We start from the raw sequence: 72089 nt of genomic DNA, 5'->3' as shown, positions 1-72089 counted from the left end.
GTTTTATTGGAGATGACCCAATATTATTAAATCTGACCAAAAGAGACCTTACTCTAAATAAATAAAAATCAAGTTTTTTATATCTTAAATTACTATAAATTATGGGGGTCCAAATGATAGAAAGTGAATTAAACCCGCTTTTGTTCAGTTTTCCCTGATGAGGTGTTAGTTGAAAATTATTAAACAATTTATCTGGATTAAGAAATATTTCAACAGACAAATACCTTTACATCAAAGTTTTATTCTTTTAAAAATATTTTTACTAGCAATTTGACATACCTCTTCTTTTTTTTAAAATAAAAGTTTAAAAAAAGACAATGTACAGGCTGAATGTAAAGCCTGTATAAACAATAAAATGATAAAGGGTTCAACACAAATTTTGATACAGATATTAAGGTATATGTGCTTAAAAGAGACATAGGTTATCTTAAAATTAAAGCACAATATTAAAAGCTGCCCTGGATGGTATGAGCAAAAGTTATTAAGAAAATATTTCCCTATGATATTAATATAATGAGGCTCTTTTGACATCAAAATCACATCCATATTTAAAGACTTTATGGATTGAGTCGGGTGATAAAAAAAAATTCTTTCAATATATATTATTAAAAGAAGCCATGTATGTAGTACCAGATTATGTAATCAAGATCAAACTATAACACCAATAGATTTAACATCTAATAAAGAAAATGATGATTATTTTTCTTTTGGTGAAAAAATGTTGCTGAGTTTACAAATAAAATTGAACTGGAGGTTATAAATTATATCAAAGAAAGCTGAAATACATTCTAATTTTTAATTATTATTCTTCCAATAAAAATTTTTAAAAATAAAATACTGCAATACCTTCATCAACTCAAATCGAAAATATATTTAGTTTAAACACAATGTTAACCAAAAGATAAAGGTCTGATGATTAATTATTTGACAAATTTGATTATCTTATAAAATAACACATCTATTTTAAATACTCATTTGCAAATTAATATTTCAACTACTATTAAAAATACTAGTCTTCATTCCCTATCTATGCTAAGAAAGAATACTATTATGAAAATGCCTGATTATTATAATTAACTCATCATTAAATATTTTATTAATTATTGTAATTATACATATAGGCGTATATTACGTTCTTCACAAATAGATTAAAAACTATATTTTTAAACTATTCTTATTTAATTGGTAATGATAATTTTAAAGTATCTTTCATTTAAGATGCTCTAATTTAGTAAAAGATACAAGTATCTTTTATCTTGTATCTTTTTGATATTTTAAAAAAGATTTAGTATCTATATCTATGTTGCATTTTTTTTAAAGATTCTTCATCTGTATCTAGATTCCTTTCCGGAGGACCTCATCATGACTATTGGTTCATCTCGATGTGAGCAACAACATAACTGCAGGTTGCAAAAATGATATTTATACCCATCTGTTGCAAAATATTATGATTATTAAAATGCATAAACTAAAATGAGAACATAAAAAGAATAATATAACTTAGAAAAACAAAATGTTATGATAGCAATTAAATACAAACATAAGAATTATTATAATTGATTAATTACCATATTGAAAAAAATGAATCAAAAATGCATTTACTCTAAATTTCCCATGGTAGAAAGAAATTAGGGAAGGGGAGATAAGGACAAGGTGGGTAATATTTTGGGAAGGTTGTCACAGAATTTAGGACCATTGGGGAATAACTCATTAACCCCTCACTCCCGATTATACTATTTTTAAATAATTTATAACAACATTTTTTTGCTCACCAAGACGAATTTCAAACGATGCGCCTCCATTCATTAAATATACCTTTTTTAAACATAAATATATGATATCAAGTATCGTCACTGGAGGGGAAGAAAGCGGGTGCTCGAGCCCCCTGAAATTTTTTTTTGTAATTTTAATAGATAAAAAACGTAAAAGTTAGCTAAATAAAAGAAAAGGTAATTTTGAAAATGTTAACTTAAAAAAAGAGGCTAATGAGACCCCTGGTGTTGTCTGGGGAATAACACCATCTGCGGACTAGTGTTGTTAGCGACCCGATTTAGGTCGATATTTAGAGACAACTCAAAGACTTTAGATATAAGTAAATTTACTTCGAGATATTTGTTAAATAAAAGCCCAAACCTATTTACAATCTATGAGCAAAATCTCTAAACTTATGTTATATTATATTACCTAAAATCTTATTAAGGCCGTTTTTAAAAATCAAACCAAATCAGGCTGTTTAACATAGGCCTTCTAAAAATATTTTCGTAATAAAAGAATATATAAATCTGACCTCTGAAAATAGGCCTTACTCTAAATAAATCGAAATCAGGTCTTTATATCTAAAATTATAAAAAATTATGGGAATCTAAATAATTAAAGAAAGTGAATCAAATTGTCCCGCTTTTACTCAGTTTTTCTTGGTGGTGAGGTGTTAGTTGAAAAGTTATTAAACAATTTATCAGGATTAATATTTCAACAGAAATACCTTTACATAAAAGTTTTATTCTTTTAAAAAAATATTTGTATTAATTTTTACTAGTAATTTGACATATTGTTTAAACCTCTTCTTTTTTTGAAAAAAATTATGAAATTTTAAATATTTTTAATAAAGTTTTTAGAAATATATTATAAATTTTACAAATATTATATTGAACAGTGATTGATCACAATTACAATAAAAATGGGAGATTTCAATTATTTATATCAATTAAATTGATTTTAGCTACAACGTTAGATTAACGCAAGGATATCTCCATTTATCACTCAATTTCAAATTGGGCCTTCATTGCTTGAAAATGTTTGACCTTTTCAGAAGTTATTCTACCTACAGTCCTAACACACCTATTAATTTATGAACTTTTAAAAAAAAATTAAACACTTATTCCATCCTTATTTCGAATATCATTATATATCAATAGTTGGAATAATTTTAAGATCTAACTTAGATAACCTCTTATTAAATAACCGATTAAGTGGCATGGGTAACCAAATAGGATACGATATGCTTTAACCACATACATGTATAAAATATAATACGTTGATTGGCTCCGAAAAGATACATGGTTTTATAAACGTAACCAAGAAGGGGGAAGCAATTGAAATTATATCATTCTGAGTTAATAAAATCACCTACACCCCCCCCCCCCCCCAGTGGCTTCACTAAAGAGGGGCGCGCAGGGGCTCAAGCCTCCTGAAAAATTTGAATAGCCCCTTGAAGCAATTTTTTTTTATAATGGCTCCTTAATATCCCCTTAGAACTTAAAATAAATTGTTTTGATTGCCCCCTGAACAATTTCTTTTATAATTTTATTACATAATATATAGATTTAATTTTAATTATAATTAATAAGACTATCTTAATATTTTATTTATTATATGAATACTATTTTAATTATAAGATTAGATCATAGGCGTAGCTATGATTTTCCTAAGGGAGGGAAGGGGGGAATTAAAAAATTTCTGGGGACTTCGCCCCCAGACCCCATTTGGGTGGGTCTTCAGCCGGGTTACCTTAGTCTATATCCAGTCAGATAATATTTTTACAAGAGAGGAGGTTATTCTTAATAAAAAAAAATAAGCATGGAACAAATATGAAATATATTTTCATTAATTTATATAAAATATAATAAATTACTTATACATTTATATAAAAGCATGTTAATAATTTATTCCAAACAGTAGTATAAGAAATTTATTGTAAACATATAGTTGATATTCCTCTATTATATATAATTGGTTACAAAATACTAGATATAATTCCACTTTTACAGACATATTTGACAGTTAGAGAATATGTTACAGTTAATATTTTAACAAGTTTTACTAATCAATGCTCTTGATAATAAATATAGCAACAATTGGCATTCAATTATTTAACGCCATCTATTTTTTAAATAAAATAATATTAAAAAATAATCTTCATATTATTCATCCCACAATTAAATATATTTTCTGATGTCCTTATCAATATATTATAGTTTTCTGTAAAATATATAATTCTCTATATTGGTTTATTTGATTGTCATATGATAATTGATAAAATTAGATATACTGTAAATCTACTACATATAATATTCCACAGTTTCTATTGTGCTTTAATTTTTTTTATTTAATTTATGATTTAATTTTAAGTTTTATAATTATATTTTACTTTTATAAAAATAAATAAATTAAAATTACTCATTTTATAAAAAATTATATTTGATATATTATATTATTTAGTAATTTTATGGATTTATTATTAATAATATAATATATTTCACTTTTGTCTTAAGACTTATCTTTGGCGTATATTCCATTTCTTAAAAAATATTTATGGTTCACTTTTTTTATATATAAATGCTTTTTTCCAAAAATGTATAAATTATGATGAATAGTTTTATAAAAAATATCAACTTTTACATTCTTTCTTTCAAATTATTGTTTAAGATATATGCATACATTTTTGGGGGTCAGGGAGTGGGGGAAGAACTAAGGGGAATATTTTTTATTAGCTTAAAATGATATCCACAAAAAGTGATAAATTTCTGAAGAGGGGGAATTTCCCCTTGCCCCCCCCCCCCCATTTGGCTACGCCTATTGATTAGATTAATACATATAAATTATTTTTTCACTATGTCTAGCAATCAAATTCTGTGTTAAAAATAGAATATCTATACCACTCACTAAATATTAATTTAGCATTAACAATTGAAGCTTAATTGACTTTTATTATTTTATTATTATGTTAAAGTTAGCAGGGAGTTAGACAAGATTTAACTAAAAAAATTAAGATTTTTATTTATAAAAATATATGTAAAATATTTTAACTGGAAAGTACAATAAATTTCTACGCTTATATAGTTTACAAAATCTATCAAGTAATTTACATCGAATTATTGAGTTAATTTTATAAAACGAGTCCGCGAGGTTAAAGTAAATTTAATATAAAGAATAAAAAAAATCAATCTTTTAGTTAATAGATAGCTATCAATTAGGACATCACAACGTTCCACCCTCTAAAGGAACCCCGCTTATGTTCTCTTTAGACGTAAATCTTTCGTGTTCAAGGAGTTTCCCATCTATTTTGATCATAAAATCTGTCATAGTTTCGTCTGGAAAATGATAGTTATTTTGGTTGTTAAATCTTTGGTTGCCATAATATGGCCAATCTGCCATGGTTGTCTAAACTGATATTTGTAATTATTATCATAATGTCTGTTGTTCTCAGTATATGGCATCATCTAGGTATTGTCATATCTAGTATTAGTTGATTTTTGTTCGTAGATTTTCTCATCTTGTCTTACTCTCTCCTCCAAATCTTTGAAAAACGGTTTAGTTGTTCATATGATTTGACTTTGTCATTCTTATGTTAGTTATTATCATTGTTTGTTATTAAATATATATGCGAAAATTTTGAATGATGTTAGAATGTAGGTATTATTGAATAACGTCGTAATAAAATAAGAATCGTCGAGTAATCGAAATAGAATTAATTTAATGAATATCGAATTTGAAGAATAATAAATTAATCAATAATTGAATAATCGAAATAAAATGAATGATTGGTCGCGTTTTATTTTTATTTTATATTATATATATTGCGTTTTAAATAATAGCGTTTTATGTATTTCAATTTCGCCTTTTATAAATAGATTTCATAATGTATTATTTTATATTTTATTATTTTTTATTACAGCGTTTTAAAAATTTTTTTTTTAATATTATATGTATTTTTTAATAAAGGATGATATGTACTATATGTATTTTTTAATAAAAGATGATATGTACGTCTGTACATCCATCTCTCTCTTCAGAGATTTAAACTTTATGCCCTTATTTTTTAAAGGAAATAACAACTCAAAATTATTGTTTTCTTTTATCTTCAATAAAATAATGTTTTAAAGTAGTCATCATTACTTACATATGTTCTGTCAACATAATTTAGATTTCATTGTTTTTAAAATTTTAAATTTGGAAAATTCGTCCAATTTATTATTAATTATATAAGGCAAATGTTTATAATGAGAATGAATTATAAGCTTGAATATTTAATCTAGAACGGTTATTAGGATGGTCGCACAGGATAAAAATTAGGCAGAACAAAGACACTTGATTAAATTCAATCGAAGAAAAATGATAGTCTTTATTGATAATATTATTATAGTAATTTACAATATATTTTTATATTTTAAAAAAGAAAAACAAGTGATGTTTAAAATGAAAATATATATTAATATATATTTAATTGCCTTGAGATATACAAATAAATTTCACTGAACTTTAAATATACAATTGAATTATTAAAATATTTAAATATACAATTGAATTAGTAAAGTATTTAAATATACAATGGCGCACATGCAACATGCACCACCTCCAAAAAAGATATATCAAAAAAATTTTAAATCTTGAAAACACAACATGGTACAAAAAAATGGGGAAGGAAAGAACTCGTTTGGCATGCGAGAGGTAATTTAGATTTATTTTTAAGAATGAAAAAAAATATATGTATAAAGGGGAAATGGCCCCATAGTTGTACATGATAGTTTTTTTATGTAATTACCCTTACAAAAGGTATAGATTACACTATCCATAGGTACAATTCACACTACAGGTGGCCAATAAACAATAAATATATTTGGAATAAAATTAATATAATCAAGAAAATTATTTAATCAAAAAAAAAACAATCATGAAAATATATGATAAAATTTGGAGATGGTGATAAAAAAAAATATAAGAAAATCGTATTATCATAGAAAACAATTATAATTAAAGAAACATTATGATCTAAATGAACAATTTTGACCTTAGAAAATTTGAATTTCAAATGACATTACTGATCCTCTCAGTGACAATACCCCCACGCCATAATTATTGATGCTCACTTTAACAAAAACGGAGTTGCGTAAAGTTAATTCTCAAAATTTAATTCTTTTAAAATTAAGGTAGTAAATCAAAGTCATTTCTTTTAAATTTAAGGTTATAATCAAAGTCATTGTCATTGAACAATCAACCGATTCCTATTCTGAGCGATAACGGATTATTAAAAGTTAAAAAATTAACCCTATCTCCTATCTCTTTAGTATTAAAATCAAAATTAAATCTAATCAAATCAAATTCATTGATCCAATCTAGACCACATAAAGGTGGTCCCTCCCCTTCCAAAACATAAAAATCTAAATATTTAATCGTATTTAGAAATTTGACCTTACAATTAATAACTTTACCAATGACTGTGATAGGCGACCCTTCATAAGAGAATAATTTCTTCGAAAAACTCTTCAACTCCACATCTTCATCCTTCGCAAGCTTTTCAAACTCTTTCATGGGCAAGGATGACACTGGAGAACCAGTATCTATCATAAAAGAAAAATCATAATTATTAACTTGAAGGTCAATCATAATATCATTAATAAAATTAATTTTATTTCTTGGCCTTAATTATAAGGGGTTTGTATCATCTCCGTCTTTTTGAAATTGTTGTAATTGCTGTTGTTGCTGCTGCTGTTGTTGTTGTTGTAGGTCCTACCATTATGCTTGTTTTCATTCCATGTCGCATAGCATTGTGCACCATATCTGTCATCTTTTCTCTATGTATCTTTTTCAATGAAGGACTTTTTATTATTAATCTCCAATGATTGACATTTGACAACAATCTCCTCAATGATAATCAAGTCTGTCGTGTTTTCTTCTATCAATCTTGTTTTTAATTTCTCATTGTGACAATTAATAATGAATTGAACCGCTATCAATTCTGAATTAAGGCCAGATCCTCACGCCTTCAGCCTATCCAAATATTCTCTGGATGACTCTAATCTATCTGGTTTAGTACTAAAAACTTTCATTATATGCGTAATTTTATTCTTTTCAAATTTTTTATGTATTAAATTCTTCATTTGCTCATAAGATAAATTATCAATCGAATCCATTATACTCACCGCCAAATCTTTATTTATTGTCTCGAACAGTTTATATTTCTTAGTAGGTTCATCAGTTATGTTTTCGGCAATAAATTTTAGGTCAAGGGTTTTGAGTAAGACTTTTATGTTATTATTACTATCCTCCAATGAGAATGAATTATAAACTTGAATATTTAATCTAGAACGGTTATTAGGATGGTCACACAGGATAAAAATTAGACAGAACAAAGACACTTGATTAAATTCAATCGAAGAAAAATGATAGTCTTTATTGATAATATTATTATAGTAATTTACAATATATTTTTATATTTAAAATAAGAAAAACAAGTGATGTTTAAAATGAAAATATATATTAAAATATATATATTTAATTGCCTTGAGATATACAAATTGAACTTTAAATATAAATTGAATTATTTAAGTATTTAAATATACAATGGCGCACATGCAACAGTTTATTTGTATTGTCTATTCTCTTGATTTTTTTATGTTTGTAAGTGTCAAGCTTTAATGATTTGGATTCTATTTTTTTTTAAATTTTGTGTATGGGAATTTCTACTTCATTTTCACTGATTTTTTCAATACTAAGATTTATATTATTATTTTTACAGTCATAATATTCTTTTAAAATTTCACCATGTGATCTTATGGGTATATTTATATATTCATTATTTTTATCTTGAGATATTAAAATTATTTCAAATGATATTATGTCAACTAAAATTTTCTTTAATTTATAAGTATTAATTATATGTTTATCAATATTTTTATTTATAAGATTTATATCATTACTTTTATAAAATAATTTTAGCTTTTTCAGCAAATATCTGGAGATTCAAACTCCTCATCTGTCGATATGGCCCTAACTAGGTTAAAGATGTTATCAGGTAAATTAATAGTTAATAGCATAGCCTCATATCTACTTGAGCTTACTATCTTTAAAAAAATTCTCAGCCTTAACAATATAAGATTGCATGTCGCCGCTATACTCGGGAAAAGATAATATCATAATATATGTGTTTATTTTTTACATATCTTTATTTTAGAGATTTTATAATTAAAATTTTAATTTTTTTTTACTTTTTCAAATTAATCGTTACTTACATGTTTTTAGAATAAATAAAATATCCCGGAACTTTTTCATCTAGTTGAACATATTTCAGAAGCTAAAATCATGTTGTCTGTGGATTTAGAATATTTTGTAAGTCATCATAGCCCAATTTTAATTTCGTCTAGTTTGATATCTAGTTTAACGATTCTCCTCATTGTTGATTTATCCATTTTAATCTAAATTATATTTTGTATAAAATAAATAAATTTAAAAGATTTTAAAATTATAAATTCCGCTGCCACCATGTTACAGTTAGCAGGGAGTTAGACAAGATTTAACTAAAAAATTTAAGATTTTTATTTATAAAAATATATGTAAAATATTTTAACTAGAAAGTACAATAAATTTATACGTTTATATAGTTTACAAAATCTATCAACTAATCTATACCGAATTATTGAGTTAATTTTATAAAACGAGTCCGCGAGGTTAAAGTAAATTTAATATAAAGAATAAAAAAAATCAATCTTTTATAGATAGCGATCAACTAGGACATCACAACATATTATACAACCCTAATTAAATAAATACAATCATTTAATAATTAAAAATTAACAAATATTAGCCGAGTTCAAAATCAATAATCAACTATATTATTCAATTTTAAATTTAAATCATGCCTCTTCTTAACAATATTTTAAAAGTCCAAATAAGTATAGGAGATTTCTTTATAAAAAAGCAGACATATAGTTTATAATCCCCTATTATATAATAGGTTATAAAATATTAGGTAGAATGCCACTTTTACAGACGTATTTGACGGTAGTATAATATATTACAGTTAATATTTTAATAAATTTTACCAATAAATGCTTTTCCCATCTATTTATATTTAAAAATAATCTTGAAAATTAAATAAATTATTCATCCCACAATGGATATTAGATATCTTTTCTTCTCCTTTTTTATGTGTTTTTAGGAGTGCTATTTTTTTCTTCTTTGAAAAACAGTTTTGAGTTAAATTTTTAATACAAACATATTTTTGATATTATTACAAACTACTATTATTTTTAGATATAATAAACCAACTAGAGGTGGTGCGACAATAATATAAATAATCTTAATTGCTTTCATGATATCACTCTGGTTCTTATTTTATAGTTACAAAATGTTTCATTTCCTATAGGGCATCCTTGCCGTGTAAATAACTCAAGGCTTCAATATATTTGCATAATTTCTTCTAAAGATTTTTAATGTTTTTGTTTTATCAATTTATCTAACATAAAAAATTCTGATACGGGTTACCATCGTGAGTGTCGTGGCTATGACTGCAAATAAACAGCATCTATTATTTGTGTGGCAATGTAATTTAAGATTATTGCTACAGCTGCTGAGAGCATATAATTTCATATTTTAGATAAGCAATCATGGTCAACTGTGTAGTCGTCTATATATCATTAAAAATGGAAGATAATCTTTTAGAAATTTAATATCTCACAATAATTTTCTCGATTACTTATCTATTAAAGAGGACGCTCTAACCACCATATAGTTTTATTATTTAGATTGGTCGTTTATATTCTCTTCTTCAAGAATTGTTGATTTGGTAAGGCCTATAATTTTTCCTAGTTAGTCTATTCTAGAAAACATTGTCTAAAATGGTAAAAGAGAGTTATATTAGCTTCATAACCTTTTGTCAAAGTAAGTTGATAAGAATTATATTATTGCATTATGTAGTTTTTAAAAACTATTATCAATTGAGGCATATATATGAACTAATTAACCTTTTTTATCACTTGTAATACTTACGACGCAAATTTTTTTTATATTAGCAATCGAAAATATTTTATACTGTAATAAATATATTTTGTAAAAAATCTTATTTTTAAAAAGGCCATGTATTGTTTTAATTATTTATATGCCAGTTTATTTTGTATGCATAATATAATTAATGACAAAATAAGAAATTCAGAATAATTGTTCAGAGTTAACAAATTTATAAAAAGAATAATATACCAATATAAAACCCGACCGAAGTTCGGTAACGGGACAAAGCCCATAATTTTTTTTTAGTTGAGCCCCCTGAGATTGTAAAAGCTAGCGACGCCCCTGCCCTCCTCCCCCACCCCAATCTCCCTAAATACGTGTAAGATATTACTACAAACAATAATTTGAAAGAATAATAAGTAAGTTAATAATACCCCAATGATGGATTTTACCTGCAAACAGATTTCCCTGGAATGCTGGTCAAATTTTTTAAGCATTCACTCATTTCTATTTTTTTAAATATTTTTTTTTCTCAGTTCTTTTTTAATGTTTTTCTTCATAGATTTTTGCATATATATTTTTTTAAATTTAATTTTTAATATATCCATATTTGTTTTATAATATATATTCTTAATTCAATAGTGCATATATCCTATTTTTTTTTAATCATGTTATTTTTAATATGAATAAAGAGTATTAATTTAACAAAAAAAAATGATTATAATAATTTTTTTTAAAAAAAGCATAATATAAGGAAAATGGATAACACAAATTTATCTCTTAAAAATGTAAATATGGACTTATTGAACTTAAATTAAATATATAGGGAAAACCAAACCCTCCCTGATAGCCTAGGATCCAGGTAACTCTTGACTTAAATAGTCAAGGAAGATATAAGACATGCTACAATTATTTTAATAACTGGCTTTATATTACTTGATCCAGAATATAAACAACTTTGTCGAGATTTCAAATAAATCTCCTTCTTTAGAATAATTGTTATTTCAACTCCGGGATGTATTGGCAAAACAAAATAAAGAAATCATACTAAATTAATCAATTTTGGTTTTCTAACGTTATTTCTTGGTAAGGTCTGAAAGAAATTTGATAATTTAAAAAAAAAATAATATTTAGAACTCTTGTAATTCATAAAAATATATATGTATTAAATTATAATATGATTTAAAACCATCTAAAAAAATAGGAGATGGTAAAATCTGAAATGAGTATGGAAAACTGCATAGAACCATAGATTCATAATATATTTTCTCCGCAAATTTCTACTAATATTGCGCAGACATTCTTTAAGATCGCTGTACAGCACTAAAAACCCTTTTCTTTTAGATATTAAAGAGGGAAGGCCTCACATGTCCAAAAATGTAGTGTTATAAGATGAGATATATTTCATCAAATTGAACAAATATCTGAAGTGTCTAAGGGATATGGATTAGAATTAAGTTAAGATATATAATAAATTTAGATTTAATTAATAATCTGTCAAATATGAACAGGTCATGTGATTTACATTGACGAATTGAGTTCATAAATCAAATGTAATGGTAATTTCCTTGAGTTGGACTATAATCATAAAATCTAAGGATTCAAATTATGACTATATATAAACTGTTGGCATTTATAGCTTTAATATTTACATTAAACGCTAGGCTAACCATACAAAATAGACAATGTGCAAATCTTAATTGCACAAGTTATATTGTTTAATATTATTATTTTTTATATTCTTAAAAATAGTTCCTATAGCTATAGCTTTGACCATCAACCCACACACTACTAGTGATCGCAAATATTTACAATATACTGAAAACGAATTTATAATAGTTTTTAGCACTGGCTACGAAAAAACAAAAAATATTTGGGAAGGAAAGGTCTTATAAATTGTTGACATGCCACTATATTTTTATTATAGATATCTACTAATAGACAAGGACTTTTTGATGTAAATAATACCAAAGTTATAACACGATTATATCAAGGAGATCTAGAAAAAGTAGATGCCTCAAATGTAATTAATCGAAACATAAATTATTAATTTACAATTTTTTTTAGCTTGATTTACTCAGAGAGTTAGATATTTTTAATTTAACACAAAATCTTAGTTCATCATTATATGGACTTACAAATAATCATAATCTTTTAAATGACATAGTTGATAATAAAATAAAGGAGGAAAATGGTATGTATTAAATTGTTTATATTACAAATATTTTAATTAAAATTATTTAGATTTTATTAAACAGAGATTTCAAGGACAAGAGAGCAGGAGATCACCACCTATAAATAGTACTGAATCTGAAATCCAAGGTTAAATTTCTTATAATTACCTAAATTTACATAATTTTCTATTTAAACTTTATTTTAAATATTTATTTTTTAAAAAAATACTTAACAAATGAAAATATTTTTTTATTGTTTGATATTTTAAATTATGCAAAACAAAACCAACCTCAAAAGATTGAATAATTAATTGAATATATATGAATTGAAAAATCAAAAAATATATAAAAATGTAAAATAATCCTTTTAAAATCTGGACAAAGGGTTTTGATTCTGAATTCTTATTTGTTTAGCAACTCATTTCCAGGTTTGCTGAGGTAGGCCATTTTCCTATCCTATTCTCTTTCCATACTATGGGCATCACCCATAGTCAAAACTAACAATTTAAATCATTATCCACCACTTTCATCTTGTTTTTCTTTGGTCACACCCTGCATCTTTTTCCCTACACTTGCGAACAACAGCATCTCTTCTCAACCCATCAATTTTTCACTCTTATTCTATTCTTTCTAACCTGGCTTTGTATATCAGCATAATTGCCCATGTTTTGCAGGTCTTACATTATGTAACTTCTCTCAATGCTAGACATTTTTATCTATATAAATTGTAGATATCTTAGATTTTTTTTTCATAAAACTTTGCCTTTTTACCAATTTCCATTTCCAATATCAAACCCAATTTTTTTACCATCATCTTGCAACTCTTTCATACTTTCTACAAACAAATGTCAGACTTTCCTTCTGCAGACTTACTTTTAACCATTACACCTATTGTGAGCCCATTTTAAGACAGCATGTATAATTGAATAAAATTGATAAATAATAAACCATCTCAAATAAATCACAAATTATTTTATACAAGTAAAATTTAAATTACTTGTACTTTTTTAGAACCATTTCTAATTAATGTTCTGATACATAGATTTGTTCAGGTTCCTGAATATTAAATGACAGGTAGTATAAATAAAATAAGAGATATATTTTTTAAAATTATTATTGCACTGAAAATTATTTCAATCTTTTTTTTGTAAATTTTTCTTTATTTTATTTGCTTAACCAAAATATATAGTTAAATTTAAAAATGTTTATTTTTATGTTCTACCTAAGGAATAAGAATTCCCTATGTTCAAGTGTTTTTAATTTAATTATGTTGGCTAATTTAAAAAAAACAAAGGTGATAGGAGGAAGCTGTCTTTTGGCAGAAGTTGAAATTGGCGGGAATTTAAATTGATGAAGTTTTAATATTTGTTGGCAGGTTTATTTAAATCAGTAATCAGTAAGGAAATATGAGACACATGTATAACCCCAAAAAAGGATTTGCCCATTACCCAAGGGAAAATGGTCAGGCCTTAGGCTGTCATCCTTTGAAGATTGCAAGGTTCTAGAATATTGGGCATATAATAATTTATTTATCGGAGGATGTCATTGATGCCAGCAATGCAATTAAGGCCATACCTCTCCTTGTCATTTACTAGGAGATTGCAGTTCATTCAATGATGAAACTGAACTAAAAAGGTTTTAGTACATCATCCTCATCAGCAGTGTTGTTAAACGCTACTTTTAAAAGTAGCGCGCTATTGCTACCGCTATTTATAAAAAAATTAGCGCGCTATCGCTACCGCTATCGTTTTCAAATGAGTAGCGCACTATTAGCTACTTTAAAAACCTATTTTTTACGCTACTTTGATTTTTTTTTTAATATATTTTTTTTACGTAACTTTATTTCCACAAATAAAATATTGATATAAAAACATGACTATAATTTGTTACATATATATATATAATTTATTTATTATTGCACTTGAGTATAAACGACCAATCCAAATCATAAAACTAATGATCCAATATATAATTCATTTCCATTTTTTTCTCATCTAGAAACAATGCTAAAAGTTTTATAGCATTGTAACCGCTATTCCATCTTGTAATGTTTGGTGTCAATAAATAACTTCCTAATTTTTTTTTGAAAATATCAGATGTCTTTGATGACTTATTTTGTTTATTCCAAAGAGCTTGGCATTTAGAAAATGTAGATCTTGATACTCTTTTAAAATCCTCATTTAATAATGCTTCTTCAGCATCCACTGTCGCAACTAAATTTAGGTTGTGGCAGGAACAACGATGATGGCTAGATAACATAGAAGACTTTATTGAAGATTCTTAATATTATAAATTTTATTTTATATTGGTGAAAAATTAAATATAAAATAATTTAAAACCAAGGATGTCATGAAAATAATTATCTCAAACTCCATTTCATCATCCTCTTCTTGTTCTCCATCCTCAATATTTTTGTCAGGAATATTACTAGTATTGTTATTATTATTATCTTCCCCAAATATTCTATATTATTTATATCATATTATAAAAAAATATAATTAATTTAAAACCTGAAGGCCTTCAGGAAATTAGACCCATTATCCGTAATCATCTTACAAACCTTGTTTTGAATTTTGTAAGACCTGTGGATTTCTGCAATTATATTGGCTAGAATGTCATAAGTCTGACAGCCAATTATTCTCTTTAGAGCTAACGCTACAGATTTTCGTTTAAGATTTTTAGAATCAATCCAATGTGCAGTTACTCCTAAATAAGCTCTAAAAATATGACATATTATAAATCAGAAAATAAACATTTTTACCTTCTATTGTGAGTCTAGCAATCTGCCGTACAGACGTAGGAGACATCTGATAGATTTAATATCAAAGATTCTTTCATTTCCTTAAAGCTCTCCAAAATTCTTGCCATCAATGTCTGCCGGCAAAATATCTTGGTCCGTGGAGAAAAAGTGTTTATCATCTTTATAAAAGAATCATTATCCACCAAGGATAATGGTTGAACTGTATCTATTATAAAGTTCATAATGACTTTGTCAGCCAATTTTTGGGATACACCAGGTGTTGATGAATCCAAAGGTTAATTTTGTTTGTATTAAATTTGATTTGGAAGTGGGTTTATCTTCTTCATTATCCCAAAACTTTTGAGATATTTTTCAATCTATTTATAATTTTAAGTGTGCACAGTCTAAAATTATAAAATACTTAGAATAAAAATTATGTAGGAGATAAGTATACATAATAATGAAACTATTTTAAAATGTTTTAAATAATTTAGATAAAATTTATGAATATATAAAAAAAATGATTGGTTTTTGATTTTAATTTATTTTAAAAATTAAAGATTAGCCTACACATTGATATTAAATTTGTTTAATATATTACCTTTAAATGTTTTTTCAAATTAAAGCTGCTCGTATGATTTGAAGAGATAATTTTGCGGCACATCTTGCACCGAAACCGATATCCAGTATTAATTTTTTCTTCAAGGTTAAAGTATTTCTTGAATTTTGGGAAAGGATCATCTATATTTTGCTCATTTTCCAAAGAAATTTCAATATCTTCAACAATCTCACACATAACAAGATTTATAATGCTTAATATAAAATGTAAAATGAAATATAAAATAAGATAAAAGCAAGGACATACCAATAACGGAATTTCAAAGATATATAATTTAATGAATGCGCGAAATATAAATTAAATACAGATTGCTATTTAACAACTGTTTATATCTAATATATAACAATAATGTATATTTTTAAATATAAATTTCAAAATTAAATTAAATAAAAGGATTATAATTTCAGATTTTATAAAAAATATATTTTAATAATTTTTAGATGTATTTATTATGTAAAATTGAAAGTAGCGAGCCACCGCTATCGCTATTTTTTAAAAAAAGTAGCGCGCTATAGCTACCGCTACTGAAAAAAATAGCGCGCTAGCGCGCTATTTTAACAACATTGCTCATCAGAATATAATATCTCTGATAACCTTGGCGAAGCTATCCTTCTCGACTTTCATCCTCTTTTTTTTTGCTTTGATTAATGTGTTTTTCTCCACATCTAAAAATCAACTATGCTTGATTTGGTTTTGGTAATATAAATTTAATATGATTACAATTGATTGTGATATCAAACAATTTGCAATAAAATTGGTATTTATAATTTCGTAGTAGTTGTTATTCATTTATTTAAAAAAAATAATGTTTTGTTTTTTCTTAAATAGCTGATTTTTTGGAATTCCTATTTCCCCTAAACATGCAAGCCAGTTTTTTTTAAATACAAAACTAGGCCCAGTTTACAAATCACATAACCTAGGCTGGAATCTAGTCTAGGATAACAGAAAATAAATCCCCATTTTTTAGATATTAAAAATTACAAAATTTATAGAATAGGAGAAAAAAAAAACTTTATAAATATAATCTACAAAATAAAATTCCCTAAATAAAATATTTAATAATTTTGAGAAAATCAATTCCGGAAAATTATTTTCCACTTACCGACCATTTATTCGCCTAGTAATATTTGAAACACAGATTTACAAAATACATCCAAAATTATTTTTAATGACAAAATTTTAAAATTTGAGGACTAACATAAATTCATAAAAAATGAATTTAAAAAAAAAACTGGGCCAAGTCAACAAAATTATTTTAAAATAGGCTAAGCATAACCCTGAATTGGAAGTTACCCCGTTCGCTGCGTAATATACCAATCACTGCGAATTCTAGCTATAACTATGAATTCAGAATAAAATGGGATTTTTTTTTCAAATAATAAAAATTTTGACTAAACCAAAAAAAATTGATAACAGCTGTTTTGTTTACTAAATTTATATTTTAATTATTTGCCAATTTAGATTTGAATGATCTATTGGAACAGAAACTATCTGGCAAAAGTATTGAGAATGACAAAATCATTAACAATGCTATAAATGATAATATCGATAATATTCGGCAAGAGGTCTCCTTCGATGATACCATTCCACCTCATTATAAAGAGGATTTTAATGATGAAGAAACGTCTGCTATGGATTTATCGCCTTCAAATAATTCAGGGGTTCCCACCATAGATGATAATGTCTCAAAATTACACTCCACGGAAATTTCGAATAGCGTCCTCAATTTTGACCAGCTGAAGTCGCCAGATGGAGTCCCAGATACCTCAGGGAACATAAATAAATTAAATGGGATACGGGCCCGTAATAAATCTACTGATTACGAGAATGAGGAAGAATTGAATGAAAGGGACATCGAGGATCCTGTAACAACAGCCGTTTCCGATTCTGAAATAGAAAATTCCTTAGATAATAATTTTGTAAAATCACATCTAGAGAATTTGAAAATCGGGCGCCATTTAAAAGAATACGAGACACCGGAATTTGCCCCGCGCAGTCCAGTTAGTATCGATAAATTAAAACATGGAGATGAGGAAGTATCGAAAGAAAGGAACTTCGTGAATCCACTAGCAGTACCTCCTTCTGATAATTCTCAAACTCTTGATCATTTAAACGTTGATCCCGCTCACGATGACACAAATAAGGAAACCAATTTTGATGCCTCTTCCGATGAGGGATCAGAATCTTCGGAGGAAGTTGAGGATAAAGAAGAATCGGAAAAAAAGTTCGAAAATCCATCAATAGTACTTCTTTCTAATAATTCTAGAACAATGGATTCTTTAAAAAATAGTATCGAACCCTCGCTCGTTGATTCAAATAACGAAGCTAGTTTTAACGTTTCCACTTTCGATTCAAAGGGATCAGCGCCATCGGAGAAACTTCTAGATATCCTAATTACAGATGAATTAAAGGACGACGGGAATATATCAAAAGAAGAAAATATAGTAACACCTTCGATTGATGCTGAAATGCTTCCGTCGGCAAATAATATCACAACGTCTGATAGCGAGAACACTTCCAAGGTAGATCTCCATTTATTAAACAAATCCGAGACACCAAAGGAAGTCGCTAATATGTCAATGAAGGCCAACGAAAATAGATTACCGGATGATTCTGAAAATCTGAAAACAAAACTTTCAAATGATTATATAAATCACCCCTCGGAAAATGATTCCTTGACATCTGACAACAAGAGCATCTTAAATGACTCGCTCAGTTTATTTAACGAATCTAATCCTCCAAAGGAAGTCTCGGGTATACCAATGAATGCCAATGAAATTGGATTACCGGAATACTCTGGAAATAAAAGAATACCACTTTCGAATGATTCTACCTCGCCAAAAAATGTCGCAACTTCTGGCAACGTAAAAACTTCAAGTAACACGTCCCATTTTATAAATAAATCCGAGCTACCAAATGAAGTTTCGGGGTTGCCCGTAAATGCCAATGAAAATATATTACCGGATAACTCTGAGATTCTGACAACACTTTCGAATGACTCTGAAAAGTATCCCTCAAATAAAAGTGGTCTGTCTAATTATGATTATACTAGCAACGGCAATGAAAGTTTGACGATAACATCAAGTTTCAACGAATCTAAGCCATCAGAAGAATTCCTGAATATCTCAATGAATGCCAATGAATTGTATCATAAATCGACCGATTTTGATTCTAAGGTTGAGGGCGGCATTCCCGATGATTCAAAAATTCCCAACGGAATTTCGAAATATAAATCCGATCTAGAGGATATAGACGATTACATTTACGACCCGAAAAAAGGTTATAGACTTGAATCTAATCGCCCTGAAAATGACCTCGGAAATGACGTATCTACTAAAAATGACGACTCTTCCATCAACGGCCCTTTGAAAGATCACTTACACGAGGACGATGATTTATTTCCGTATATGACTGAAATCCAACCTGACAAAGGTTCATTGTAATATTAGCGCATAGCATATTTTAATTTAATAGGTGAGATTAAATGGGTATGTTGCGATTCATTAAGTTAAATCTACCGATTATTTAACCTCAACTGAAATCCTAAATTTAGGCACTTTGAGTATTCTCAAAAAATTTTTTTATTTTTATTATTTTGAACAGCTGTTCAAACTCTGGAATAAAACTAACGGTACCTTATAGTGAGCCAGAATAATACAGTTATTGTCCCTAAATTAATTTAATTCGATATAACAAAATGTCATTTTTATTATCATCCCCGTGGTAGGATAAAAACTCGTAACTACTTATAATATTACCGTTTTTGGACCGGTATTGAGTGGTTCAAATAGTTATTTATAGCTTTTTTCTTTTTATTAAAATCGAGAATCTAATTTTTATAATAATAAAAAAAATTTAATAAGTATATTATATGTGATAATGTGTCTCAAAGATGGCTGATTATTTATAGACTTAATTGGAAATTTGAAAATATTATAAAATCTCAATTAAATTACTAATATTTGTATTTACACAAATATCTTAATATATGTTTAAACAATACACTGAACCCGGGCTCAAATAAATTTCACGGGTTCGGTTCGGGGTTTGAAAATTTTATAATTGGGGTTCAGGTTTGGTTCGGGTTCAGATTTTTCCCCAAAAACCCGAGTTTTCTTCTCCGGGTTCGGTTCGAATCCCTGTCTAAGTATTAGTTAATGCATTCTCTTATGGACTATCATTTATATTTGCGCGGTTGTATTTATATAGGAATTTGAATATCAAAAAAAACATCTCTCCTAGACAGTAACTTGTACAAAATTATCCATTAAATTTAAAAAAATCATTAAAGAAAAAAAATGCTATGATTGGGCCATTATTGTTCCCGTTTCGATAGCGCTCCTTAATTTTTCACAACTCCATGTCCCTGGTTTTTATTTTACATCTACGCTTGAAAAAAACTCTTTGACAAATTCTAGATTTTTTCGTGAAAATGTTTTATTCCTCTTTACCGGATTGATTACATAGGAAAATCACATTTTTCAATCCCGGTTTTGTACCGGATTTCATTTTTTTCAAAAAATCTATTACTTAAGTCTCTTACACTTATAATTTTAAATTTATTAAACATTTGATTCAAAAAAACCACAAATATCGTAGAATTAAAAATTTATTGGTTATTATTATTTTTTTTCATCAATACTAACAACTAGTGTTGTTAAACGGCTCGTTTTGAGCCGATTTTTAAAAACGGCGAACTCAATATTTCATCTAGAATAATATTACGCAAGCCTGAAGATTTTGTTTGTAGAAGGAACAAAGGTTTGTACATCTATTAGCGAAATCTCGAGGCTTAGGCAATATTTTTCTGGCTAAAATATTGAGTTAGCCGTTTTTAAAAATCGGCTCAAAATGAGCCGTTTAACAACACTACTAACAACCATATGAACTGAATTAGTATTATATAAAGTTAATAAGTACTACATGTTGTTTATATACTAAACATAATTTTAATCTTGCCCATCAAACCACTACTTGAACGCCTTTATATATCAGCAAAAAAATCGTGCTATATAAAGTTATTTTATATTTTTTATTCAACACGCTTGTTTTTTTAATTTTTAACCCATTTTTTTTTTATTTAATGGAAAATGAAATAGTAATTTTGAAATCATTTTATATAGGAAATAAGATATGATTTAGAACTAAAAGATTTTTCTAGTCTAAAACAATTCATGAGCAATTATGAAACCTTATCGAATTTTTATATATCGCGTTTTAAGCCTCATGATAATCCCATATATAAATAATACAATCACATATAATGTAAAAGAGGAGGTCGTATTTTCAAATCTAGCTAAACAGATTTATGAGAAAAAAGAACCTTTAAACAAGGTTGCAATAGCAAAGTCCAACTTAAACCAAATGGAAATGTATACATATCTGTGTTATAAAAGTTTGATAAAAACCACAATCATGAATTGGGTATTATTATATCTTGTTTTATAGTTTTATATATATATTTATTAATGGTTTTAAAACATTTATTTATTCCAATAAAACCAGAGTTGTTACTTTTCAAATAGATCAACACATCCATATCTTAAAATATTCATGTAAAATTAAAAAAATTTCTGGCCATTTATTATGAAATAAAATTTACTATAAACTTCTAGAGATTCACTAAATTAACAACTCTGGTTAAATGTATACATATCATACAATATTTCTCAAGATTTTACCTCTGTAGGTCTCTGGTATTTAAGATGAACTTTTATAAATTATACTTATTTAAATATTCTTTTTGAATGATTATAATATTATATTAAATCATAATTTATATATGATTGGAGTGTTAAATTTTAATTGATCTTTATCAATCTGATAATCGTTTTATTTTTTTATAGATGTGGAGTTTAATAACATGCCCAAACAAAGAAGGGCCTAGACAATCATTTAACTAATGTTGCCGTCAATTTTGATAAATTATGTAAAATTTTACAAAAAATTGAATGACCTCAAACAGTTATTTCAATTAATGGAGAATCAAAATGTGACCAATAATATAATAGATATATTGAGGGTGATGAGCTTAGAGGGATTTATTTTCAGAGTAAGGATATATGAAAAATGTTTGATGCATATCCTGAAGTTGTTTTCATAGATGCGACATATTAATTGAATAATTACTCTATGCCAGTATTTTTGTTAATTATAAATGATGGTGAAGGGTTTAGCCATATATGTTGCATGTGGTTTGTAAATTCAGAATGTTATAATACTGTTTGTAACATGAACCTTGTGTTTAAAATATATAATCCTCACCACACAAAAATCGAACAATTGTGAATGACCTGGATTTTGCTGACCGCCATGCATATAGTGATGCCTTCCCACAAGCATCCTTAGAAATATACCTATGCGATTCATTTTATTTTTATATTTCAGTATCGCTTCAGTTTAAACAAGGTTGAAATACGTTATTTTTTGAATTGTTAATGCTGCATTTATAGAATGCACGATTTTCTCAAGGGTTCCCAAATTAATCGCTGCCGATATCACAGCTGATTCGTTACAGCCATAATAATTTTTTTAATAAACAGCAGTCGCGATTTCTTCATTTCGCTGGATAATTATAAATTATACCCATTATTGTTAATTATGTAAATTATGTAGCCAAAAATTTTGCATCGCTTGACCCAACCGCGCTACTATAAATGCAGCGTAACGCTCAATTTAAGCACTTATTATGGTAAAAAAAAATAACTTATATTCAATTTATTTTTTTAGAGGTGAAGATTGTGCCAAGTTTTCTTAGCAATGATCATATAACTGTCGATAAATTTAACGTATGTCAGCCTACCAAAGTAATTTTAAAAATAAAATTTTATCATAATTTAATGTAAAAATATTTTTATTTTTTACAGATATACTTTCCAAAAATTTAAAATTTAGCATAGGTAGAAATATAAATTTTTGGATTACATTAATTAGTATACATGGTCCAATAGAAATTCAGATAAATCAAAGGATTCTACTGAATTTTTTTTAAACATAATTTTGAGTCCCCCTCCCTCCACATACTAAATTTATAATATTTAATAATTTTTTAAAAAAAATTAAGGCCATAAATGGCGATCTCATCAGGGATCCCCTGTGCATCAAATACATGAGCGAAAGCATAATGTTGAACCGGAATTCGGGTGGCGAAGTAAAGCGGGAAACGTATATTTCTAACCTATCTTTTAAAAAGTAAATAAAAAAACATATTACTATATTACCAACACGAAGTTACAACCCCTTCCCCCTTAATTCATGATGTCTTTTTATTAGAGTGAGAGATTGACTGCGCCTTGATTGGACTCTGACGTTTTGGAAGTAGCGAAAGAGAGATGGCTTATTGATTTTGAAACTCTTTTGTAAATCGAGTAAGCCTACTACAAACTGACCTGTGATTTTTAAAAAAATAAGAGAAAATTAATATCCCCCCCCCCCCCCAAAATAGGATTCATATTTAAAAGTTTAACCTTTGATAAGTTTAATGGTTTTTGCATAGTGTAGTAATATTATATATGTTTATTTCTTGTCATATGCTCGTCGTAAAATCTCCAAATTCGACCTAAGCTTATTATTAGGTTTGCATAAGAGAAATGAGATATTCTTTTATGCTGTCACGAATCTGATGACCGCTGTTTGACTTACCATTTTTATCAATTTCCTGCATGCAGTATCTAACATTACACTGTATATAATACACTTTAGTACTGCTTGTGTACAAGCAACTATATCTTCAAATAGGATTATTCATTACTGCAATCATCTCTGAATGAAATTGCTACAGCATTTTGAGATTACTGCATAATGAGGAAGAGGTATTTAGAAACACCATTCTGTGAGAGAATAAAGAGAGCAGTAAAAACTAGTTGCCATGTTTATGGCATTCCTATAACTATAGTTGGGTAATTATTTTATGTTTAGCTATTTAAGCCAATTTCTAGCAGGCTAACCCGAGTTTTTAGCCAAAACTATTACCTTGGCCATGGGGGTTTTCTTATAAATATAGCAGCTCGAATTTGAAATAAACTAATATAAATTAATACGTCTTAATGTTAAAGGATTTTCTTCGGCACACGCCTGTAGATTGAGCCGAATTAACCGACATTTAGCGAATACCCAACTATATTCCTAACTGATTTAGGAGTAAATATACTAAGAGCATTCACAGTTTACCTATAGTTTGTAGAATGTCATATGTTTATATAAATAATAATAAAAAATTGATATTTTTGTGTATAGTAAATGGCATAGTCAGCCAGTGCGCTGATCACGAATCCTATAGATCTAGGTTCGTGTCCCGCAAGAGTCATGTTTTTTTCTGAAACCATTGGTAGCCCCATACTTGTGAGGATGATATATAGTAGATCTGGCCAGACCACGTGATTCCGATAATATATATTTGAAAATTACTGAGTCTTATTACATTTCGACAACATTTGGTCTTTGTTTAGAAAATAGTTTGGCGTGCATTATAACTAGCCTTAGTAATAATGGTTGTTAAAAAGCTGTTCTAACGGTCTTATTTTTGAAACTTATTTCTGTCTAATCTAGGCTATTCCGCCTTTAAACTATGACACCCTATTCTGGTTTATTTTTAAGTTTGTGCATTATTTATATTTTTTTTTGGTACAAATAAAACAAAAGTAAATCATAATACTTTCTTGGTTGTTTAGAATATGGACTGCTATTTAGAAATCATTCGAACGTTAACTCGACCTAAGACTTGATATTCTTAGGATACATTGTCTTTCTCTTTTTAAAATGTTTGTATTGGGGTTAGGGATAAAGAATTATGTGTGTGGGTATACTAAATTTTGAAAAAACGGATATTGTAGGGAGGTCTAGCAAATCTAGGGTTACCTGATTTTAACAGAAAAGTATTCCTCCATTAATTGAGATAAGTTTATTTTAAAAAAATTGGGCGATATACAGGATTGGCACTCTTTTTTAAAAAAAATGGGCTTTATAAATGATTGACATTTCATGATATGATTCTAGGGTATATTTTAATTTAAATAAAAAAAATATTTGGATCGGGAATTCCAAACGGGTAAACGTTTAATTTGGGGTGTTTTTGTTTTAATATAATAATGTTAAATGATACATCGTTAATAAAAAGCGTCATAGACTTCGTTGTGAAAACGTTCGCGAACATTTATCCCGAGGTTAAAACGGCTGACTTTCAAGAATCCTTCCAGTTTCATTTGCTCTTCAAGAAGTTCAGGAATTTGATGGCAATTATATTGACCCTTAGCGGTTTGATTTCTCTCTACCTGGGATTCAGGAAGATTAACGTTTTTTTTAAAAAAAAATAATTATATATATGTTGTATGAAATCAAGAATGAATGAAAACACATAGATTTAAATTTTAATATCGGATAAAATGTCCGTAGGATAAAATACCCGGCAACATAATTTCTTAAAAAATTGCAAAATATATTGATTATTACAGGGTAGGATTTTAAGGCAGCAGGTTAGTAATTGTTTAACGAGTCGATTTTTTCAAAACGGTCAACCCAATGTTTTTTTAGTCAAAAAGTATTACGCAATATATATTTCGCTCATAGTTGGCGGATAGGTTAGGACATTTATTAACAAAATCTCGAAGCTCTCGTAATATTATTTTGACTAAAATCTTAATTTAAAATCGCGCTTAAATTAAGTCGTTTAACAACACTAAAACTAGGTAACAAGAAAAAAAAAATCGAGTGTTATAAATTATTTTTTCCTGACTCCATTTTTTCTCTTCAGGTCCGACCTAATCCGGATAAAAAAAATTTTTCCCAATATTCTCCTTTAGATAGGTCATATCCTGTCCTAAATAAATTTTGGAATCGAGTTCTTTAGTCTGATAAAATGTCGGATGTGTCCGTGCTAAATGTTCTAGTTGAGGTTAGATTTGATTCCAATCATTTTTTTTTCGAGCTCGTAATTTTAGAAAGTAAAAAGATGATTGACATCTATGTTATTTAAAAAAGAGTTTACATTTAAGTTTAACCAATCTAAAATTATTGCATAATTTTGGTTAAAATTGTGCTACTATCCTTCATTCACCACTTTGTAATTAGAAAATTTCGTTTATAAAAAACTAGTTCTTGTAATTGTTAATATTTATAACCATATTATGTGAACATGTTGTTTACATACTTTCTTTTTTGAATGGCTTATCGTAATGAGTTAGAACTTTATCATATCATATAAACCAACAACATCGCTAATGGAAATCTGTTGTTGGAAATATAAAAAAAAATGAAATAAACTCATTATTTGTCATCTCTCAGTTTTCTCGTCATTTATAAAAAAAAGATGAAGGCTTCTGTTCATCCGAAGAAAGCCCAGGAATAATAGTTATTTTTAAAAGGCATTTTTTTGAATGAAATCTGAAAGTGTTCTCCCACACCAGCATTCCTACTAGTTATTGTCCTCTTCATCTGCAAATTCAAACCAAAAAAAAATGGAAGGGGAGGGGGGGGGGGTATAATCGGCATACACAAAGCAAAGATTTTGAATAGAGTCAGTCTTCCATCTATCCTAGAACCCTTAGTGCTAAACACCAATAGGCGGATAAAGGACTCTGCATTTTTAAATTTTTTGAATCAGAAACATTTAAATAAAAAAAATAGGATCTAATATCAGAACAGGAAACTCTGGTTAGTATTTAAAAAAAAAATCTAATACAACGGGTCTTCAATTATTAATTGGAAATAATTATAAGAAAGAATGAAGGAGAGAAAGAAAGGGAGAATAAAAGAATGAAAAAAGAAAGTTATTCAATATTACATAAATAATCTCTTTTTTTAAAAAAAATCTATATCTCCCTCAATGGACACCTTTTAGCAAGATATGGGCGATCAATATATTAAAGGTAAATGTTGGTCTCGCAATTTTTCCAATTAAATTCTCTTTTTTCTTCTTAACAATTTGATTCTATTTTTAAATTCGGGAATTAATTTTGGGATTACATTTTTTAGTATAAAAGTCGCCACCCTTACAATAATTTTAGCTTGGATAATAAGGACCTCATCTTTAGCGACCGAGTTTAGCGTTGCATTATTCTTTATACCTAATAATTTAAGGAGGTCTATAATTTTCTTCGGTCATCAATTATTCATATAATTTTAAAAATGAAATTTTTTAAATTTTTTTTTCTTAAATAGATATGATTAACCTAGATGAAAGCAATAAGCGTTGCCAAGATCTCGACTTTCTCAACATACATTACGAAAAAAAAGTTAAAAAATAATATACATTCTTTATAAGGTGATATCTCTTGGCCTCCTTCCTCCTATGCAACTGATGTGTATGTCAGCTTTGATATTTTAAATGCTTATAGTCGCCCTTAAAATTATTATACATGTATTGACAATTATTTTGGTTAGAGACCGGCAAACTCGGCCCGAGTTGACTCATTTTAGCCCCAAACCGGGGTGAAGGTCCAGCTCGGTCTTAAAACTAATTTTTCTAAACCGGGATCATGTGATAAAAATAATCTAAAAGCACCTGATATTCGCTATTATATATTACTTCCATTTCATTTTTAAAAAAATATTTTTTTCACTCTTAGAGGGGTTGTAGATTAAAATTCCACTTCAATTTGAGCATACGCATTTAATTGATAATTTGAGTACACATTTAAACCCTCATCTTTAATTTAAGGCTTAAAGACTTACGATCTTTAAATTTTAACGCATTTCAATTTCTTTGTTTATATATCCAGGAAAAAATTTAATTTACCCAAACCTTTTGCGAATATATATTAGGGCAAGAATAGATCTAAAATAGGGTATGCAAAACCCCTAGATTTAATTTTTTTTAGACAAATTACAAAAGTATAGTTTAAATTTTTATTGTACATTTAGAGACAATTTTTGGAGTTATTATGAAATCGACAACTAAAAATTAACTTATTTGGGTATATGTTTTAAATATTTGTTCATATTGAAGGTATTAGATATATATGTTAGCGGCAATGTGTTATTTTTAAAACTTTAAATCGTTTTTTGAGCGCGTTTTATTAAATTTGACGCTAGCTCACCATATACTACACTAAATTAACATTTTATCAAAATAATGGAAAATTTCTGAATCACCTTTCATTAAAATAAGGGCAAATTCCTGATGCACCCATCATCAAATAAAGGAAAAATCGGATAGATATAGAATATTATTTATGCAAAAAAAACAAGATCACCTCTGTGAAATCCCAATTCGATCAAATAACGCGATGTTTAGAAACCAAAAATACCGAAATCGAGATTTTAAGAGGCGAAAAGGAGGACCTAAAGCTGAAAGCTATCCACGATTCAGAAAAAGTCGAAGCGATGGAGAAAGTGTTGCAAAAATTAAAGGTAAATCTCGTATTAAATCTTTATGTTAGTAGCGTCAGAACCCGACTTGTTTTTTGACGGCTTCCAACAAGATATTCATAGTGATTTTTTTAATAAGGTAAATATTTAATCGTTTTTTTATTATTTATTTTATTAAAAATAAATAGCTCTCGTTGATAACTACATTTATTTAATTAATTCTAAATGTAATAATAATTCATTACAAATATTCCTTTATATAAAAATCAAATGGCACATCATGAATTATAATGGAAAATTTATGATTTTCGATGTAAGAAGTTATGGAAGCCTGATTGATAAAGGAGAATTAAAAACTTCTTATTATCTATAAAAAAGCTAAAAACGGAGAACTCCTATTCCAATTCCCAACAACCTCTAACATTGTAGCATCAACAGGCAAAAATTTTAACTACTGTCTTTCTAGGGCTAAACAGTTGTATAGTGTGGTTTTGGACACGTTACTACAAAAGGAGAATTTTTTTGAAGGAAGTTTTCATGTTTTTGAGGATGTTATATAATTCACAAAACATTATTTTGGATAAGTTATAAAGGTAAATATTTAGTAGTCAATTATTGAACCAGCAAAGTATTATAAATAAATACTACGAATCGATATAAAAATACAATATGTTTTCTCATTATTTTAATAATCTCAATTGATATATTGCCATGGCAAATTATTGCATAATATCAATAATAAACTTTTAATAAGTTTAATATATATATTTTTTTTAAAATGGATAGCATACTTATTTAATTATTCTTATTTTATCTTAATCCACATTTTATTTAATTTTATTTATCATTAATAATGAATTATAAAATTAATTTATTTTTTAATAAGTTGACCCTTATAAAAAAATTTGCATTAGGTCCATATCGATTTTATCTCTATGCTCAAATGATGGAGCCAATAGTTCTTCATCTATATATTTAGCAAAAAACAGAAGTTTCTGATATTTTTTAAAATAATTCTTCAAAATTTTATTCTTCTTTTTTATGGGATTTTGATTGTTTATAAATTTTTCTTCATTTGATAAGTCGTTTGGCCCATCAATAATAATTAGTTTGGGTGTTAGTGTTATATTCGAATTTCATGAAGTATTAAGATTTGATTTTTGGGGTGCGTGGCATTGAATGAACTGATTAAAAAGTATGATGCATCATATAATGGCCATGAAGGTATATAGGCTAACCCTGCTGACCTACTTGGTATCTAACTTTTTAAGTTGATAGTTTTTTAAATTATTCCGCTTATTTTTCAAATGGTCACTAAAAAAATATGTGAATTTAGGTAAAGAATAATCAGATTGTTGCTCTATTATTGATAGTGCTATTCCAAAAGTCAAGCAAGGATATCATGAATAAATATCTATACATGAAAGATTGTAAATAGAGGCAAGCAAAACATCCTCTGCTTTTGAAAAAAAAATATAGATGGAAAGCTACTGGCACTTCCACCTGAGCGTTGAGACAAGATAAAATAAACTTAATGCAGACAGTTTATTCTATATTCATTATTAATGATAAAAAATTTATATATTTTATTATAAATATTATATTTCATATTATTAAAAAAATGTTGATTATGATAAAGAAAAAATTTAATATGTTTATTATAAATATTAGTGTTATTTAATAATGTTATTTTGCCATAGAAGTATATCAATTGTAATTTAAAATAATAAGAAAACATATTTCTTACATTTTTATTTGTAGTATTTTTAATACTTTGTTGCTGGTTCCATAATTTGAGCACCCAAATTTCAAAGGCTAAAATTAGAAAATTTTTTCTTGTCTAAAATATTTACGTAAAAATCAACAGGATTTTATAACATCCTGAAAAACAGAAAGTCTCACTTCAATTTCCTTTAGTAAAATTCTCAATTTTTTGCAAATTAACCCATCAAAAAATTGCTTAAATTTTCCTTATCTAAAATAATTATGTTATGCGAAATGCAACAAGATTTTATAGTATCTTGAAAAACAGGAAGACTTACTTCAACTTCCTTCAGTAGCATTCTCCATGCCTGATTATCATCAGGTCTAATTAGAGATCTGCAAAACCCGGTCCGTTATTTAAATGTTTTTCCGGCTCATCTACGACCGATAAATTTGTTAAACCTAATTTACCAACCTGGCCTGTTAAAATTTTACGAAAAGTAAGGCCCAGCCTGGCTGGATCTTTTATTTTTTTTAGACAAAATTTTCGGTCAACGCATTTTTAATATTTAAGGCTCTTGAATATCTACTATATGGCTCTATTTCTACAAAAACCGTTTTATAAATCATGTTTGATACCCGTATTTTGTAATTCGATCATATCATAAAAATACTTGTTTAATTTTTCCTCTTTGGTCAATTTACTATTTTATTTATAGATTTATAAGTATTATTGTTTAGGCAGCTCTTAAAATATAAAGCGATTAGCATATATTGTAATTTATTTTCCAATAGTATTAATCGAAACATTACCTTTAAATTTAAAAAAATAATATATATATCATAATTTTGCCAAGTTGGCTCTATTAAAATTTTACGGAAAAATCAAATATCTGCCAAACACAGGCCTATTTTTAAAATCACTTTGAATGTCTCTTGCTAGAAGCTGTCAAATCAGCTGTTTTGACGTAAAGTCACATTCCTACGCTACCATGAATGCAACCGGATGCCGCTTTCGCAAAGAGTATTTATGTTTCGGTGCCTAAAACTTTTGAAAATATACAGGAATCTGCCAATGTTAATCAAGAAATCAAGGGTTCAATATCGCAAATGGATCAGGCAACCCTGATTAAGGTAAAATATATCATCAATTCCTTTTTATTCAAGAAAGCGATTTTTAAAAATTCTATCTTAATATTCATCTTATCAGCTAGGTTGTCGGAGCATATAGTTCTCTCTCTAACTTTCAAATTTTGCATTTTTTCGATAATTCATCTTAAGCACATATTTAACAAGTTCTCTCTAATATTTATTAATGAATGAAATTTATGAATAAATAATACTAAATTTTTATTCTCTTATGAATAAAAGAGAAATAAAGATTCACAAATGTTTTTTTTAAAAATAAAAATGACGGTTTTTCAAAATAATATTCATTATCAATATTCATTTATTAGAATAATAATTTTTTTTATTCTTAGTTTTTAATTTATTCCTTGGCGTATGTTTAGATTTATTTCGCCATTTTTATTTGTAATAAATTTAAACTTTGCCTAAGTAATTAGTATCTTTGGCATTGGATGATTATAATTGAACCTTGGTGAATTAAAATAAAAGCGAAAGTGAAACAAAGAAAATAATTTAGTTAATATTTTTTAAAAAAAGGCACCCAATCTTACAGCCCGTATATAATTTTAAAAATGGAGAACAGAGCTCCTACCTCCCTTTAATTCGACCAGACGCCACATGTGCTTGCACAAATTGGGGAGGGGGGGGGTACATAAAATAGAAAGATTATTCCTCCATATTATTCTCTTTTTTTGATGAATTTATCAACTTGATGATTTAATATAATAATTATTATTATTTTACTCTTTGTACTCTTATAAAGCACATGAAGGAAGCTAAAGATCTGAATCAGGAATTACAAGATTTGAAAGCGAAAGTCATTGTACTCGATCAAGAAAAATGGGAATTAAAAAGTTTATAAATTTCTTTTTTTCATTTATGGGTGGGTCCAGCTGGTCTACTATACTGCTATATAACTTCTACTAAACAGTCTAAAAAGTAAGAGAAAAACAACAAAAACAAAATAAGGAATAATGATGCTACCAAACACTTATAACAAACATAATAGGGTATCCTAGTTCTAAAACTGTTTGGTTTAGGCTAAAGTCGAAAACCTGGACACACCCATATTTTATTTATCACAAAAATTTATAGACAAAATAATTATTGAAATTTGACGTAACATTTTAAAGGAAGTAAGTTTAAGGTAAAAAAAAAATTTAAATTCCTTATTTTGAGCAATTGTGCCTTTCTTCCCTCACCACAGCTCGCACTCTACAATTATATAATCATCAAAATAATATAATATACATTGGAGATTTGCAAAAGTAGGCTAGGTAAGTTTAAGCCCGAGTTCTGCCATCTATGAGCAAAATCTCCGAGCTTACATAATATTGTTTTTTTACAAAAATCTTAAATGGTCCGTTTTTATAAATCGACCCGAATCGGGATTTATAACAACCCTATCTAAGAAAATCAGGTCTAATACTTTCTTTAAAAAAATTGGTCAAGTTTAAATTTTGAAATGAAATAGCTATATTTTAAAAATTTTTGCAAAAAAAGTAAGGAGCTAATATTTTTTTTCTTGCCGAATGATAAAAAAAACTCGATTATATTCGATATAAAAAATGTAAAACATTATTGAAAAAAAATATAATAAATTTCTTTATATTTATAAATAAATTCGGCCGGGCTGGGTGGACAAGTAAAATTTTTTTTGAAAAAAAAAATTCTGGTCAGGACTGGCTTGAAAAATTAAAAAATGCAGTAATTTATATTACTCTAAAATCCTTAAAAAAAATTGGAATTTACTATGATATATAGCTATTCTTTGTCACGTTCATCATTTTTTTTTATAATCTTTATCGGTAATATTATTAAAAATATTTTCTCGCAGATCAAATAACTGCTAATGAATGGGAGACGAATACCGACTCTAAACGCGTAAAGGATCTGGAGACCTCCAACAAAGAAATGGAGGAAAAGCTGTCTTTCATATCAAAATATTTCGAAGACAAGGAATGCAAATTGCAAAAGTATCCGTTATTCTTCTCGACAACACACAATTTTTATTATATTCCACCTTCCCCCCCCCCAACATTCTTTTATTAAATATTGAAAATTCTTCTGCCTGGATAGGGCCTGACGGAAATTGATTGCTTTTTTACAAGCTCCAGTAAGACTTGTAAATAGCATATTGTTATAGCTTTCTGGGGAAAAAAAGATCTTATTTTTCAGATCACCAGGCGTCCCTTAAAAAAATAGCTTTCTCTGAAACTTAAATATTGATTTAAGTCGTAGACCGATCTTAATAATTAATCACGTGCATTTATTTATTAGGAGTATTACGCAATTAACTATCGAGCGAGACAAATTGGTCCAAAATTTTAAGGAATCGGAGAAGAAATATGACCAAGTCAATAAAAAGGCCGACGTCTACTTGTAATTTAAATTATTATTTATTTATTTTTAAAAAACGCATTTTGTTTAACCACTAGGTCATGAACTTATGACAACATTTTTATATTTTCCAAAAGCGATAAGAAGGAAAGGATTGGTGAATATAATAACTGAATCCCTTCGATTTTAATATTGCCTATTATTAGTTTTGCCTAACATATTTGAAGGAACGAAATAAATAAAGATAATATTAATTAATTTAAAACAAATAAATTCATTCAAAACAATTATATATTTATAAAATAATGTTCCAAGGGAAAATTTGGATTATTCGAAGAAGGAGCACAATGACCAGCTCAGGGAATTGAAACAAAAAGTATAATAATAATTGTCTTAAATTTATTATTTATTTTATTTTTTTTTAAATAATCGAAGATGTCATCATTTTACTTTACCATCTCTACTCAGTTTGGCAACAACCTGATTAATTTTTAATATATGTTACATTTTATTTTCCCCGTGTATCAAAAAAAAAGAGTAAACTGTAAAATTTCCCATTTTTGAAAGTTAAAAACAATTGATAATACATTACTGTACCAATATTTGATTTTCCATTGGTTGATATTAGTATTGGTAGCCATAATATTTTGGTCTCGTTACGCATGTGTAATGTTGTTGAAAACCTCTATTTAGACGTTTTTTACAAAAAAACAACTAATCTATTATTATAGCTAAAAAAATATTACCCAAACCTCGAGATTTCACATATAAATGACATAAAGGTATGACCCCCTTGACCGAATCTTGAGAGGTATTTTTTTATATATAAAATCTTGATTCCACCATTATTTATTTTTTGTATTACTCTATTTTCTACAATAATTCATATTTTAAAAAAATATTTAATTACATCATTTTCGCTTATAAACGTTTAAAAAATAGCTCATTTCCAGCATTTTATTGTAATCACCCTATTCTTTCTTGATCCTCGAGGTAGAATTGTTAATTCATCCTATGTTATATCAGACTTGATTTTTACGATTTCCATTTTTATAATATTGTGTCCATAGCGTTTGATTTGAAAATTGAAATAAATAAAATATTTATCATTTTTATACAATCTTATGGGCTATTTAACTTTCATTTTTTTTTGTATAACAAAATATTATTACTAAATAATATTGTTTTTTTTTTAAAAAAACTTAGAATATCGAGTTAGAAGATGCTGCGAATAAACACAAAGTAATTTATTATTTTTATTAATCAGAACATGCTTATTTGATATTGTTTTTCTATTATAAAAAGTATTTTTTAACCGTTGGAAATAATTATTGTGCTTGCCTGTTTTTAATACCCAATTTTTGAAAATATCATATTAATATACCAGTGTTCACTTAACTTTGACAAAACTCCAGTACAGATCTGAAAAAAATCCGATAGATTCAATCCGAGAATTTTTTTTAAAGATCTGAGTCGTATCCTGTCAATTTTTTAAAATATTTATTAGACTATTTGAATGTAAGGTATTTTTAACGAAATCGGTAAAATTATAAAACGCTGAAGGAAAATAATGTAACTGTTATAACTCTTGGTTATACGATTAAATTTAAGATAAAAATAATTGGGCAGAAGATTGATATTGAATTCCCTTCCCCATCTATGATTAAATTTGGACATCCATTTTATGATATTAATATTTGGTGATAAATTTAAAATTGATCAGTTGCGCCTAAGCTTATTTTGTATCTCATTCGAAATCTACCTTAACCGAAATGGACTATTAAGATTTAATACGAGTTTTCGTTCTGGGCCAGATAGATATCTCTTATTTTATTTTTTATTAACCCTAATGCATTTTGATTGATAATATTTTTCTGATTTTCTATTTTTGAATAAATTAAGATAAATTATTTTTTTTGCTTGTAAATATTAGTTCATTTTTTTAAAATATATTTTACTCATAATTATACAAATTATTTTAAGCCCGCCTTCGGGCCAACTTACTGGGCTCTAATTTGCCAAATCGCGATTAGCGGTGATTTATAAAAGTTTGTTATAAAAAATTTTTTCGATTTAGATGACGGCTCATTCATTCGAGAGAAGAGCCAACAACTTGCAGATCGAAAACCGTAGCCTTAGGCAAATGTAAGTGTTTATAAAAAGGTTTTTAAACAAAATAATCATTCAAAATTCAAGTATTAATGGGTCTGATTTCCCTATAAGCATTCATGAGTATGAAAATGAAAGTAAGACTAAGATTGGATTGAATTCCCATTTTCCCTTGATCCACCATCTCACATCTCAGCATAAAATTGGTTTCTTTCAGGCCGATTTATCTCCTCTAAAACCTTATGAACGCTTAAATGAGTTTATTTAGAATTTGCAAATATTTTTTATTTAATAAATTTTATAAATTGATTAATGATTTTTTTTTATGAATGTTAAAATTGACATTATCCTATTTTTTTCGATTCTAAACTAAATTTCCAACCAAACATAGATGAGTAGTTTATAGATTTATATTTGTAGTTTTCACAATTTGAAGATAAACTTGAAGGAGATTTTAAAGTAGCTTTTAATCTTAATATATAAAGGTGGGAATTTAAATTATTAAAAGGTTTATAGCATTTTCTAAAAAAAATTTTAAATAAATAAAATATATAACTTTTTTCCGTTATTTAATAGAAAGAGAATTATAAAAAATAATCTTTGCAGGTGATACCCCTTTTCGCCCTTATTTTTTATATCGATCAGTGTTTTAATATAATCTTAAGTTATTTAATATATTTAAAGTTGATTATATTTATTCATATTTTATAAAATGTATTTAATTAAAGTTACTTTCATAATTCATGCTTTAAAATTAATAACTTTATGCTATAACTATTTACTAATGTATTTCGCTACTACCTTACCCTGAATATCGTTAATAAGCTATTTTTCCCTTCCAGGAATAATGGGCCGGAATGATCTAAGTCCCGAAAAAGACATTTAAGAAGTTTCATCGGTGAAACCTATTTAAGGGCGTTTTTTTTATGGCGAGGGGGTGGGGGCTTAAATAACAAAATATAATTTTTCTTATTTAAAAAATATATATATTGACAAGGTTGAACGAGCTCGAAAGGAATCTGGAAAAATCAGGTTTCGATAGAGATATATAAACTATTCATTCGTTATAATAATTTATATACACTTGTAATACTGGTTTGATTTTTTTTATAATTAACCATGGAAGTTATAATTATATACGAACTTTTGTCAGACTTCAACCCCACGCTTCTCTCCACTATATCCGACCTCAAAAACAATCATCGATTCAAGGATTCGGATAAATTTGAAGATATAAATCATCTCAGTGATGCCGACAGTTACAGATCCAATAATCAGAAACCCCATCTGAAAAAGAATAAAAAGGCTACTACCACTAATTTTAACAAGCAACAACAAGTGGCTCCGATGTTTCCTTTCCTTCCTCCCCCGCCTTTCCTACCGCCTCCAGACCTATTCCTTAAAGCGCAATTTGAAAGTTTAAAATTATATTTAACGGAGAGGAGCATTATGTTTAGAAATATCCCAATATTTAATATTGGATCGATACCGATATTTAGCTATTTTGAATATAGGATCGAGTCTATATTTCTAAGAAAATCGACCCTTTTTGCTTATTTTATGATTCTATATATAATTATATAATACTTCTATTTTATACATAATTTGATAATAATTGATTAAAAAGGAACCAAAATTCAATTTTTGATGTTTAAAAGATAGAGTACCTAAAAATTTGATATTTTTTTGTTATATTATTTCCAACAAAGGATTCCAAAATATCTAATGAGTTACTTCAGCTTGCTAGGTTAGCTTATTTTTAAAATAAGCTAACTCAAGATTTTAGCCTAAAGTAAATTACACAAGCTTGGAAATTTTGCCCACAGATGACAGAAGTTTGAACTTTTATTGGTGTAATTATGAGGCTTATGTAATAATATTCTGATTAAAATCTTGATTTAGCTCTCAAAAGTTGGAAATCGAACCTAACAACAGTACATTCAGTCATAAACATTTACAAATTTTAAATGAGATGATTAACTTTTGAAAAACAAAATACACTTAATCTCTCACCTCATTCACAGTTAGCGTTAATTCGTGGTGGAGAATACAAAAATACGATATATTTTGTATAATTCGCCGCGAATTTGCGCTAACTATGTATAAGGGGTATTCATATTTGAAAATTAGTTGGGTTTTTTTTTAAATTAGAAAATGTTGATTCTTTTCTGAAAGATAGATGGTAAATAAAAATCAATCGGTTATTAGTAATATCGGTGAAAAATTGGTGAATTGGCACAGTTATATTTTTTTTGACCTTTTGCTACTAAAATCTCTAGACCCATACATCGGGCCTATTTTCTGCAGTACGGCCAAATCCTAAATAAATTTAGATTTTTTCTTGTTCACCAAGGCAATTCAATTTAAAAATGTCCGAGTCCCTCCGTCCTCTATTTTGTATGGGTCATTACTATCTGTGCCGCAGATTTATTATATATTATGACCGATTAATTTTTAGTATGTACCTCCCTACGCCACTAATTACTATATACAAGATTACTTGGCTAGTTTAATTATCACTATTTGAAATGGATCTATTATCTATTTCATTTGTTAACCATATTTTTTTTTCTAATATATTATATTGAAACTTTAAAAAAATATTTATTATTAAGATATGAATTCAAACTCATTTATGCCTGGCACTTTGTCTACCACGGCTATCCATGAATCGGATCATAACAACGGTATGTACATAGTTTTCTCTTATTGATTTTCAATGGTTTTTTATTTATGTTAAAGAATTAAAAGATAAGGGAGAATTAATTAAAGAAAATGTAATAATATTTAAATATTAAACACTACAGCAGATCACAATGGCAATGTGACCAAAAAGAAACGTAGTACCACCAAAAAATCCCTAATTTCTGAAAATCCCACTACCATATCTTCCAGCACATCGTCCTTACAGAGTGGTCAAAACCCCAACAACATGGCCCATCCTCCTATGTTCCCATTTCCATTTCCTCTTCCTTCATTTTGTAAGCCACCTCCCCAGATACAGGTAGACGATGCCAATGTAAACGGAGGAGGTAATGTCCGACGTCGTCGTAAAAAGAAGGATGATAAAAATTCTACGGTATTTGAAGGTATATTGTTAAATGGAAAAATTACATTACAGATTAACTTTTTATTTTTTTTAATGAACTAACCAGTTTAAAGCGGAATTTTCCAAAGTAGTATTAATTATATTATTATGAATTCTTTGCATGATCTGTTTTTACTATAAAAATAAGCCACTCATTTTAACCAGAGTTTGAAAAAAAATCTTCAAATTTTTTAAAAAAATATTGATTTCACCTGGAAAGATTTTTTTTACATGAAAATGACAAAAGTTTTTAGCATTTTAAGGTAAAATTTGATCAAAAATTGTTCTTCAAAAAGAAAGATTTATTTTTCAAACTCTTGTTCTCTTCTACATAGTCATTTTACTTAAACGAACAGCCCATATCTGCCACTTTATAATACATATTTTTCATATGGACTTATGCTACCTCACTTAAGCCTATGAAGATAATTATAGAAATGTAACTGCCTACCTGGAAACATTTAACTAATTGATTTTGCGTTTTAGAGACTACGATTATTATACCCATCATTTATAAAGCAAAAAAAAATTGTCTTTAAGCTATAGGTTGATTTCATATCAGAGACCTGCAATAGAACCCCACCCGGAAGTCCAAGTTATTTTAAAAATCCGTTCTGGGCCAATTTCAATTTTATTTTTTAAAAAATAATTATATAATTAAAAATTATATTTAAATTATATTTAAATTTTTCTTTAAAAGCAATTTACAAAAAATCTAGTCAAAATTATTAAATAACGAAAATTTTAACCAATTTTGGACAGTAAAATAATAAAAAAATCCCTGGCCGGGTTTGTGAATTTTCAAATCCGGATCCGAGAGACCTAGCCAGATATTCATTGAGCACTAAACTTAATTTTTTTTATCAAACCCAATGCCGAAGCAAAAAATTTGGCATATTTCCTTACAAAAAAATAATCAAATATATTTTTTTTATTGGAAACTTTAACTATTTAACTAAATTTATATAACGTATTTTTATCAGAGTTTTTTAAAAAAATTAATTTGATTTTTCTTTTTCCAAAATTTTGAGCAAGATTTATTTTGAAGATTTAAAAAATTTCATAATAAAAGATTTTTTATGCATAAGAATCACAATTTTTTAAGGTTGGAAGTTTAGACAAAATTTGTTGAGAATTCTCCAAAAAGATTTTTGATTTCTGAAGAGCATTTCTAACTCTGATTTTTATTATAATCCAAATTTTTTTTTTGAAATATATTTAGATTTTTCCAAAATAACCGCTCAGAGTTCTCCTATAAATAATTTGTCACCGACATCCTCTATCAATAATATTCCAAAACAATCCAAAGATCCGAACAATAAAGACAGATTAATCTAAAAGGGCACTCAAATTTTTTTTTACAAGTCATAAATGATTATATAATCGATATATACTTAAAGTAAAATAAAATAATAATAATATCTAATCATAAATTTATAATAATCCTTTATTATATTATTTCTACTCATGATGCTTTTATTTCCCACTGAATTACACTTTTTTTTAAAAAAAGATATTTTTTTTGTTATTGTGACATTAATGTGCATATCTGAGTATATTTATTATATTAGAATTCGTATTCAAGGTTCGATTATAAACGAATATTATTATTTTTTGTGTGTTTTTTAAAATACAAATTTTTTCTGAATTTTTCTTTTTTTTTTAAAAAAAATATATCTAAATCTATTTTATTTTTTTTAAAAAATATTTATTCATTTTAAAATCAATAGGATCCAGCCCGGGAAATTTGAATGCATTTTATATTATATTTATTTATAGAATATATATGAATAATATATTAATTGTTTTTTTTTAAATAAAATTATTTTTTATGTTTTATTCTTGTTGATTTCACTTGTAAATGTATTTACATCTTCACCTTCCTGATAAATTTAAAATGATATTTATGATACCTCTAAGATTGATAATGATGATACAAAATTTTTTTTTTATTTTCTTATAAGCTTTCCGATTGTGGAGGTTGGATTATAGATGAGTATAATATTCATAGTCCGATTGCTTGGGTTTAAAAAAAAAATTTTTTATGATCCAGGAAATAAAAAAATTCGTATGGTTTTTACTGACTTTGTTTTTATGTTCTAATAATTTACGAAATTTAAATATTCTAATATAAAATGAGTTTGATTTGGTTATTATATTGTTATTGTTTTTAGATAGTAACTATTTCTTTCTTATTATAGTTTATAAAATTTTTGAACATATGAGAACAAATTAATTAGACTAAAAATTATTATAATTTGTGAGTAATTTTAAAAACTATTTTCATTTATAAACTAGGTTAAGTATTTACTAATAAATATAAATGGTTTGAAATGGAAATATAAGTGAATACCTTGCACCCACTCGCGAAAGAATAGTATTTTGCATAAGCGCATCGGATTATACACAAAGAGCTATAGTGAAATGTTTAAAAAAGGAAACAATCTCAGGATCTAGCCATGAATAAAATTGTTCCATGGGTGCAAGGTCTATCTTCATGGCTACTATTGTTTTAACAGAATTAACATTTTCCATTAATACGAGGTGTGTGTGGTCTACACATACCGTCTTTTTTGCTGATATGGTAGCATCAAGTTTTGCAATCAATCGATTAAAGGTTGCGATAGACCATCTCCTGTTAGGAAATTTTTTCTGGCTCCGTAATCTTTTTCTCGTCTCAAAATTTTAATCATACGCAAGTCACCTTTACTTAAGACCATTTTTTATAAAAATTATCTTTTGCTTAATTGTAAAGTTACTTTAAATGTGTAAATAAATTAATGGCGAGCTACCGCGATTGCTATTTCTTTTTAAAAGTAAGCACGCTACTTTAACAACATTGGAAAATAGATGCCGCCGGGAAAATATTTTTAAAATCCCAAAAATCTTAAAAAAATTGACTAAACTGAGAATTGACATCATAACTCAAAAAATAATGATGGAAACTTAATTGTTTTTCATTTTATGATTATATCAGTTTGTACCAAATAAATTAATCTAAAGTAAAGATTATGCTACTATAATTCATATTTTTTAAATTAAAAACTAAATTATTAATCTATTACGCCATCTAATGTAAATATATTTATGATTTTTAAAATTTATTATGGATTTTTTATTTTCTATGTAACATATCTGTTCTATACATATTTTAAATTTATGGACTACAATTTCTTCTAGGGATGTACCGATATTTTTATCGGATCGGGCCGATAATTCACCCATTTTAAAATATTGGTTATCGGTGAATATTATAAATTTTCCTATCCGATCCGATATAAAATGGCGTCTTTAACAAAATATAAATTTTAAAAAAAATTATGTCTAAAATTATTTATTTTTATAAATAAAATCGAAGTCCATTTTTATGTATATTTTTTTAATAATAATAATTAATTTATAAATATTCTGCCATATTGTTATTTTTTTTTACAAATCCTATTTATAAAAGTGTGCGATAATCTCTTCGGAATCAGTTTTTAATGAAGCTGGTGGTATTGACAGTTACAATCGCCGCAGGCTAACCTCTGATAATTTGAAATTTTGGTATTTCTAAAAAGAAATCTTTGATATATTAATGAGTATTTTAAATAATTATTTCAAATTTCATATATATTTGTTTATTACTTATTTATGTATATAGATTAATATATTAATTATTATATAAAAGTGATTTAACAATAAAAATATTTTATATACTTTTAGAATTGCAATTGAATTGATTATAAACTATAACTGATCATTATAATATATTTAAATGACATAAGTTATGGTATAGTTAAATTATAGATGTTATACTAATAAAAAGTATATTAAAAATTAAAACCATTGGTATCTATACATAATACAAAATTAGATATGATATCGGATAGGTAATCGGCCGATATCAATTTAATATCAGGAATATCGGATCGGCCTCCAAAAAATGGTATCGGTACACCCCTAATTTAGATAAAATTAATTTTGGATAAATTTGATTTACATAATAAAAACATTTTATTTATATTTTTAAAATAAAATTGATAGTCTATAAAATATAAATTTTACATGTCAATTCTCAGTTTACCTGTGCATTCTCAGTTTACCTGTCAATTCTCAGTTTAATTACACCGCTTAATTGTTATATATATAATTTTATTTTTTATTTATAAGGCTGAGAAAAAAATAGTTAACAAAATATTTATAGAACAAAAAAATAAAATATTGATAAGAATTAAATAAAAGCTCTGGAATATTTTTATAATAAACGAAATATAATAATATAAAAATGTAATATATTTCTAAAAAAAGAAGTAAAATATGTAAATTATTGTTGATAATGTAGGTCTACTGCTGATAGTGAGCTTGATGCAAATCGTTGCGCGCCGCTCAAAATCGATAGCATTTGACTAAATCTCTCATCTGCCACAAAAGGTTTGGTCTAAAAATTGAAACATAGGAGTGAGACAAAGAAAATAAATTTTCTTTTTATATTGCTAAAATAAACTAATATCGTAAAATATGAATATCGGTAATTGTATAAAAATTTACTTCTGTTTCGGTTTTTAACATACTTGCATTTTGGTCAAACATATTAGAATCGTAAATTACCGAAACAGAAAAAGAAGTAGAATTAGAATGAATAAATGTGTTTAAATTAAATTGCTAAATGATATATAATGAATATTATAAGAAATTATCAAACGTTTACCTTTAAATCGGTTTTGAACATTAAGAAAGAAAAGGATTTAATTGTGATTAAGGTTAAATTTCCATCAAGTTTAGCTTAACATTTTTCTCATTAATGGTGAACATTTGCGCAGATATTCATGAATCTCACTTAATTTTATTTCTAATAATTTCCTTTCTACAGACATCATTAAAAAGGCTTCTAAATAATTCTGTCCAATATTTGCTAGCAGTCTATTTTTAATTTGCTAAAGGTTTGTTCACAATTTACTTGTGAAAAAGATAAAGTGAGTAGATATTCATATATTATATATAAATTTGTATATGCATTTTGTATCGACATAACATCTCATATACACTTACCAAATTTGGTTAAAAAATCTCCATTGCAACTTTCTTTCATAGAATCTTAAAATTCTTCACTTTCACTGTCTGACGTGTAATCACTATGATAGATGAAATTTTCTGTACTCTTCTTAAAGCCAATGAGTAAATTGCTATATATACTAGAGAATGAAATTAGTTCTTCTCGCAGTTTGTCCCTATCTACCTTTGCTAACGAAGAGATTCTTTTCAAAGCCTCTTTAGTTATATCTTCCCTATTAATTTCATCAAAACTTCTAGGATAGAAATATTGAGCATCAGTTATTAAATGTTGATTTTCGAAAATCTTTCAGTAAAACTAGTTACCATCTGGTCAATGATATTGCGAAACACTTCAATTCTGTAAATTTGAAGAGTCATTTGGACGTTTATCTAAGCATTTATCAAAACACATTTTCTTTTTACCACAAATTCTACGTTATGTTATTAAACAGCCAAATCTTTATCGATCGATAATGCCATATTTGTAGCTTTCGTATGTATTGAGAGGAAATTTATAGAATTTAAAGAAAATTTAATCTTAAACCATTTTCCAGGCAGTCAAAATGTCTACATTTATTTCAAAATCAAAAAAATTTGTGCCGTTAGGTGGGTTTTGAATTTGCATATATATATAATGTAAGACACTTATTGTAGTAGATATTAGCGCATCTTTTTTATTAAACTTCTAAAAAACTGCTTTCTCCCGTGCCCACCATCTTGTTTCCCCAATTTTTTGAAGCCTTTTTAATTTTTTTGAACCAATAAGAGGGTTATTCACACTTGCAAACGTCCAAACTTCCATTCTTTTATAAGATTTATTAAAAAATGTGGAAAGCCTATTTAGTAATCCAAATAGATTTTCCGCCTCGAGATTACCACATGTGTCACAAACACAAAAGTTAAGAATGTGGCTATAACAACAAATATATCTACTGTCTGGAACTTTTTGCTTAATTTAAGCTTGCAAGCCAACAAATTTACTTCTTATGATAGCTGCACCATCAAAAGATTCTCCAATTATATTATTTAATTGTAGCCCTTGTTTGAAAAAACAAGAACTTAATAAATCAAAACGGATTATATTTTTGTATATGTGATATATGTGGACTTTTTATGCTATGAATTACAATGTCAGGTAGCGTTGTTTTCCCTTTTTTGGAGCGTAAAGGAGTGTCTAAAGCAATGACATAGCTGCGAGGTGGGGGAAGGTTCGGGTTTGGACCCCCCCCCCCAGAGCAATTTTTTTTAGATTATACGTTCAAAAGACTCAAAAGTGACTTTATATCAAATAAATACCAATTGTGATCTTAAATTAAATGTATGGTACCTGGACGATGGCACACTAGTAGGCCCTTAGAACGAAATCATAAAAATTCCATCAATTATAAATCGCTTAGCTTTTATTATAATAGGACTCTCACTAAACCCTCATAAGTGTGAATTTTATTCCCCTTCTGAATCGAACTGCCCACCCGAAAATTTTATTTTAGTGGACAAAGCCAACTTTACCCATTTAGGTTCACCTATTAGAGGGGGAAAAGCTATATTTCATTTTAGAGATGAATTCTTTGCAAAATTTAATAGAATGAAAAATATTCTAAAATATTTACCCGCTCACCAGGCTTTCTATTTACTAAAAATTTTTTTTATTCATTCCAAAAATTTTACACGTCTTTCGTTCATCTACAATTTTCACATCTTCTGAGGTATTATTGGACCTCGAAGTCCACTTAAAAATACTCTCGAATCCATAGTAAATATCAAATTTTTATCATCCTCCTGGATGCAAGCCGCTCTTCCACTAAAGCTAGGCGGTATAGGCATATAATCCCCCATATCCCTAAGCATTTCAGCTTTTCTATCCTCAGTGGCTAAATTTCGACACACACTGGGAGACTTGTATATCGACCCAGATCGAACGGCAGCACAAGAGCTCTGGAGCAAAAATGCCCCAAATCGCTCATATCCAAATTCATTAAAGCAAAGAGACTGGAACTTTCCATTGATACAGCATTGCGTTGATTACTTACACTTCAAAGCTGTTCAAATAATATCTTCATCGCTCTTTCTCCACCAAAACCCTAACCCAATTATACCTAATGACAATAATATGACCCCTCTGCCAGATCCAATAATTCCAACATCACCTATAGGCCATCTTATATATGAATGGTTAGAAACTGTACCTAGTTCTAATCTAGGCTTGTCATTAACCAACGAAGAACTCAGAATATCAATAGGCCTTCGCTTAGGATGTGAAATCGTAACACCTACATCATGCGTTCTATGTGAAACCCACATCGATAGTCTTGGACACCACCCCCTTCACTGTCGTTTCTCAAAGGGCAGATTACCCAGACACCATGCTATCAATTCAATCATCAACAGAACCTTAAAATCCTCAAATATTCCCTTCACCCTAGAACCATCCGGCCTCAGCCCCGACAATCAAACCAGACCAGATGGTATGACGCTAGTCCCTTGGAACCAAGGTCTACCTTTCGTCTGGGATTATACTTGCGTGGATCATTTTGCCAGATCTTTTTCTTCCAACTCTATCACGAAAGCCGAAAACACAAAAACAAACAAATATAGCAACCTTAATAATGTTTTGTTTGTTCCGGTAGTCTCAGATACCTATGGATCATTTGGACCCCAAGCCCTAAAATTATTCAAAACAATAGGGCAAAGGTTACGCTTAATCACAGATGACCCAAAACAAGGCTTCTACCTTCGACAGAGAATATCAACTGAAATCTGTCGGTCTAATTGCATATCCATACATGGGTCTATAAGCCCCGTTGATCATACCTAATTAAATATTTAATTATTATTTTATTTAATATAGTTTTTATATGAATTTTATTTTACAAATAGTTTACATGTTATTTTAAATATATATAATTTTTAAAAAATAAAGATAATAGGTATGCTAAAAAAAAAAAATACTTGATTTCTATAAAAGTATAATAAATTGAAACGTATATCTATAAAAGTTATGTCGAAATATGTTATATTAATTAAAATTAGTGTTGTTAATGGCTCATTTTAAGCTGATATGGCTACCTCAATATATTAGTCATAAAATTATGCCAGCCTGAAAATTTTGCTCATGGATGTTACAAAGGTTTAGAGCTTGAGCAATAATTTTTTGGCTAAAATATTGAGTCAGCTGTTTAAAAAAATCGGCTCAAATCGAGCCGTTTAACAACACTAATTAACAATTATTCTAGGACTTTTGTATTATAAGAAAAACAAATATGATTTTTAAGATAAACCCGGCCGAAGGCCGGGCAAGTTTCCCAGGCTTTTATCTGTATGGACCCCCTCTAAGGAAAATTCCTAGCTACGCCACTGGTCTAAAGAAGTTTCAAGAAATGAAGATTTTTTTGATAAGTTTATAGTTGTTATATTGAAAAAAGACAACTTTTGTTGTTTTGGATTTTTACCAGCTATCTTAAGTTTTTTGCAAGATTTATCATGAAGATTTTCTGCTCCACTTTTGTATTTTCTTTTTTTTACTATAAAATATCTATCAAGGTTATATATATTTTTTCTTTATATTTAATCTATTTCAGATAAAATGTTGATGTTATGCTTGAATGATAAGATCATTAATAATCAATATTTTAAGTAAAGATTCCACTCTAGTCCAGAAAAATCCTTAAACATTTACATTAGATTATGTTTGTTAAATAAATATGGCTCATTTTATTTGGAATAGGGGGGGGGGGGGGTATAAATTTTCTTAATACTTATACTTAGTTCTGGGTTAGTAGTTAATTTCATTTTAACTTAAGGTAAATAAATAAAATTATATGAATATGAATATTAAAAAATCATAAATTATTTTTATGGGGTTTGGTTTAACTTGTGTTGTTTATTATTTTCATTTTGGTCCATTTTCAATAATAATAATGTACTATATAAACATAAACTTTAAATTTTATGGTGATTATAATTCCACCAGATTAAATTAATATTTAATAATTATTTAAATTTCTAATATTTAAAAAAAAATTGTATTAAAACATATTTAGATTTAATAGATTTTATGCCAATTTAATTTAAAAAATTCTTCTTTTTCCTTTACTAAGAAGGCCCCCAAATTTGTAATTTACTAAGGATAGGCCCCTAAATTTGTAAAATCTCGAGGCCCCGTGGGAGATTTTCCCAATGGATTACTGGCCAGTCCGCCCCTGAATACAGTGTTAAAGCTGATGCTGCCTTTTATTTTTTTTAAAAAAATATTTGTAAGGGGCGAATTCGCAAAATTTTTTTTAGCAATTAGAAAAAGGCTTTAGTTGCAAAGAGATGTTGGAACATAAATCCTCAGGTATTTAAATTCAATGGCAATATGGCTTGACAGAAATTGTAATATAAATAGGGAGACGACGATAACGACATTTCAGTAAACTATCAAGTTGAGTTTAATCAATATTACTTGAAATCGATATTTGATATAATTTTTTAGCAAACAAGATATCCATTTTTGTGGGTCTCGTTATATTTCAAGAAGGTGGAGATGAAAATATAATTTATTCTTCAGGACTTTTTATGCAATGTTTGATAGAAAATTTAATAAAATTTTAAACAATACCAAAAAATGTCCAATATACACAAACACAACACATATTCAAAATAAAGTCATATTTATTGTGACAGAAATAATATTAGAATATCTAACAAATTATAAAATGTCGTTTTTTAGTCAGGCTGATGCAATGATATATATATCATTGGGCTGATGAGATAGAGAATGAAGAAGGTTGCAAAAATGTGAGTTTAATTATTCAGTAAATTTTTTGTAGAGAAATTGAAGAGAATTTAATAAGAATATTTGATTTAGAAAGTATTTCTGATGAAAGCTTTACAAATTAAATTTTAAAACGACTTAATGATTTAAAATCTAATTCATACAATATAATCCAGGTGTACGATGGTACAAATCTAATGTCAGGTCAAAATGGAAAAGTACAGGTTTTGCTCAAAAAAAAATTATAAAAAGATATCCTATACATTGCTTCATTAATAATACCTCTTGTTAATAATTAGTAAAAAATATTCCAGTAATTTTTAGAATGGCTGTCAATTAATATGAACAGGGACTTCTTAAAATATCATGTCTTAAAAATGATCCAGACAGTAAAATAAATTTAAATTTAAGATTATTTTTTTTAACTAGAAATTTCATAACAAAATTTGAATATCATATTCTATTTTTATAAAACATTTATGTAATACAGCCAAAATTATTTGAAATGATCAAAAAATAAATCCGGAACAGTATTATTTTAAATTCAAATAAAATTAAATATATATTTAGCCAAGAATTTTGACCTCAATAATTTAAATTTAAGGATGAAATAATAAAAATTAAAAAATTTGTGGAAATGTGAGAAATAACATAATTGATCATTCTATATATTTAGCTATCCTTTCTATCTGTAGGATAAGATCCTGATACTTATTTTTATTTATGGAAATGATATGGTTAGGTTTGGATATATATATTTTAATGAAACTGGCATATGATTGATAAATTAAATACCTAAATCTACTTAATTTTACCAGCTAGGCTATAGGATATTTATAAAATATCTTTATTGACAAATAAGATGCAGAAGTATCATCAAAAATACTTTACACAAATTTTTCTTTTGCAATAAAAAATTTTAATACATATTTAATTTTCAATATAAAATTTTTATATATTTCTTAGATCATTAAATCAAAAAAATAATAAACAATACTACTGATATTTTAGGTAAATTTATATATCTTATGATAAATATAACCTAATCACACTTTATAAGTTATTTCACCTAGTAAAAAATAGAATGTTATAATATACATAAAATATAAGGCATATTTGCTTATTATATATAAGTAATTATAATAAATCATTTCATTCATACTGGCTATATGTAAAAAAATTATCTAAAATTATGATAGATAAAAATTATTTACACAAATTTTTCCAAGTATTTTAATTACCTTTCACGATATTGGTCTTAAATATTATATATAATATCGATAATTATATTTAATTTAGTATAAATCATAACGATGTTAATAAAGTTGCACAAACTGAAATAATACATCCATTATAAAATAATTCTTATAAATATGAAAAAAAATACGAATTTAATTGGCTGGGCGTTGTGGTGTACGCCTGTAATCCTTACGACTTAGGAAGCCTATAATGAGTTTGGATGGTTCGAAGCTAGTGTTCATACCTAAAAAGTAATTTTCTAAGATTCTTTCTGAATTTAGGAAATAATATCTCAATCGAAAATTCGCTTGACATTAGTTGGCAAATCTGAATGCAGCCCTTCTCCTGGTCATGTCCTGGTAGACCACGGGACTTGTCTTGTCCTGGTCTTATCCTGGTAGACCGGCAGTCATTAGTGTAACACAATTACACAATTAAGTGGCTACCCCCACAAAGAGGCTTGCACCGTCTGCACTCTGCAGGATGCGATTGATTATGCTTTGATATGTGTCGAGTGAAACCTTTCCCGGGAAAGATTCGAATGATTGATCGGGTAAGCTAGCCTAGGTCTTTTGATTCAAACTTACTCATTTTTTATTGGGGAGGGGGGGGGCAAATGGATCAATTGGAAGAATTTGAGATGCAAATATATTTTTGTCAGTATTTTTCTAACAAGGGAAGGGAAGCATTATGAAGGTAAGTTTTTTCCTATAAATTTTAGGGAAGTCATTAGATTTACTTATTGTAGGCCTTTGGCTTTCACTTTTAAAAAAAATAAGAATACGTTTTTTAAAAAATGTTATTATTTTAAAAGTAATTAACTTTTTTTCTAAGATTATTGATTATATAATATACATTTTTGAGAGAGAGGGTGAGGGAGTGACTAGGGGAAATTTTTTTATTAGCTTAATTTACGAGAACAAGACAAATTTTAGAAGGAGGGTAAATTTTCCTTGCTCCCAACTCCTTGGTTTTGCATTATAGTATATATATGCTATTTAAAAAGTTATATAAAAATTCCAAATTTTAAAAAATTGTATATTGCATAAAAATGAATTAATTTTTTAAAAATAGATATCATAATTTTTAGATAAAAAAAATGGTAAAAAAATTTGTTATATGTTTTAAATAATAAAAAATAGATAAAATAAAAAAATGAATGTTAAATAAAACGAGGATTACATTCGACTTAGCTAATCCTTTCCAATATTTTTTGATAACCTTAACATACCTTTTATTGATTGGTTATCGTTGGCAGCCCTGAGATTTGCTCTCAACTTATATACGAAGAAGGATTGTGGTCCCTAAACTTTCTAAGCGATGTAAGCAGAATACCCCCTAAAGATACCCCCCCCCTCTCTTGAAAAAGCAGTTAATTATTTTTTGACACACTTTTGGAAGTAAATGAGGTAGTAGGAATGGTTAATAAATTATAAGTCTTAGAATCATCACCAGAAGAAGACGCTAAATAATATATTAATATAAATACTTTAATAAAATCAATACAATTCTCGGAATCTGGCAAATCTTTAGATTCTTTACCCTCCAGGTTAGTGTTGTTAAACGGCTAGTTTTGAGCCGATTTTTAAAAACGGCTACTCAATATTTCATTAACAAAAATATTGCCGAAGCCTCGAGATTTCGTTAATATAAGTCTAGACCTTTGTTCCTTCTATGAGCAAGATCTTCAGGCTTGAGTAATATTTTCTTGGATGAAATAATGAGTTAGCCGTTTTGAAAAATCGGCTCAAAACGAGCCGTTTGACCACTACTCCAGGTCATATATAATTATTATTCCCTCATTTTATAATATAAATATTTCAAAACAGACATTTTTTCTAAAACTTGACTTGAGTATAAATGGTAAAATTCACAAATATCCTTAATATCATCCTTATGAATGTCTTTTCCGCCATTCCCTTTGGTGTAAAAAAGTATGTTTGATTTAAATTTCATCGATTCGTTATTGAAACTGCATACAAAAATTCCAATTCAATTCTACCTAATTTAATAATAATGTTGCACATGCTTCTCAGATACTGGCTGATAAAGTAACTTTCGATTTTTTTAATTGATACAGTTCAGCCAATGTCCTTGGTTGATAATCTATCATTTACCATGATGATTAAAATTCCTTGGTGCAACAATTTTATGTCTCCAGACATTAATTATTAAGATAGCCGATATTCTTGAAATGATGAAAGATGCTCCCGATATGTGCAATTGTTTGAAAACATTAAGCGCAGAGTTCCCAGTGATATGTTATATGCACCATGGCAGATAGTTGGACACATAACAGAAGGTAAACCTTATCTATATTTATAAATTGATCTGATATTCATGTTTTAACAGCCTATATGGGAATCACAGGCCATTGGCTAAATCCTTAGGCTTTAAAAAGAATATCTGTACCATTAGCCCTTAAAAGGATAATAGGATGTCAGACATGTGATGTACTTGCAAATATAATTTTTGACATCCACAAATCTTTTGAAATTCATAATAAACTTTGCCAAATGGTTACTGATAATGGTTCAAATTTCCTCAAAGCATTCAGGTTATATTATAAATTAATTTGTAATATTTATTTTAAGCTATGATTTTTTGAGCAGTAAATTAATCAGAATGGAATGGTCATTATTTAATTTATAAAATATTTAGCAATAATAAAATTAAAAAGTTGATTAAATAAACACATATTTTAGTAATATTATAAGAATTCACATCAAATTATAAAAAAAAAATTAGTGAATTTAATCCATAAAATATAAATTAGAGATGGATTATTTTATTAGTTTTCATTGCACAGTGTCATTGAGCTAATCTAACATTAAATAAGATAAGGGGAATTGAATATTTTATGGATGATTAAATTTTTACTATATTTATTTATTATTGATTAATTGCCTTCAATTTATATGCAGCGCAATGAATTCAATGTATTCATTGCTTATATATATCCTAATTCCTGAGGCTCAAAATTTCGAATATCTACCGAATGATTTTTCTACTCCATTTTTGATAAATTTTACTACCCATTTCTATTAAAAACTATCTGATTAATTTATCTATTAATATAGAATATTTGGTGAGGTTAATACTCTATTTGAGATGCAGAATAATAATCAAAATGTATTGGAAGAGGAAGAAATAGGTGTAGATGCCAATGATATTAATGAGATCTTAGAAGAATATTTATATTATTTTAAAATAATGTTAATTTAATCAATATTCTATAGGATCTTCTAACTCCACAATCTTGCATAGTCATCAGAGATGCTTATGCCAAATCTAAATTTGATAACAACAGTGAATGCTGAAGGAGCCCTAATGAGGATTTTAAAAGAGTATCTAGATCCACTTATTAGTCAAACTATGGAATAAACAGAACAAATCTTCAAAAGGCTCAGACATATTTTAAAAAATAGGCAGAATTTATTAACTCCTAACCACACTATATGGAACTCAATACACCATGCAGTCAAATTAGTAGCATTTTTTCTGGATGAGAGAAAATTAGAAATGGATTTTCTCAGTGATCACGTTAGAATTTAATACAATGATGAACAGCATACTCATAATTCTAATTTAATTATTCACTTTCATATCTGAAGAATTTATATAGCATTTTCCATTTAGTATTAATACCATGATGTATATATTTTATTTTTATTATAAATTACATTTTTTTAATTAACTGCTTTTACCAAAAACATTTTTCTTTTTATATCTTTTTTTTTAACAATAAAAAAATACCCAATTATGTGAAATACAAATTGATATTAAAAAAAATGTAACGTTAAAATGATATTAAAAAAAAGTTAATATAAAATTTTCACTGATTAAATTTAAATATAAATTGATATCAAAAAATTAATCAATTGCCAAAATAAATAAAATGTTAATATCGATCACATATTCAACATTATCATTTTAATTTTTTGGGTTATGCAATATGTGGCTCTTTCTCTTGAAATTTTGGAAGTTGAGGATAATATGGAGATGGAGTATTATGTTCCCACATTTAGTATCCTAACTACAAAATTAAAGAGTTTGAATAGTCTAAACTTGTGTGTGCCCCTAGTAGACTCTATGTTAAAAGGCATAATACAATTAATTTACTATATTATGGAGACTTTATTTTCACAGCAGAAATATAATAATTATATATGATCCATAATTTATTGGATTCAATATTATATAGGTAGAAATCTAAGATGATATATTATTGTTATGATTTTGAATAAGTAATTTATTCTAATTTAAAGTTAAAAGCTAAAAGATTTATAAAATTTTATGAATAAGATATATTTTAATTACACTATTTTTATAACTATAAGATTCCCCAACTTATACAATGATGATAATGTGTTAGCTGCCATCCAATTATAAACTGGCCATATATCAATTCCGATGATGCTATAGATCAACACGATAGTCTCAGCCGAATAGTCTCATACCAAACAAAAATGACTTCCACTGAAAATTTTTTTGAAATAAAGGATAATAATATAATAGAAAATTGTTGATTTAATTAAATTTTTCAGTTGTTAACGCTCCTTTTTAAAAGTAGCTAGCTTCCGCTCCTACCTTCTCAAAAGGAGCTAGCTCCCACTTCAGCTACTACATTTTTAAAAGGAGCTAGCCCCGCTCCAAGTAATGGAGTGCCACTCGATAACCACTCCTATTTTTTTAGAAGGTACACGAAACAAAATCATATTTCATCAAAAAATTTCATTTATATTAAATGATCTATCAAAACATTTATAATCTTTTATCTGCCTTTAAAAGTAATAATTTTTCTAAATTAGAATCTACATCCACGCTTCTCCCCTAAGACCTGTTTTGCAATACTAAATAAGCGCTCCACAGGAGCACTAGAGGGAAGCGGGATAAGGATATTTTTTAATTTAGGTATAAAAAAGGAGGTTGAACAAGTAATGAGAAAATTAAAATAAATATTAAAATATATTTAAAAAAGCAGCATATCTAACAACCCAAGCTCAACAATAATGAATTGCCCAAATAACCATTTTAAAAAAAATTATTTTAAAAAAAATATAGTTTTATCATCGTATTTAAAAGAAAGATTTTTTACTTTTAGATGCTTTTTAGATTGAAGCTGCTCACTTTTGAAAATGAAATACTTTTACTTAAACACAAAAGGCATTTTGCAGTTAAATTTGTTGATCATTTGGATCCATCTTTTAGAAATTTAAAATATTTTTTGTATGATGGAAATGGAAATTCGATTTCTTCTGCTATGTCTCTAAATCTATAATATCGAAAACTATTTTTTATTATATATATCTATAAAATGAATATTAATATGACTTACAAAATTTTCCAAAATATTTTCAATATAAAAAGAAAAACTTGATGTTTAATATTTAAAATGATTAGAAGAAAAACCAATATAAAACTCGACTCAACATATAATAATGGATAAATTTAAATAAAATAAAATTTCATTTTTATCGAATTTTAATTAACAAATATTATTAATATTTAAAAAATAATTTAATTTATACCTTAAATTTAGAGGAGCGGTGGAGCGGCTCTCCTCCACTCCAGCCCTAAAAGGAGCTAGCTCCCGCTTTTCATTTTTTTTTGAAAAAATGTAGCGGCGCTCAAGGAGTGCTTCTCCTGTAGCTCTGCTCCTCAACTACTCTGTTTTTAAATAAAAAAAATATTTAAACTTAAGTTTCGTCTTATACACCCAACTTTCGAGCTAAAGTAATTTTTCTTTTTGTTATATCTTTTTGTAAATACAGAGTTATACATTTGCTTTAAAAAAAAGGATCTTCAAAGATCGAGATAAAGATCGATATCTTTGAAGATCGTAAAATTTGAAGATCTTTTATTTTTTTTTAAATTTTGAGCTACCGATCTCGAAAGATCTAGACCTTTGATTTTATTTTAAAATATTCTTGATTAACGATCTTCTTAATATTTTAAAATGTTTAAGTAAATTATTATTTTTATATTTTTTTTTGAAGTAAATGGGTTAGTGGTAAGTTTGTTACGAATGACCAAAATTCTGAAATAATTGTAAAATATCACCAAATTAATATTCCATTAAGATAGCTCCAATTTTATTTATCATATAACACAATAAAATCTTGAACAAAGGAGTTCTATCTTTTCTTTAAATTATCCAGAATTATTCATTGATTGACATTCGTTTGATATTCGACATGCATAACTTATAAAATAGTCGTATGATATTGTATAAAATTACATATAAAATCTACGAATTTACATTTAAATATTATTTGATTGACATTGGGTATTATATAAAGTTATATATTTATAATGTAAAAATACACAACTACAACAGTAAGCATGTTAAATTAAAATTCAATGAAGATGTACTATAAAAAAATATGACAATTGTCATTATCGTTATTTTTTTTAACTTTTTTTGGAATTTCTTCGATCACGCCTATAAAGCTTTGGGCATAAATGGAACACTAACCTAGATTTAGTTGTCAACCATTCGTAATTTAGTTCAATGCTATTATTTCAAATTTTATAAAGGTTTAAAAAACAACTATTTAATTTAAAAATTTTCCTCCCTATCCCAAAAATCTTTAATTGAAAAATATAATAAATTTTTTTTTTCAAATTAGAGTCGATCACTAATTGTAGTGTTGTTGAATTAAGCCGATATATAAAAATGGCTAGCTCAAAATTTTAGCCAGAAAAATATTGCCTAAGCTTCAAGATTTTATTTAATAGATGTTCAAACCTTCATGCCATCTATGAGCAAAATATGAAAGCTTGCATAATATTTTCCTGGGTAAAATATTGAGTTCACCGTTTTGAAAAATCAGTTCAAAAGGAGCCGTTTAACAACACTAACTAATTGCTTTGTCTCGATCACAATGAACCTGAGTTTCAAATTTTGGAAAAAACATCATTCTTAATCCTTTTTATTTATAAATTTGTGATTTTATTTTGAAAGATTTGTTAAGCATGAAAATTTCGAAAAATATTTGGCATTTTTAGGTAAAAATGCATAAGGACTATTTTATTTAACATTTATTTTATGGAACATTATTTTCTGTTATATAAAAATCATTTATTTTTATTAAACCAAAATCGATTCGTTAATTTTTTTTAAAATATAATTAAGCTCGGCCCGATTTTTGTAATTTTTACTTGGGGCCGTGCTAGGGATTTCGACCCAATATATTAAAGAATAAAAAGATAGAGTTGTTCAAGATTTTATTATATAGTTATTCAAGAAGTGTAACACTAATTTTGTGAGATGTTGGCCGTTTACTTTAGCCGTGAGAGGTGATAGTAATAGTTTACATCTATTTTTTAAGTGGGCGGGGGGGGGGTAGGCATCTTTAAGGGGGTAGAATAAATTTCTTTCTAGTAAATTTTTTAGAGGAAATAGGGCAAAATGTATTGCTGAAAAAATTATTACTTTTATTATAACATATTACAATACAATGATTTTGCTCATCATCGACCAAATCTACATATTGCATACAATCATAGAATTTTCCAAATAAAACTTTCCGCTATCCTTTTAAATGTAAGTTAAAAGGGTTAGACATTCTCAAAACTCATATTCAAGCAAAACAATATATTATAATAATGCATTCATTATAAATTAGGGGGTTTTTAATTTAATTCCTGTTCTAAAAAAAATAACTCTTTTATATTCATAATATTTTAATAGTTTGGTAGTAGAGCTAAAATAATTTAAGTTATTCTTTTTAAAAATTTATGAAGGGAGTACCATTATAATTAAATAAGTGTAATTAATAATGTGAATTTTTCTTATTTTATTCTTGTTTTTTTTAACTAATAGCCGGTTCTTTAGTATTAAGCCGAAATCCGACCTAGGAAACGGCCTGCCGGCTGAATATTTTTTTAATCAGTGATAAACTACTTTTTCATTTCAAATTTAACTAACATTCATTTGCTTCTAGCATTTTTTTTTTAATTTTCCTTTCTGACATTTTCAAATTTTTTTTTTAAAAAAAATCTCGGTTCCTGGATAGCAAAGCGAACAAAATATTAAAAATTAGGTCTAAGAAATGTGACTGGCATATTCCGAAAAAAATATAATCATTTTATGTATCAGATGAAAATATAAAAGTAGTGCGCTTTGTTAAGTTAAAAAGTAAAATAAAAAGTTATAAGTAATTCCAATTCCAAACCAACTGCGTAATTTATATCGGCAAGAGATAATTAAAATTATTATCGTCATAAAAAAAATTATCACGTTGCAGAGATGGTCATTTTCCCTTATGAACGACTTTCTAATTTTTATCGGCAAAAATAATGATAATAACAAAAATTAATTGGACACAAAAATTTTTTTTCAAATATATAAGAGTATTAAAATTTCAATTAAAAAATCGAAGATTATGAAAAAAAAAACGCCCACAAAAAAGTTAATAACTAAAATGACGATTTTGACTGAGTTTATTTTAGTCAAATTTAAAGCCATTTTCTGTTTCACCTATCATTTTTTTAATTGCGAATAAGTAATTTGATCTAATTGAGAACCATTTTCTGATTCACATTGTTACGATTTAATTACACCATTTTATAGATATCATGGTAAATATCGCGAATAATAAATCTAAAACTATAATTGTTCCAAATCTAAATTGTAAATTTTATTAGTATAATTAATTAATAACACCAGTTCATAACACTATTCGCTATAAAGTTTTGCATATTTTTCAATTTATATGAAAAATCCATATAAAAATGAATACTAAGTATAATTGTTTGCATTACTTTTATACATGTTAGATATGCATTTCCGGTCAAATAAGATTTTTCAGATTTAAAAATTCCCAATGAATTCCATATCCCAATACAACATATATAATGAAATAATTAAATTCGAAATATTTAAATACATGAAATTATTATTAGCTTATATTTTATACTTAAATAATAAAAAATAATCTTGTTTTGAGGTAGGAAAATCAAAAATATCCAGTTTCGGTCCATAATTAGGTTCGAGCTTGGTCGGGCAATATTCTTAAAAACAATTCGGGCCGAAGAAGAGTTCGGTTTAAATTTTGAAAATAAAATTTACATATTTTTAAAATTCCCATGAAACAAGGTGCTAATGCAATTTCTTTGTTTGTAGTAGAAAATGAACAAAATATCCGATTATATTTAAGTGTCAAAAATGTAAAATTATTTTATAAAAATTTTTTTTAATATATATTTAAATTTTTTATTTTATTCGGGTCGAGTTTTTGGGGAAAATAAAGAAAAACATTCGAGATTGTTCCATGACGGGCTAGAAAAATTAGGCCCATTCATGCCGGAAAATCCACCGATTGAGATGAGCGGCGGGGCTAGGCTTGCCGCCGATTTTTTTTATGGCGGTGGGGCTACATGCATAAATTTTAGAATGCCACTTATTTATATTTATATATTAAATTTATTAACATTAATAAAATTTAAATATGATTACATTCTATTGGCATATAATCAAAGAGTGTATATCATTTACATATATTCATACATCATATTTAAAAATGACACAAACATTGATACATTTTAATTTTTTTATGGACTCACACGTTTTAACCCACCCTAGTTTGTTTATTGCCAGCACTAATTAGTTTGAGTATCTTTTTAATGTAAAACTGATTTATTAAATTAATTATATAAAACTTTATTTTGAAAGCAAATTTGTTTTATTTCAGCTCTAATTAATTAATGTATTTTAAATACTTTTTTAATGTATAAAATGGAATAGGGCGAAATTATGTTTTGATATGCTGCTTAGATTTAATGCTATATAATTCTATAAGCAATAAAGGAATAACTGGTTTTCTTGAGGTTTGAAATTTAAATAAAATGATTATTAAAAAATAAATTTTCCTAAAGAAAATATGATATTGATTCCTCGTCAGAATTGCCTGATAGGACAACCATTAGACGGGGATGAACTAGATGATGTTTATTCATCTATAAAGGCCCATAAATCTGATTGAATCCAGATCTAAATTTTCTTCTACCACTTTTGGTTTATGGACAGATCATTTTAGGCATCGAAATTATAGTCATCGTCATTTAAATGAAAATTTTGATTAAAATATTTTACCCTGGCAACTAGAAACGTGACGTTAAAGCATGCTGGTGAAACCATATTATCTGAGATCGATATTATAGAAGAGGAATTCCATATAAAAAACAAAATAGTACAGATGGTAACTGATACGAGTCTAATGCCATAAGAAGCGTCCGATTGGGGGTTTATGAGAATTATTCATGCTTTGGGCATGGACTTCATAATTTAGTTGATGTCATAAAAAAATTCCAGAATTTATATTTTGATTAAAAAATTAGAGAAATCATTTCAGCCCTATATAACGAGTAGCTGATTTGAAATGTGAAATTGAGAATGTGCATCTTTATGAGACAGACTATATTTTGGATATTGATGATTCTAATCCATACCTTGATGAACATTTCTATGTCACTGGTGAGGCTGATAATATAAATTGCATTACACCAACAGATCTAATAAATACAAAAAGCTTTAAAATTAAATTGCCCTACCCGCTGGCACAGCATATTAATTATGCTAGAAAGTATCAGTATGTTAATAAAATTCCTATAAATAATGTTCTAAATAAAATAGGAAAACAATCCTTATAACTTTTTAATAACGAAGGTTTATACCTTACACATTATTAAATTCCAAGAATCGATGGAATTTCTTTCCTCCCAAAAGGGATCAACAATAAATTTAGGATTATTATTTGGCAGTGAAATAGAAACACATATACAAATCATTAAATCTGATTGCTCAGATATCATTTGCCTAAAAGAAAATATACAATGAGTATAATTTTTTAATTACAGAACTTCAGGTAATTTATTTTATATTATATCTTTATTAATAAATTTATATTTTAAACATTATATATTAACGACATTACCTTGATCCGAGATTTCAAAATCTTAAAATTACTTCACAATATTTAAATAACAACAATACAATTTTTTACTAGAACTTTTAGAGCATGATAGAAATGCACGGAGTGAGATTCAAGAACATTAGAAATATAGAGCAAGTATTCCATAATTCCCTTAGCCTACATAATATACCAGAAGAGGATGCACTAAACTTTTGGAAAAAAAGCGACTGGAACTTCCTAGACCTGCTAATTTAGCTAGGAAGGTTCCACCCAGGTGGAGAATTTTTCCCATCGCTGGAGTATTACTAAAAACAAAAAGTGCTTCCCACGTATCTTGATAAAATACTATTTATTCATGACAATTACAATTTTACTAAATCTGATTTCTAATTTATTATATTTATAACTATATATTTAGCTTGCATTCTAATTTATATTTTTTTTAATAAAAAAAATTGTGTTGTTTATGTGACTCTGGTCTGAGTAAAATGCAATTCCTTAGTCTATTTCTGAGAATGAGAAAATACATAAATTTAAAATAGGAATGAGACAGAAAATAATTTAAGAAATGAATTGAATTAAATTATTTTAGCGATGTTAGAACTAAGAGTGCCCACATAAATTATGCAAAAATTTTTTTTTAAATAAGTAGCCCACCGCAGCCGCCCTCAATATTGGGGGCAAAATCAGCGCGGCGCCAAACGCTGATAAAAAAAATTTAAAAATCTGCCGCTGCGATTGAGGCTTCGGGCGCACAGGTCTAGTCATACCTAAATTAATCTAATTACAAATCGCAGCCGAAATCCTGCTCACATCTCAAACATTCTCGAAGGATCTGATTTCCGGAATCAGACAAAAATTCGAATCCTTTTACTAACATCCGAAACAAGGAAAATAAAAAATATTTAAAATTATCGTGAATTTTTTTTTTATTAGCTTAAAATAATATTTACGAGAACAGGCGAATTTCCTATGTGGTGATAAATCTCCCATTTTTCTACCTCTTGGTTACGCGCCTGCAACCCAAGCCCTTGGAATTAAAATAATCTATGTTAGCTTTCATATAACCAAAAAAAAGAGGATAATTTAAGAGCCATGTCTCTGTGACAATAATTAGTTAGTAATAATAAGATAACTTATTTTCACAACTTTAATCATTATTAATAACGGGGCGGGGCTTCTCTTCCCAGCGTTATATCGAGGGTTTTCTTACCAGGCACTCTAAAACATAAAAGGAACACTAAGCCATCCGATATCGATTTAATATGTAGCAACTATAAATAATTATATTTAAAAAAAAAACAATTTCCTTAATTAAAATTTGAAAAAAAAATTTCTATAAAAATAAATATTGAATAACCTGTTTAAAAAAAAAATTTTTCATAAATAATTTGATATTTTTTCCAAATAACAAATTTTTAAATTTTAATTGACTTTTTTTGATAGAGCAAAAAAAAAATATGATATCCTAAGAAATTTATTTTTAATTTAAATTCTTAAAATTTTAATTGCCTACTCATTTTTGTATCAAGAAATTAACTGAAGATATTATATTTATTTTGAGAGGGATTCATGTTTAGGCGATAATTCGGATTGAATGGGGCCATGATCAACTGATAAGAATTGATTATGTTTCCAACTCAAAAAAATTGTCGTTAAAACAGCTGATTTATTATATTTCCTATTCGTCTATTTATAATCACATGACTTCGGGTTTGACAGGTTATTAATAATAATACAAATGATTATATTTTATTTAAAAACCAATTTATCTGCAATATTCAAAAAAGGGAGTTTGCGGGATCTTTAATAATAGAAATGATTTAAAAAACGGGATTGAGCGGATCATATTTTGGAGAGTTCTTAAAAGATACTTTTAAAATGGATCTAGATACATAGATAATAAATATTAATCTTCACATCAAATCTTAAGTTTTAATGCTCAAGGGTTTAAAAGTTATTCGCTTAAACGTGGGTATTCCCGATAATCACTCTGGTCTCCCCTATTTTTAAAACTGCACCATTTTTTTATTTGATCACGTTACGTTAATAAAGCAAATTTCAAACAAAATATATTTACATATATTATAACGTATAAATATTGAATTTAGCATGAAGCCTCTACTACATGGGTTTTAAATTTGGATAAGGAGACGATGAACCTATTTGAACCAATCGCGTGACTACAGGGTGGGTAGGTGGATGAAACAAAAGCGGGTTCAAAACACCCTAATTTAATACTTATCATTATACTTATACAGTGAACCTGGTCAAATTTCGACTCTTGATAATTCGGGCTCCCTAATTTGACCAAAATTTTTGAGTCCAATCAAATTCCTGACAACTGCTATTTATCAAATGCCTTGATAAATTAGGACTGTCTAAGTTGGGAAAAAATGTTAGTCTCAATAGTGTCCTTATTAGACAAGTTTTACTGATATCTACCAGGGATCCGGAGTGAATCTTACCTTTATACCATAATGAACCTTTATAATTTTCTGAACCGTACCCGTAAACAAATTTTTATATCAAAACTCTGAAGGAATCGAACCGAACCTTTATAATTTTGTTGAACTAACCGTTTTGTGTTATACAAATCAGTTGGACCCATAATATTTCATAACTTACACTTTCTTTTACCCTGGAAATTTTTATTAAATTTTATAAATGGATTTTTTTTTTCATATTTATTTTATTTAAATTTATTTAACTAAAGATAACTATTCAAAAATCTGAATCAACCTTTATAATCTTCTTAAAAAAACCTTAACTGAACCTTAATAATTTAAGCAACCCGTAACCGAACCATATCCTTTATGCATACCGGTTAGGGTCCGATTAAGTCTAAATTCCTCAAATTGAGTTAAACGACATTTCGATGATAATTTTTTTTTTTTTTAAAAAACGTAAGGAATATCTGGCAAATCTCATAATGAAGTTCGCTACAAAAAGTTTTTAAAAACTATAAAATAAATATTTTTGATCATAAAAATAATAAATATATAAAAATATGAATAATGACTAAATTTTCATATTTTTACAAATTTATACAATTTTTAATTATTATTAATTAATGCATCAACGACTAAAAAATCGATTCGCGATTTTAAATTAAAAAAAAAATATTTGATATAATTATAAAGTTATATTGTTATTGTTCATAATATTGTTCGTTTTTTTTTTAAAAAATAGAGATATTATAATTTATAATATAAGTATCAACTTTTCCTTTCGTTATTTTATAATGAGGTTATTCTTTTTGGAATTTTTTATTTTTTTTTTAAAATATCAAACAAATTAATAATAAAATAAATTTTCATTAAAAAAAGGGCGCGAAAAGATAAATGAACAACCAAAGTTGTTCAAATATAACGGATATATCTACATTCCATTTAGATCACAAAATACTTTTTTGCGTAATAGTACCAATACTCTTCGTAAGCGGAGTGATCGGGAATACCCTTGGCGCCATTGTATCATCTTCCACGAAAAATATAAGGTTAAAATTAAATAAATCATCGATTACATCTGAAGCCAGGTCCTCCAAAAATTATGAGGGAACCAGTGGAATCTCCCCTTCTGACGCCGAGAATAGTCGTGATCCCAGTGTCGAAACAAAATCGACGCTACTCAAAGACCTGACTAAGGTTCCGCCTCAAAGAATTAGTAATAACAACATCCGGCGCAAAAAAAAGCGATTTAACGCGAACCAGTTCCTACTAAAATGGTTTTTTTTGGTAAACCTATTCAATGTGGGCCACATTTTGCCGATTCGTATCATCGACGCTTTGGAGGCTCAGAGGATGATTAAATTACAAAAAAGATTTGGTACAGAATCTATAATGTCTTCTTGGATAACCGGATATGGGTGGAATTATTATATGGCTAACTATCACATCCCGATCTGCAAATCTTTCGTAACCTTGGGATCTTTAGTTTACGTTTTGTTTTTTATGAATCAAATGGTGGCCATAAAATTTCCTTTTTCCTATGAAAAGTTATTCACGAAAAATCGCCTGAGGTTGGCTATCGCCTTTTGCTTTTTCTATTGTTTCCTTTGGTACTTGCCCACCATTAAATGGTTCGATCTTATTAAAATTCCCATTTGCGACAATGTTATCCCCTCGTTCGATGTCCTTAAAGCATCCAATTTAACTTCTAATTCACGGGCAAATTTGGTAAACCGCCCCATTAAACAGTATTTCATATACAATTACAGTATTCGGAGAGAGCAAAATTCGCTTTTTAAACGATTATGGGCCATATACCAAATTTTGAGAGAATTATTCACCAAAATTTTACCCTTTTTGTCTATCATGTTATTTAAGAGTTATGCATTAAGGAAAACTAAGAATAATTTTTTAGTTCAGAATCTTGATGGCATTCGTAAAAAGCCCATAATTAATTCGAATAAGGATTCTTTTTACACAAAATATATCAGAAAAAATGGATTCGCGAAATTTACTGGCACCATGTTTTCTAACAAAAACGATCGTCAAAAGGATTCGAAGGAGATGCCGTATGCGTCAAACATTCCTTTAACAAATGAGCCGGCCGCGGTAAAAGTGGTTCCCAGTTACGTGCAAAAGTTAGAAAGGGAGCGGAAGCAGCATAAGCAAACTATGTTCATTCTTACCATCGAATTTATCATTTTTCTGCTACCCATATCGATCATGCAAATGACAACGGATTATATGATACGGTATTACAACAACCGGGAAGTAATCATATTCCACAATATCTTCAACGTACTTGAATTTGTGTACATAAGTTGGTCATTTTTTTTAAATTTTGCGTTTAACCCGATATATCGTTTATACGTTTATGAAAGATTACGAACTTTGTAAAAAAAAAAAAGAAAAAAAAATGTCATAATCTATAATCTACAATAATCTTACTAATTTATTATTCCTATTATAATTTTCTTATCAAAAACTTAATTATAAATTATAAAATTTCTATTTTCATTATGTAGTGTATTATTTTTTTAAACATTATTTAAAATAATAACTTCTTGTAAATCAAACCTATCAACTTGATATTAAATTAAGGTGTTAAGATTTGTCTACACATTACAATAAATAAATAAAAAGATTTCTAATGGAGATAAAAAAAAAGAAATAGATCCATTGTAATTCATTGATATTTAAATTAGAAGATCTGCAAATCCCACGTTCGTACCCGTACTTAAATTTTTAAATATGATATTAACATTTAATTTAGTGAAATAAATTGATATATTTTAAAATTTCTTGAAAGAAACAAGGAGAGATTTTTTTTTGCAATTGAAAAAAAAGATTTCATTTTTCTATATTTACAATAAATTCTGATCCCGCTGAAAATTAATTTTTTGGGACTGGCTTTTCGGGACAAATAAAAAAAAATGTGTTCGGGATAGGGCCGAGCTTAATAGGCCCGTTATATTATTTATAATGTTAAAAGATTACAAAAAATAAATAAATCTAGGAATTATTAATATAAAAAAAATTATTACATACCCCAACCTAAATGACAAAGAAATTGTCATAAAATTGTTTCAATATAGTTTAATTTTTTTTTTATTAGCTAATTCATTTAATGTGCAAAAAATAAAGGGAACCGAAAATGGAATGGGACCAGAGTTAGTCGGCACCCCGTAATTTATTCCTAAAATGCTTAACTTAGAGAGCTAAATCACTAAATTTAGAAATCATGTATATGAAAAGTTATAGCCTTAGAATTCATATAAAATTTAGTGCAAAACGTGAATTCCCTCACCTTCCCTCCTTTCTCAACCATGACTTAAATTTTTTTATAATATTTATGCTTATAAAAAAAATTGTAATGGTGGTGGAGTGCTTGAAGGGATGTTTGAACCCGCCATTTTTTTAAATTATTGCCTGTTTATCATTATATGCAGCACATTAATGTCATTTAATCGATTTGCAAACCACTGCTACAGCTGACTCCCATGTATTTACACTTTTAAATGCATTTAATGAATGAATAGCCAATTTAGTAAATAATTATACATATTGTTAATTTTACATCTTTTTTATTTACATTAATTTTTTTTAAAATCATTACTAAAATTTATGGGAATATAATGAATAAAGTTTAGGCTTATAATAATAATGTATTTAGAAAAATAAGACTCATAAACGGTTAATTTATTTTTTTCCCCTTAAGTAAATTTTATTAATATCCATCCATAAAGTAACAAAAAAATACTAAGAATTTATTTAAATATGATTTTAAGGTATTTATAAATTAATTGATTTTTCACATTTTTATTATAAAATATTAGGAAAAAGCTTAAAAATAAAAAAAAATTAAATAGTTGAAGCTTTGCTAGAAAACTTATTTGGGGGAAAAAAATAAGAAATCTTGAATTGACACATCAGCCACTTTAGTTTAAGATGATGTGATGTGTTTTTTTAGCAAACGTTCAATTTGGAAATTCTAGTAGTTGTTATTTTAGTCTATTGATAATATTAAAATCTTAAAGTTTGATTTATAACAGCTTTTATTTATTATAGAAAAATACAGATTTTTTTGTTATCTTCATAAAAAAAATTATTTTCGCGAGACAAAATTTTAAAAAATGTAGATGTCTTGTCTTCCTAATGCACGATGTAAATATTTTATATTTTTTATAAATTGATATTGAACCTTAAAGACCTCTATTTAAAAGAGTAAAAATAATAGTGAATAAATTTTATTTGAATTTAAATGCAAAACCCATGAAATAAAGAAAAAATGTTGTTTAAATATTTCAACCTTGATGTCCAGTCGTTCAAATATAAAAAACATATGAAAGAAAAAATATGAATCCATATTAAATTATGATAAGGAAGGAATATGATGAGGATCCAGTGGCGTAGCTATAAATTTTTCTTGGAAGCGGGGGGGGGGGCTCTAAAATGGGTCTTCGGCCATTTTGCCCGGATTTCGGCCTGGTTTATTTTAAAAATCATGTTTCTTTCTAATTTTTCTTTATAAAAATTTTTAGAAATACACAAAATTCGAAATTTAATAATTTTTATTATTATAATATTTCAAATTATTATGTTTTTTTTTAAACTATTTTATAAGTTAAATTTAATATAACTAATTAAAAGAAAGAAAGAGTGAACCGATGATTTCCCTCGGTGCTACAAATATGTGTGGTATACTCAGTGACTCCTACACTTTTTGAGAGAATGAAGCAGAATACCCCCATGAAAAGTACCCCCTTGAAAAGTATCCCCCCCCCCTTCGAAAAAATATGACACCCATAAATTTCAAAAATAATTTTTATTGCATCAATTTTTAATATATAATATAAATAAAATGCAAAAAATATAACTTTATAAATATTATTTTTATATTAATAATTTAGATAAATTAGGGGAAGAGAAAGCGAAAGAATTTATAATTTCATCAGTATTTAATTGTTTAAATAAAATTTTTCCCATTGATAATATGGTTAAATTATTGAGAAAAGAATCTTTCATGGTACTGCGCAGTCTTGTTTTAATTAATTTAATTTTATTCATGACTCTTTCGGCAGTACATGAGGTTGTGGGAATGGTTAATAAATATTTATATAAAATTCTTAAATTAGGGAAAGCAGAAAAATTTAAAAGTAAACGATAAGGTAAAATAAATGAATAGTTTTTTCAATCTGAATCGTAAGTCCCTGAATTATCATCATCATCAGAAGAAGATAAATAATGTATTGGAAAAATATTTTAATTAAATAAATTTACAATTCTCAGAATCTAACAAATCTTTAGATTCTTGAACCTCTAGGTCATGAGTAATAATTACATTCCCTATTTTGGCCATCTTATAAATATTTCTAAACTTCAACATTTCTTCGAAAATTTGACTTGAATTTAAATTGAAAAATTCACAGATATCCTCGATATCTTCTTTAATAATTGATTTTTCTGCCATTCCCTGTAAAAAATGATGTTTGATGTAAAAATTTCATGGAATCATCATTAAATCTTTCGTTAAACTGCATAATAATTAAATCGAGTGCAGCATAAAAAACACATATTTTAAAGCTAAAAAAAATTTCTATATTTAATGATGAAAGTATAAATATCTCTCCTTTTTGGATTGTAATGTTTGATGTCTAGAACTTTCAAAATCAAAATGTAGATTTCTCTCTTTCATAAAATCTTGCGCCTTTGAAAAAACATCCAAAAATTTAGTGTTATTATCTATTAGATTAAAAAATAGTTAAGACAATAATTTATATTATACTTCTCAAATTAATCAAGCAATCTTTTGTCAATTGAATTTGATTTATAGCATACCCTATATCCTTCGAAATGGTTTGCAATTTTGTACAAGCCAAACTTGTTATCAACAATATTTTATCCAAAATACAAAGTGATAAGATAAAATCAAATTTTTCTATTCTAAAGACTATAGCACTAGCCATAGTGGAAGTGGCAGGATCTTCAGAATCCTTTAAATTTGAGCTGCCCTCAAGGCATCATAAAGTTGAAAAAATTTTACAATAGCTTTATATGACGATAGCCAGCTTCTAAATAAAAAAACATTTAAAATTTAAATAAATAAGGAACTATTACCGAGTGGAATTCTTGACGCGTAGAAATCGTTGCGATTTTTTCAGATCATTACACTGAAATTTTTTGAGTACCTCATCTTTTTACATTATTAAAATAGACATAAATCTCATCTAGTATTCCTAGAACATTTTGAAGTTCTTTAATTGATTGGCATAATTGAACAACGATTAAATTTAATCGATGACAATAACACCAATTAAAAGCGGCCTTTGGCGCCTCTGCTCTAGTCAAGGCTTGCACACCATTGATTCTTTCACTCATGTTTGAGGCGCCATCATAACTTTGCCCAACTAGATATTCAAGGGGTAAATTCATCGAGCCAAGTTTGGATATTATATTATGCTTTATATCGAGACCTGTGGTATTTCCCGTACAATATATGTCAATCAGTCTTTCAACAGGCTTCGGCGTCTCACTATTTTCAACATATCTTACTATCAAAGTTATTGCTTCTGATTTCAAAACATCGTATGTGCCATCAACTATGATTGAAAAGCATTTGTTAAATGTAATCTCATTTTGAATTTTTTTATAACCATATTTTTCATGGTTTCAATGAGATTGTTTATGTTATTATATGATAATAGGTTTGAATATAATTTCGTTTTTAATCCCTTATTTTTTTTTATCCTTTTTTCTTTCTTCATTTTGCTGTATATACATTTTTAGTATAGGTTCAGAATCTGCAATAAGCTTAATAAGGGCCATCATATTGCCTTCATGTTGCATGTTCCCCCAGAGGGCTTGGTTACGAGATATTAAATAATCTAAACATCTTATTATAATTCTTATAATTGAACGGTTATTATCTACACATTCTTCCTGAGGTGTTATAAATTTTAATATCGAATTTTTATTATGAGAAAGCCTTCCATAATCGGCCATCATATGTGCCTGTGAAGATTCATGCAGAATAATATCACGATTAATATTTTGCCATTTATCTAGACCTTCACATGTCCATTTTGAATTTGCGTGTGGACCACCAAATAAGAGACATGTTAAGCAAAAAACTTTATACATTTTAATACTTTAAGTAATCCAATTTCTAGGAATTTTGCTATTGTCAATATTGGTTAATATTTTTAGGCATATTTTAAAATTGGAAAAATAATTTATGACAAGAAATTTTGGATAACAAATTTACTAAACATCGACCAAAATTTCCGTCAATATATTAAATTAAATATTATGTGGGGGGGGGGGGGGTCTTATTATTACATTTATAAACCAGAAATCACATGATCATGATGGATGTAAAAAAAAGTACCCCCACTCAAATTTACTGAAGCAGTTGTTTCGGACCCCCCCCCCCCCCCCCGTTGTAGGGGCCCTTGAGTATACTATACTCATAGGGTAGTTTTTTACATTCCTTTAAACAAAAAAATTCAAAGGCTTGAGCAACAAATTATATTTAATAATTATTAATATTAAACATCATGTAAATTGCATAAATTTAGAATATATTATTTAAATGCAAACACAATCAGTATAATATAAACCAAATATAGTGTTGATAAATAACCTGATTCGATTCAGCAGAGCTATGAACCCACCTTTTAAAAAAAGGGTTAAAGTTTGGGTTCTGATTCAGAAAAATAAAGAATTATAGAATTTAGTAAAAATAACAGAATTATCAGTTTTCATAAACTTTATTTTACTATATTTGGGACTTACCATAAAAATCATTATAATTAGAATATAAGCAAATTATCATGATATCTTCCAAAACCGAGATGTTGAAATTAAAATATCAATTATTGTATGCCTAATTTTAAAAAGGTATTTTACCTTGTGATTATGTCTTTTTCTTTGGTCTCACTTTTAATTTAATAATCTAACAAACTAAATAAATATTCCTGAATATGTTATTTTAGAAAAGTTACAAAATGACTTGTCATGTTAGTGTAAATAAGAATAAAAATATTAGAAACTATTTTTATAACCAGAGCATGCATTAAATATGGTTACGCACGTTGATAAATAAACTAAGATAAAATTAAATATTACAAACTATCCTACAAAGTCAAATCGCCCATTTATGGATTTTGAATCGTTAATAGATTTACAAGAGAACAGGTTTAGATATGAGGCATATTTTCCATTCCGAAGTTCTTGCCCTGGCATTGCTTAAATCACTGTTTCGATAGAAGTGTTTGATGCAATAAAATCAGGGGTTAACCACTTGAAAGCCTCTATTGCCACAATATATTATGACAAAGCTGGGCAGATAGGGGAGGGCGAGAGGGGTAGTAGCTCCGGGAGGCCGAAATTAAACAATTTTAGGGGAGGCCAAATTTTGTAATTTTAATCAATTATTTTTAGCTCTTGAAAAATAAGAATTATTAGGTATGTACTACACACAAGAAATGCAATTTTTTTATAAAAATCTATATATGAATTTTGAAAAAGGTTTGGCATGCCTAGTACTATGTATTATAACAAAAAATTTGATTTATAGTTTAGTAAAAATAAACTTTATTTATTTTTTAGTTAAGAAATTTGATTTTTTTTAATCGAAATTTGATATAATATTATTCGACCACATTCATTGAATTAAAAATAGTGAAATTCATAATCATTATCTTGAAAATCGAATTCAAAATGAAATTATTAACTTGATAAGAGATAAAATCGTAGAAATTTT

The 72089-nt window shown here is 27.3% G+C and overlaps 1 protein-coding gene across 3 annotated transcripts; it reads left to right on the top strand.

Moving 5' to 3' along the window:
- The first annotated feature begins 12287 nt into the window (after positions 1-12287).
- On the top strand, positions 12288-40673 carry LOC135931012 (uncharacterized). 3 transcript variants are annotated; one of them, XM_065467859.1, is made up of 24 exons: positions 12288-12430; positions 12475-12608; positions 12650-12745; positions 12790-12916; positions 12967-13044; positions 17717-19687; positions 22985-23061; positions 23319-23446; positions 25371-25545; positions 27090-27117; positions 27410-27483; positions 28439-28600; positions 31328-31396; positions 32154-32244; positions 33228-33366; positions 33671-33772; positions 34046-34106; positions 34937-34972; positions 35808-35875; positions 36837-36871; positions 36993-37256; positions 38455-38526; positions 38650-38928; positions 40150-40673. In XM_065467859.1, the coding sequence occupies exons 1-24, from the start codon at positions 12331-12333 to the stop codon at positions 40263-40265; spliced, it is 4482 nt and encodes a 1493-aa protein (XP_065323931.1). In that variant the 5' UTR covers positions 12288-12330; the 3' UTR covers positions 40266-40673. The 3 variants fall into 3 exon arrangements, 2 of the variants coding, with proteins under 2 accessions (XP_065323931.1, XP_065323930.1); XM_065467858.1 differs by having other exon boundaries at positions 38647-38928; XR_010572908.1 differs by lacking the exons at positions 38455-38526; positions 38650-38928; positions 40150-40673 and having other exon boundaries at positions 34938-34972; positions 36993-37030.
- Positions 40674-72089: the final 31416 nt, after the last annotated feature.

The sequence above is a fragment of the Gordionus sp. m RMFG-2023 genome, chromosome 1 (assembly GCF_954871325.1).
Source record: "Gordionus sp. m RMFG-2023 chromosome 1, tfGorSpeb1-WG-v2, whole genome shotgun sequence".
Lineage (NCBI taxonomy): Eukaryota > Metazoa > Nematomorpha > Gordioida > Chordodea > Parachordodidae > Gordionus > Gordionus sp. m RMFG-2023.
Note: the sequence above shows the minus strand (reverse complement) of the source record. Positions and strands in the feature narration are given on the sequence as shown.

Excerpts from the sequence above, each read along its gene's own strand:
- LOC135931012 (XM_065467858.1), top strand. The coding sequence starts at position 12,331 with ATGACTATATATAAACTGTTGGCATTTATAGCTTTAATATTTACATTA. Across the intron at positions 12,746-12,789 it reads AAAAAGTAGATGCCTCAAAT|CTTGATTTACTCAGAGAGTT; the intron begins GTAATTAATCGA and ends AATTTTTTTTAG. Across the intron at positions 37,257-38,454 it reads CCTTAAAGCGCAATTTGAAA|ATATGAATTCAAACTCATTT; the intron begins GTTTAAAATTAT and ends TTTATTATTAAG.